The sequence below is a fragment of the Coregonus clupeaformis genome, chromosome 25, assembly GCF_020615455.1.
Source record: "Coregonus clupeaformis isolate EN_2021a chromosome 25, ASM2061545v1, whole genome shotgun sequence".
Taxonomy (NCBI): domain Eukaryota; kingdom Metazoa; phylum Chordata; class Actinopteri; order Salmoniformes; family Salmonidae; genus Coregonus; species Coregonus clupeaformis.
Window position 1 is genome coordinate 23510655 of NC_059216.1, and position 66923 is coordinate 23577577.

General features: G+C 42.7%; 1 protein-coding gene and 1 pseudogene across 1 annotated transcript; one reads left to right on the forward strand and one right to left on the reverse strand.

The window, feature by feature from the left end:
* Window positions 1–2643: 2643 nt before the first annotated feature.
* Window positions 2644–43716, reverse strand: LOC121539435 (nucleolar protein 10). The gene is made up of 21 exons (XM_041847931.2): window positions 43524–43716; window positions 42127–42172; window positions 41937–42035; window positions 40029–40106; window positions 39198–39235; window positions 38976–39112; window positions 38768–38833; window positions 33852–33912; window positions 33678–33763; window positions 33511–33589; window positions 33239–33388; window positions 25369–25435; window positions 24518–24570; window positions 22562–22688; window positions 15653–15732; window positions 15460–15558; window positions 15223–15315; window positions 14834–15010; window positions 14381–14685; window positions 11915–12017; window positions 2644–3280 (listed from the first exon to the last, which is right to left on the reverse strand). Exons 1-21 carry the CDS (start codon window positions 43587–43589, stop codon window positions 3101–3103), a joined length of 2190 nt encoding a protein of 729 aa, XP_041703865.1. The 5' UTR covers window positions 43590–43716; the 3' UTR covers window positions 2644–3100.
* Window positions 43717–45204: 1488 nt separating this feature from the next.
* On the forward strand, window positions 45205–54180 carry LOC121539692 (annotated as a pseudogene).
* Window positions 54181–66923: the final 12743 nt, after the last annotated feature.

Below are 66923 nucleotides of genomic sequence, written 5' to 3' on the forward strand. Positions count from 1 at the left end.
AGCTCCTTCAAGTTGGATGGGTTCCGCTGGTGTACAGCAATCTTTAAGTCATACCACAGATTCTCAATTGGATTGAGGTCTGGGCTTTGACTAGGCCATTCCAATACATTTAAATGTTTCCCCTTAAACCACTCGAGTGTTGCTTTAGCAGTATGCTTAGGGTCATTGTCCTGCTAGAAGGTGAACCTCCGTCCCAGATCTCTGGAAGACTGAAACAAGTTTCCCTCAAGAATTTCCCTGTATTTAGCGCCATCCATCATTCCTTCAATTCTGACCAGTTTCCCAGTCCCTGCCGATGAAAAACATCCCCACAGCATGATGCTGCCACCACCATACTTCACTGTGGGGATGGTGTTCTCTGGGTGATGAGAGGTGTTGGGTTTGCGCCAGACATAGCGTTTTCCTTGATTGCCAAAAAGCTCAATTTTAGTCTCATCTGACCAGAGTACCTTCTTCCATATGTTTGGGGAGTCTCCCACATGCCTTTTGGCTTTGCAGCTCCTTCAGGGTTATCTTTGGTCTCTTTGTTGCCTCTCTGATTAATGCCCTCCTTGCCTGGTCCGTGAGTTTTGGTGGGCGGCCCTCTCTTGGCAGGTTTGTTGTGGTGCCATATTCTTTCCATTTTTAAATAATGGATTTAAATGGTGCTCTGTGGGATGTTCAAAGTTTCAGATATTTTTTTATAACCCAACCCTGATCAGTACTTCTACACAACTTTGTCCCTGACCTGTTTGGAGGGCTCCTTGGTCTTCATGGTGCCGCTTGCTTGGTGGTGCTCCTTGCTTAGTGGTGTTGCAGACTCTGGGGCCTTTCAGAACAGGTGCATATATACTGAGATCATGTGACACTTAGATTGCACACAGATTTACTTTATTTAACTAATTATGTGACTTCTGAAGGTAATTGGTTGCACCAGATCTTATTTAGGGGCTTCATAGCGAAGGGGGTGAATACATATGCACGCACCACTTTTCCGTTATTTATTTTTTAGAATTTCTTGAAACATAAATTTCACTTCACCAATATGGACTATTTTTGTATGTCCAATACATGAAATCCAAATAAAAATCCATTTAAATTACAGGTTGTAATGCAACAACATAGGAAAAATGCCAAGGGGGATGAATACTTTTGCAAGGCACTGTATGACTGGTGGTGACACGCAGTCACCCTCTCACTCTCACTTTCTTTCCCTCTTTTCTTCCCAAACACAATAAGAAACACTCAAGATCCCTCACTATTTCTATCTAACCCTGTTCCTGGAGAGCTATCTTCCTGTAGGTTTTCACTCCAACCCCAGTTGTAACTAACCTGATTCAGCTTATCAACCAGCTAATTATTAGAATCAGGTGTGCTAGATTAGAATTGGCGTGAAAACCTACAGGACAGTAGCTCTCCAGGAACAGGGTTGGAGAGCCCTGCCATATAGTCTCCGACTGCCCTCTATTTCTCACAGTTTACTACACACATGACTAGTGGTATGGTCAAGGCCTTCCTTTTGAATCATACCATTGAATCTTGAGATATGCTTGCATAACTTGGACATTTTAGTAAATGCACTGTTATCCTTTCTTTGTTATGCATCCCACTCTGCAGCAACCAACAATGGAAACTAGAATGAACAGCTTTAACTTTCTTTAGACATCCTATAATCTTTGGATTACATTTGTATGTCATACTCCACTCGCGATAATCTGGGCAAAGTCAAATGAGCATAACAATTGTAAAAGGGACTAGCCAGGTTAGAGGGGTAAGCACCAAACAGGCGGGAAGGAAGAGCAAGGGAGGCAGACAGTGCCTAAAGCAGGGAACAAACTCAATATACTTTCAACTGACTAAAACCAAATGGAAACGGTGGAGAAATGTTAATGGACCTATATTTATACAGCTTCTTTACTGTGGTCAGCCCGCTAATAATCACTGAAATGAAAGCTAGACCGTCAGAGAGCATCGGAAATTACAAAAACGATGGATAGAGGACGACATTTTGCTAAATTTGATGGCGGACTTCGTTGAAGACCGAATGCGGGGCAAAATGAGTTTGACACCCCTGGCCTAAAGCATCATAATTTGGGGTCCCAGGCAGCAGTGTTTTAGGGAGTGGGTCGGGGTGAATTGGACGGCACCTCATGCCATTTCAAAAGGACCAGGGCAGGATTAAAGGAGACAGGAGGACCCAGCCATGTGTGAATGGGAGGCCAAACTGAGAAAGCTGCTTCCAAGAATTGGGGATCCATGTTCCCAGGACTTTTCTTCACCTCTTTGTTTTCTCTTCCCTCCTTTCTTTTTCCATCTTTCTGGACTGGAGTGAAATGGTGGCCGTTTGATATCCACAGAAAGTGTTATGTCATACCAAGGAAGTAAAAGAGGTTTGTGAAGCCTTTCAGAGTTGTTGGTCATGCAAGTGGACAGACATTCATTATTGGGTGCTAATCCTTATAAATGGTATGTCAGTTTATAAAAACAATTACTTTACCCATACAACTGAGGCTTCACCTGTAATTAATTTAGAGATGCATGCATCTCTTCGGAGAATGGAACGAGTCAGTGACTCAGTGTGTCCAATTGTTGGACTTATTTTTGGATAGCTGCTTCCAGCGACCATGAGGCTACTATAAGAACATAACACAGACCAGGGAGATATAAGTTTAGTAGAAAGAGTTTATGGGTCAGGCACAGCGCATAATACAGATGTGTTTTGTCTGCACTAGAGGACAATGAGGATTGTGAAGTGAAAAAGAAGACAGTGAAGGTCAGGAGCTTCTCACGGACACACAAACGGACACAAATACGCGCATGCACAAACTGCATACACCACACAATCACACCATTTTGCACGCAATAGATAATACACATTGTATCCTTTCATAGCAGCTCCACCAACATATCTTCATAACTGAGTTATAGGGCAGGTCACAATCGGTCAGGTCACTTTTGTATCAAACTCTTGATTCCCAGACGGTAACAAAGTTTCATTCTATTATAAATTAGGTTGGGAAATGGCTGTAAGCAGCTGTACAAAAGACATGACTCATTTGACTTTGGGCTACTTCATCTCAGTATTGTCCCTGAGAGTAGTTCAGCTACCCCTGCCTCTACCTCAGTAGTGCCCCCTGCCTCTACTCCCTCCTCTGCCTCTACTCCCGCCCCTCCCTCTAAATCCGCCTCTACCTCTACCCCTGCCTCTCTCACTCGACAGGTGTCCTGCAGACCTCCTCAGCTTCTTCCTCTCCTCGTGGTGATCACGCTCCGCCTGCTGCTGCCGCTGTTGCTGCTCCGACTGAAGAAAACAATTGAGAAAGGAGAGGCAGAGAGAGAAAGGAGAGAGATACTTTTAACTAGAGTATGATTAAAGTTGCAATATGTAACTTTTTGGGCGACCTGACCAAATTCACATAGAAATGTGTGTTATAGATCTGTCATTCGCATTGAAAGCAAGTCTAAGAAGCAGTAGATCTGTTGTGCGCTATTTCTATGGTTGCCGTTCTTACGTTTTGTTTTTGCGTCTTTTACTTTGGGTTTATACACCAGCTTCAAACAGCTGAAAATACAATATTTTTGGTTATGGAAAATATATTTCATACCAGTTTAGATGCAGAGCTGCCAACTCTCATGCATTGGCCGTGAGACACGCATTTGACCCTCATCTCACACTCTCACGGCACACATCATATCTCACGCACTGAAAAGTACTACTTTCATTTTTCAACTGTGTTCCAAATCATTTTGAAATCGGAGCATCTGCGCCTGAAATTTAACATCACGAGTGGAATCTCTATCATCATCCTATTTTACCGAGGCACATTGAAGCATATGATTGGTCTAGTTATGTAAAGGATCAAGGGGATTGGATGCATGTTATAAAGAAATGCCCCTCAAGATTAGAGTGGAGGTGAATGGAGAGAGAGAATGGTCTCCGCTGAGTTTATAAAACTGTAAAAATGAGCAGCACGGCAGTGCTGTTTTATGTACAATGTTGTCAACAAAATCAGTTTGCTGTTACTCCCGTACCTATTTCAGAATGCAGCCTTTTGACAGCATGTACTAAAGTCGATTTAATCCACACTAGCATTAGTCCCCTTGTTTGGTGATTGGCATTTAGGCTGTGACAACGAAAAGTCAGCAGACAGTATGTTTTAGCAGGGAAGTTTGGTAGGGTGACCTGATGTGTAACTATGAAAATAATTTTGTCAAACAGATTGTGAACCCAAAAGTGTAAGTTTAATTCTAGAGTGGGGACAATAAATATAAAAATACATTTGGGTAGAGTGTAGGGGCAGATTTATGTAATCTTTTCTTCAGTAGATTAGCTATTTACTTTATTTAGTCTGTTCAGTGGAACAATTCTCATTCTTAACAATGGGCTAAAATATAGGGTAATTACTGAGCTTGTCAGCAAGAACACTACTGTTATTCCCCACACTTATTTTATTATTCCACTTCTTCCCAATTTTACCAGTGTAATCACATATTTGAAAGCTGATATGCCTACTTGTGTCTTTGAAAATTAATTATATGAGGCTATGTATTTTTGCAGCCATTCATGGACAGTTTTGAATAAGTCATACAAATAAGCATTGGGTATTAAATGCTCCAGGAATCAAATATTTTTGGGGACATTTTAGTATTGTGCACATGCTAGGCAGAGATGGTAGGGGGACTCAACTCATAAACACATCATGTTTGGCTATGTAGAGTAAGAGGATGGCAAGGATCTTCAACTAGTAGGCATAAACCACCTGAATATTACATTTTTCTTGAAGGTTTGGTGACTGCAATCTATGATTTACCCACTGCCATCAACCATTAATATTAATAGTGGTAACAATCCCCGGCACGTGTCGCATACAACTTTCCACCCAAGAACAGGGATCAATCCCTGCTTCCAACCTTCCCACTCTAGTATTTGCCTGTCTCCCAATCTCATTTCATTACTGTCCGAATAAAGTGTCAAACCACCTAAAAAATATGTTAGAACAAATATTAGCATATTTACATTTCATCCCCCAAAAATCTCAAAGTAACAAAGCCGTCGAATTTTGAGTGTTCATTTAATGTTCAAAGCATCCGAGTGGCGCAGTGGTCTAAGGCACTGCATCGCAGTGCTAGCTGTGCCACTAGAGATCCTGGTTCGAATCTAGGCTCTGTCGCAGCCGGCCGCGACCGGGAGACCCAAGGGGCGGCGCACAATTGGCCCAGCGTCGTCCAGGGTAGGGGAGGGAATGGCCGGCAGGGATGTAGCTCAGTTGGTAGAGCATGGTGTTTGCAACACCAGGGTTGTGGGTTCGATTCCCATGGGGGGCCAGTATAAAAAAAAAAGATTTAAAAAAAAGAAAGAAATGTATGCACTCTGGATAAGAGCGTCTGCTAAATGACTAAATTGTAAATGTAATCCTGAATACACCAAATGTTCCACCCTGGTCATAGGCCTAAACCATGTAAAAATAGGTAGAAATGCAGGAAATGAGCTTTAAAAAACAGTCAAATCTTCCTGGGGGAGGACCCCCAATCCCCCGTCTAGGGATTGTGTCAGGGGCCGATGAAATTCACATACAGTTGAAGTCGGAAGTTCACATACACTTAGGTTGGAGTCATTAAAACTAGTTTTTCAACCACTCCACACATTTCTTGTTAACAAACTATAGTTTTGGCAAGCCGGTTATCACAATTCCAGTGGGTCAGAAGTTTACATGCACTACGTTGACTGTGCCTTTAAACAGCTTGGAAAATTCCAGAAAATGATGTCATGCTTTATAAGCTTCTGATAGGCTAATTGACATAATTTGAGTCAATTGGAGGTGTACCTGTGGATGTATTTCAAGGACTACCTTCAAACTCAGTGCCTCTTTGCTTGACATCATGGGAAAAATAAAAATAAATCAGCCAAGCCAGCACATCTCAGAAAAACATTTGTAGACCTCGACAAGTCTGGTTCATCCTTGGGAGCAATTTCCAAACGCCTGAAGGTACCACGCGCATCTGTACAAACAATAGTATGCAAGTATAAACACCATGGGACCACACAGCCGTCATACTGCTCAGGAAGGAGACGCATTCTGTCTCCTAGAGATGAACGTACTTTGGTGCGAAAAGTGCAAATCAATCCCAGAACAATAGCAAAGGACCTTGTGAAGATGCTGGAGGAAACAGGTACAAAAGTATCTATATCCACTGTAAAACAAGTCCTATATCGACATAACCTGAAAGGCCGCTCAGCAAGGAAGAAGCCACTGCTCCAAAACCGCCATAAAAAAGCCAGACTATGGTTTGCAACTGCACATGGGGACAAAGATCGTACTTTTTGGAGAAATGTCCTCTGGTCTGATGAAACAAAAATAGAACTGTTTGGCCATAATGACCATCGTAATGTTTGGAGGAAAAAGGGGTTTTTGCAAGCCGGAGAACACCATCCCAACCGTGAAGCACAGGGGTGGCAGCATTATGCTGTGGGGGTGCTTTGCTGCAGGAGGGACTGGTGCACTTCACAAAATAGATGGCATCATGAGGAAGGAAAATTATGTAGATATATTGAAGCAACATCTCAAGACATCAGTCAGGAAGTTAAAGCTTGGTTGCAAATGGGTCTTACAAATGGACAATGACCCCAAGCAAACTTCCAAAGTTGTGGCAAAATGGCTTAAGGACAACAAAGTCAAGGTATTGGAGTGGCCATCACAAAGCCCTGACCTCAATCCTATAGAAACTGTGTGGGCAGAACTGAAAAGGCGTGTGCGAGCAAGGAGGCCTACATACCTGACTGTTACACCAGCTCTGTCAGGAGGAATGGGCCAAAATTCACCCAACTTATTGTGGGAAGCTTGTGGAAGGCTACCGAAACGTTTGACCCATACTCCTGAGTGGCACAGTGGTCTAAGGCACTGCATCGCAGTGCTAACTGTGCCACTAGAGATCCTGGTTCGAATCCAGGCTCTGTTGCAGCCGGCTGCGACCGGGAGACTCATGGGCGGCGCACAATTGGCCCAGCGTCGTCCAGGGTAGGGGAGGGAATGGCCGGCAGGGATGTAGCTCAGTTGATAGAGCATGGTGTTTGCAACGCCAGGGTTGTGGGTTCGATTCCCACGGGGGACCAGTATAAAAAAACTATGTATTCACTAACTGTAAGTCGCTCTGGATAAGAGCGTCTGCTAAATGACTAAAATGTAAATGTAAAAAATTTTAAACAATTTAAAGGCATTGCTACCAAATACTAATTGAGTGTATGTAAACTTCTGACCCACTTGGAATGTGATGAAAGAAATAAAAGTTGAAATAAATCACTCTCTCTATTATTATTCTGACATTTCACATTCTTAAAATAAGACAGGGAATATTTACTAGGATTAAATGTCAGGAATTGTGAAAAACTGAGTTTAAATGTATTTGGCTAAGGTGTATGTAAACCTCCGACTTCAACTGTAGCAAATCTAACTCTAAGCTTTCTTCAAAAGTTGGCTGCCCTGTAGATGGTACAATGATTCTCTACACTGTATAGTGCCTTGCAAAAGTATTCATCCCCCTTGGCGTTTAAAAAAAGAAAAAATTGCATTACAACCTGTAATTTAAATTGATTTTTGGGGGGATTTCATGTAATGGACATACACAAAATAGTCCAAATTGATGAAGTGAAATGATTTTTTTTTTTTTATACAAAATAAATATTCACCCCCTTTGCTAAGAAGCCCCTAAATAAGATCTGGTGCAACCAATTACCTTCATAAGTCACATAATTAGTTAAATAAAGTCCACCTGTGTGCAATCTAAGTGTCACATGATCTGTCACATGATCTCAGTATATATATACACCTGTTCTGAAAGGCCCCAGAGTCTGCAACACCACTAAGCAAGGGGCACCACCAAGCAAGCGGCACCACGAAGACCAAGGAACTCTCCAAACAGGTCAGGGACAAAGTTGTGGAGAAGTACAGATCAGGGTTGGGTTATAAAAAAATATCAGAAACTTTGAACATCCCACGGAGCGCCATTAAATACATTATTAAAATTTCTAAAAAAATGTGGCACCACAGCAACTGCCAAGAGAGAGCCGCCCACCAAAACTCACGGACCAGGCAAGGAGGGCATTAATCAGAGAGGCAACAAAGAGACCAAAGATAACCCTGAAGGAGATGTAAAGCTCCACAGCGGCGATTGGAGTATCTGTCCATAGGACCACTTTAAGCCGTACACTCCACAGAGCTGGGCTTTACGGAAGAGTGGCCAGAAAAAAGCCATTGCGTAAAGAAATAAATAAGCAAACACGTTTGGTGTTCGCTAAAAGGCATGTTGGAGACTCCCCAAACATATGGAAGAAGGTACTCTGGTCAGATGAGACAAAAATTGAGCTTTTTGGCCATCGAGGATAACGCTATGTCTGCCGCAAACCCAACACCTCTCATCACCCCGAGAACACCATCCCCACAGTGAAGTATGGTGGTGGCAGCATCATGCTGTGGGGATGTTTTTCATCGGCAGGGACTGGGAAACTGGTCAGAATTGAAGGAATGATGGATGGCGCTAAATACACGGAAATTTTTGAGGGAAACCGGTTTCAGTCTTCCAGAGATCTGAGACTGGGACGGAGGTTCACCTTCTAGCAGGACAATGACCCTAAGCATACTGCTAAAGCAACACTTGAGTGGTTTAAGGGGAAACATTTAAATGTCTTGGAATGGCCTAGTCAAAGCCCAGACCTCAATCCAATTGAGAATCTGTGGTATGACTTAAAAGATTGCTGTACACCAGCGGAACCCATCCAACTTGAAGGAGCTGGAGCAGTTTTGCATTGAAGAATGGGAAAAACTCCCAGTGGCTAGATCTGCCAAGCTTATAGAGACATACCCCAAGAGACCTGCAGCTGTAATTGCTGCAAAAGGTGGCTCTACAAAGTATTGACTTTGGGGGGGTGAATAGTTATGCACGCTCAAGTTTGCTGTTTTTTGGTCTTATTTCTTGTTTGTTTCAAAATAAAAAATATTTTGCATCTTCAAAATGGTAGGCATGTGTAAATCAAATGATACAAATCCCCCCAAAAAACCTTTTAATTCCAGGTTGTAAGGCAACAAAAAGGAAAAATGCCAAGGGGGGTGAATATTTTCACAAGCCACTGTACTTGCTTGTTTTGTCACAAACTGAAATTAGGCGAACTATTACAATTTTAACAACCAGGAAATGGCGGAGCGATTTCTGCATAGTACATCTTTAAGCGATCTTCTGCAAAACAATTATAGCTTTCTCTTATCAGACCTGTTATCAACATAGACCTCCAGCTCATGCTGTAGTACAGGGGATTTACCCAGAAGACAGACTCAGTCTCTCTGCATGTGAGGGAGCCTTGGCTAAACCTAGCTTGGCCTTGCACCACCAGCGTCTCATGCAAAACAAATGGTATTGTTTTGAAAACCTGCAATGTCCATGCAACGCAGTGATAATTGAAGCAAGTTTCGAAGGGTGCTGATACAAGAGTCAGTCACGTGAGTGTGTTTATAAAAATTCAAAGTCAAAACAGCAGTCAAAAAAATGGTCATGATCAAAACATGGCATTTTCTGTGACATTGGTTCTCTTCTACAGGCACCATTATAGATTATACACAGTGGCTACATTGCAGTGTCAACCTTAACCTGTACTTTCGTATTGTGTGTAAATATGTATGTTTGGGAAAACACACAGACTGATGGAGATACAGTAGCTTCAGAAAGTATTCACACCCCTTGACTTTTTCCACATTTTGTTGTGTTACAGATTGAATTTAAAATTGATTAAATTTAGATTGTGTCACTGGAAAAGTGGAAAAATTCATAAAAAATGAAAAGCTGAAATTTCCTGAGCTAATAATTATTCAACCCCTTTGTTGTGGCAAGCCTAAATAAGTTCAGGAGTAAAAATTTGCTTAAGTCACATAAGTTGCATGGACTCACTCGGTGTGCAATAATAGTGTTTAACATGATTTTTGAATGACTACCTCATCTTTGTACCAAACACATACAATTATCTGTAAGGTCGTTCAGTCGAGCAGTGAATTTCAAACACAGATTTAACCTCAAAGACCAGGGAGGTTGTCCAATGCCTTGCAAAGTAGGGCACCTAAAAATATATGGAAATGTATGGAAATGTCTGCTCTACCCAAATTTACAACCAACTAATAGCAGCATTACCGCAAAAATGGAAGAGGCAAGTGGAAGGGTGAAAAAGTAAGGAACTTGTCTGTCAGCTCTGCATTAAAGACCAAAATTGGTTAAAGAAAATTGTGATGAATAAAAAAGTATACCAGTTTCATTTAAGGACCAAAACATTTACAGCTGTGCCATTTAGATTGCAAAATAGTTGGGAAGAGATTTTCGATGTACCGATTCCACGGCACATGGTTTATGAACTGATACGCAAAACGACGCCGGATTCAAAACGTATAATTTTTCAATTTAAATTATTATACAAAATTCTTACAACCAATAGAATGTTTTATATATGGGGGATACAACCATCCCAGCTCTGCAGATTTTGCTGCAAAGAGAAATAATCATTAGATCATTTGTTTTGGTACTGTCCATATGTAGCTTGTTTTTGGTTGCAGGTCCAGGAATGGCTGAAGAATTGCAACATTTACCTGGAGCTAACTCTGCAGATAGCACTACTGGGTGATTTGAAAAGTCATAGTCAATCGATCAATAACATAATAATACTTTTAGTAAAAATGTTTATCTTTAATTTACAATCTGTAGAAACTAGGAGAATAGAAAGGTTCTTAAGTTTTGTAAAACAGCACAGTTGAAAAATATATGGCAAATAGAAATCCAATATGGATGGTGTTAAGCGATAGATGGGAGAGGTTGAGTGGAGCTGAAGGGTGGGCCTAATAACAACAAGATAACTAATGTAAAATATACTGTGTCCGTAAAATGTATATAGGTTCAGAACCTTTGTGAAACAGCACAGTTAAAAATAAATGGCAAATAGAAATCAAACTGGATGGTCTTCAGAAATAGATGGGAGGGGTTGAGGGTAGCGGAAGGATAGGAGTAAAAACCAACAAATGATAACTATTGTAAAATAGATTGTTTCCGTAAAATGTATATAGTATGTGTAAGCTGGAAGTGGAAGCCTAAGTGTTGTTGTTTATTAGTTTACTCCAATTAGGGGAGGGGTGGTAGGGTTAGTGGAAAATAAAACATGTTTTTAGACATTTTTGCAAATTTCTTGAAAATGAAATACAGAAATATCTAATTTACATACAGTAGCAGTCAAAAGTTTGGACACACCTATTCATTCCAGGGTTTTTCTTTATTTTTACTATTTTCTACATTGTAGAATAATAGTGAAGACATCAAAACTATGAAATAACACATGGAATCATGAAAAAGTGTTAACACATCTAATTCAAATTATCAAAGCTGGATGATTAGTTTATTATTTTAATCAGCTGTGTAGTGCTAGGGCAAAAACCAAAACATGCACCCCTTGGGGTCCTGAGGTCCGAGTTTGGGAAACCCTGCATTATGGGGTATTGTGTGTAGATAGGTGAGAAAAAAATAATATTTTAATCCATTTTGAATTCAGGCTGTAACACAACAAAATGTGGAATAACTCAAGGGGTATGAATACTTTTTGAAGGCACTGTAAAATGTCAATGACAGGCTCTCTTTGTTACTGTTACTGAACCGAGGATCATCAGAAATCCAGATCAGTAGTTAGTAGTCAAAGGGAAAGTTGACCTTACCAACCCACAGTCACCCACACACAAGGTCACGTTCCTCATGAATTATTCTGACTGAATGGACTAAAAGCGAGAAGAAATGCGAAAAGGACTTCGGATAAAAGAGGGCTCCATTTGAAAAGACATGGAGATAGCATATGTTGCACACAAATCACACATTTGTTGTCCCTTTCAGTGGCTTATTATGTAATGGTGTCATCATGACATACCTTCTTGAGGGTGAAGGTGAGCTGTTTGCTGCCAACAGCTGTGTCAGCCACGTTTACTGTTCCAGAACGTTCCTCCAGCTTCAGACGCTCCTCCAGTGATGCTCTGTTATAGTAGACACATAACATGTCAATAGGGACACATGGGCAGGTCTACCACCAGCATGCACACAATATAATGGTGATGAAATGCAGTCCCTAGAAAGGGATGGAAAGAGTACTGAAATATCCTACTCAAGTAGAAGTACTGTTACTTTAACAACATTTTTTTATGTAAAAAATAGCTCATTTAAAAAGTACTCAAGAGTAAAAGTAATGGAGTTACTTTTAAAATAAAAACTATATTTTTTTATTTTTTTTGTAACTTGTGAAAACAATTATAAGAAAATGCTGCCCTGAATTTGTTGTCAGTTGTAAGTGTTGGGAGTAGGGTGCACTACAACAACTGATCTATTATTTAACATTTAGTCTTCTTTCACTCTAAACTTCAATAATTGCTTTTTAATGAGTTTGAAGCACAAGTAGAGGGTGTGTTACATAACGGGAGTTAAACCTTGGGACACCCTTCCTATATTTGACCCTTGTCCTCATTTTTCCTGCTGTGTGCTGCATGTGTCCACCTGTCAATACAGTGATGGATGTGACAGCCTCTCTCAGGCCAGGCCACACATTTGTCTGCTGTAGAGAGCTCAGCACAGTCAGGCACCTTAGAAACAGTCACACAGGCCCACACGTTTCCCTGCTAATTGTTGTACTGGCAAAAAAAATACTTATATACCAGGGCTGCACAATTAATCAAATTCACATCAAAATCGCAATATTGACATGTGCAATATCCAGATCACAAGAGATCCATATGCATGCAATATTTTGAAACATCTCAGCCGCGTGTAACGTCCGTTTTAATAGTTCCTCCTCGCTGTTAGATCAAATCAAATGTTATGTCACATGTGCCGAATACAACAGGTGTAGACCTTACCGTGAAATGCTTACTTACAAGCCAACAACAATGCAGAGTAAGAAAATATTTTATAAATAAAGTAAAAAAGGTAACAATAAAATAACAATAACGAGGCTATATACACAGGGTACCGGTACCGAGTCAATGTGTGGGGGTACCCGAGTCAATGTGTGGGGGGTACGGGTTAGTCGAAGTAACTGAGGTCATATGTACACTGAACAAAAATATAAACGTAACATGTAAAGTGTTGGTCCCATGTTTCATGAGCTGAAATAAAAAATCTGAGAAATGTTCCATACGCACAAAAAGCTTATTTCTCTCAAATGTTGTGCAGAAATGTGTTTACATCTCTGTTAGTGAGCATTTCTCGTTAGCCAAGATAGGTGTGGCATAACAAGAAGCTGATTAAACAGCATGATCATTACACAGGTGCACCTTGTGCTGGGGACAATAAAAGGCCACTTTAAAATGTGCAGTTGTCACAACACAATGCCACAGATGTCTCAAGTTTTGAGGGAGTGTGCAATTGGCATGCTGACTGCAGGAATGTCCACCAGAGCTGTTGACAGAAAATTGAATGTTCATTTCTCTACCATAAGGTGCCTCCAACGTCGTTTCAGAGAATTTGGCAGTATGTCCAGTATACATGTTGGTAGGGGTAAAGTGACTATGCATAGATAATAAACAGTGAGTAGAACCAGTGTAAAAAAAAAAAGGGGGGGGGCAATGCAAATAGTCCCGGTAGCCATTTGATTAACTGTTCAGCAGTCTTATGGCTTGGGGATAGAAACTGTTAAGGAGCCTTTTGGACCTAGACTTGGCGCTCCAGTACCACTTGCCGTGCGGTAGCAGAGGGAACAGTCTATGACTTGGGTTTCACAATTTTTAGGGCCTTCCTCTAGCACCGCCTGGTATATAGGTCCTGGATGGCAGGAAACTTGGCCCCAGTGATGTACTCGGCCGTACGTTCTACCCTATGTAGCGCCTTGCGGTCAAATGCAACCAGTCAGGATGCTCTCGATGGTGCAGCTGTATAACTTTTTGAGGATTCACTATAAGGATTCACTATAAGTTTGCATGAGGTTTTTTAGGTCAAATGCAGTCAACTGATTGTTCAAAACAAAAACGATGCTGTTTTCAACTTTGCTTTTTAATATGTCATTCTATTTCTATGATTCCAACAGTTCACCTAAGTGTTTTGATCTATATCCCACGTCAATCACAATCACAATATTTGATAAAAATGTATTTTTTGCCCATATCGTGCAGCCCTATTATATACTCTATGTGCCATGTCCATGTGAGGGGTGATTATTTCTGCTGATTGACAGTAAACAATGGGAAAATACATAGCATTTGATGCAATCGCTGTAGTACCCCCCGCTTCCTTTGGATTGTGTGCTGTGACGCTCTGTGGCATCTATTCAAAATGTTATGGTTCAGAGGTTGTTCGTAGAGAATAGAGAACATCACCAGAAGCTCACTGGGGGGGAAAAAACTGTACTCACTTCTGCAATTTCTGCTTGCGCGCCACGTCCCCGAAGCTGCGGAACTCCTCACCAGCCTTGATCTGGAAGAAGCGGGGCTGCTGACCCTGTTTCCTGCCCTGGGCCTGGTTCTGGGTGGAGTCCTTGTCCAGCAGGGTGGTGTTGCGGTCCTGCTCCTTCCTCTCCTGCCGCCTGCGGTCCCTTCCCTCCTCATATATGAGGCGCCGCTGCTCCCTGACCTCGTCCACCCAGCTCTTATCGTCATCAGAACTCTCGTCTGAGCTGCCACGCCCCTCTGGTTCCTCCTTTTCCTGGTCTGCCTCCGCCTGCAGAGGAAAAAGAGGCAGGGGGTGGCATTGTAGAATTAGAATGGGTATAAAGAATGTTCACACTGAAAGCCACATTCCATTTTGGGTATACGATTCAGAAGCGTATCTCTCAAACTCAGTAGGGGTAGAAAGCTAGCCTCGTTACCTTTTCGGCATCTGTGGCCTGCTTGGCTAGCAGCTGCAGCTTCTTCCTCCTCTTCTGGCCCACTTTGGACACAATGGGGTTGAGCAGGCGGAACTCCTCACTCTGCTCCTCCACCTGGTAGTCTGGGTTCTCAAACATCACCTGGAAACGCTCGTCGCTAAGGATGCTGGGTAGAGCCTGGCAGAGGGAGAGAAAGGACTTGATTAACAGCTTAGGCAGCTGACATTCGCTAGATGAGCTTATTTGAGATATACATGCCAGTTTCCTCTAGATTACCTTAGAACCAAAAATATATAAACCCAGCCTACAGCTCGGAAGTATTCATCCATTGTAGACCAGACCAGTAGTATGTGAACTTTGAGTGTGTGTGCAGGTGCATGTGCTCCTACCTTGCCCTTCTTCTTTCTGGCAGACAGTTCCGCCTCGTCGTCTCCCTCCTCCATCAGTTTGAGAGCCAGCTCCTTGTTCACCTTGGGCAGCTTCTGTCTCAGCAACACAGAACATTCATACAACACAACACACAATATATTAGCTATATATACTTCTTAGAAAACATCATCTGTATCACCATGTCCAGTCTCTCTGAATGTCTGTTTTTAACAGTCAGACAGAGTATGATATCCCACCTTGATTTGTACTCTCTGGGCCCTGGACTCGTCTATCTTCTGGCGAATCTTGTCCTTGCGGTACTCCTCATAGGCAAACGGATTGGCCATGGTCTTCACCTGGACAAGTCACACAAAAGGTATTTAAACACATAACTCTGTAACATCGACAATCAACTAAGAATATGCAGTTAGACACACACACACAACCTACCTTGTGGTACAGTCTGATGTCCATGAAGAAGCCATGCATGTAGGCCCGCAGGAGAGCAGATCCCACCAGGTGAGACAGACCTATGGTTGAACACAACATTATAGATGATATGTACATGAAATGTACATATTTGCTTAACATGAGTGAACAGCTAAATTTTACATTTGTATAATGATTGTTGATCTATATATTTTACATACAGTATCTCTATATTCAACTTCCCTGAGGCAGGCCACGTCACCTGAAACTCATTAAAAGATTTGTGATCTTTCAAATTGGTGATGCGCATTGCCAAGCACAGTAAGGCTTATTAATTAAAAGGGATAGTTCACCCAAATTACACATTGGTTTTCTTACCCTGTAAGCAAGGGGTGTTAAAACTAATTCCATGGAGGGCCTAGTGTCTGCAGGTTTTGTTTTTTCCTTTCAATTAAGCCCTAGACAACCAGGTGTGGGGAGTTCCTTTGTTTTTATTTCCCTGGCACCGTTTCCAAATGCTAACATTTTAGCAGTTGTGGCACAAGCCCCATTCAAGTCATGGTACCGATATTAGCATTTTTCACGCATCATGTCCAAATCATCCAAAAGTATCTAAAATTGATTGTGAAGCTCAAAGACATCACTTATAGATGATTTGAACATGATGCGCAAAAAATGGTAATATCGGTACCATGACTTGAATGGGATTTGTGACTGGGAACAGTGCCAGGGAAAATAAACCAAAGCATGGATTGCTGTCACACCTTGTCCATAGACTGCTTCCAAGAGTGGTATTCAACCTTTTTCAGCGGGGACCCCATTTTTTTTGTCAGAAATTGTCAACCCCACCCCACCACAAACCTAATGTTGTTGTAAATGTTGATTTTCACATCAACAAATTACCTTCAATTCATTACATTTTCATCTCTTATCAAAATTAAGAGAAGCAATAAATAAATGTACTCAATAAAATTGTATTTTTGTCAAAAACGTTTGTATGTTGTCCCATAAAATAATCTGTACTATTTCATTTTTGGTTCCCCCACCCCCCAAAAATAAAGTTTTATTTAAATTTGCCGACCCCACTGACCCTGACTTTGAATACCACTGGCTTCCAGGGTAAGGAAACCAATATAATTTTGTAATTTGGGTGAACTATCCCTTTAACTCTGAGAAGCAGCCTATTGGAATGTGCTGAAAGAAAATGACATAAGACTATACATATCTGCAGACATCTGCTTCTTTCAACAGGCTGGTTGTTCCCATTTAAACTGACACGTTCAGGACAGTAGGGAACATAGGGTAGGCCTATACTTACGATCATTAAGCTTTTACTTCATATTACAGATTTTCATAATCAATTGCATGCAACCCAACTCTATGTCTTTGGATAAAATGCTGAAGAAAAACAGTTTTGTCAAAGTGAATGTCTTTCAACAGGACTGTAGTGATAGCCGAATCTAACAAAAATGAAACAAGCTAACATTGACCTTTCAGCTATTTGGCAAGACGCCTTTTGAGAGCATTTAGATAAAGTTTTGTAACATCAGTCTCCAGCCACCATTCTTTAAGCTCTGAATGAAGTGGAGTTAGAGACTGCCATGAGGCTTTTTAGTCTCTGCTTAGTTCCCTGTAAGACCACTTTAGTTCAGGAATGTGTGGGAGTTGTGGCACGCAAGGACCAGGGTTGGGTAGGTTACTTTGTAAGTGTAATCCGTTACAGTTACTAGTTACCTGCCCAAAATTGTAATCAGTAACGTATCTTTTGGATTACCCAAACTCAGTAACGTAATCTGATTAATTTCCGTTACTTTTGGATTGCTTTCCTTTTATGAGGCATTAGAAGACAAAAAGGATCCATCAAACTTGTGGTCAGATTTGCTCAGGTGGAACAAACTTAAGCTTGCTCCTATTTTCAATGCTAAATTGAATGTCATTCAGAAAGCATTTCAAAGTAATCCAAGAAGTAATAATCTTGTTTTTCAAAAGTGTCTAATCTAATTACAATATTTTTGCCGGTAACGTAACGGATTATAGTTAGTTTTTTTGTAATCAGATTACATGTAATCAGTTACTCTCCAACCCTGGCAAGGACTGTGTGTGTGAGAGGTAAAAAGATAGAAACCCCCTTCCCCAAAAAATCTCACTATCCGCCCGGCTGCCTGTCTGTTACATTACACAGCTGCAGTGAACTGAACTCCCCTTCCCCCTTCTTCCCCCTTTCTCCCTCATCTACTCCACCCCTCTCGCTCTCACCCTCCCTCTCTCCTTTTATTCCTCCCCAACCAACCGACTTTCTCCTCGTCATTTGATCTCTTTAGTGCTAACCCAAGCATTCCTCTGTTCTTTCAACCGTTCTGTTCGCCACCCCTTCATCTCTCACTATCCCTTCTTCCATCTCTACATTTCTCTCTCCATTCCGTCAGCGTTTCCCCTACCGTTCATCTTTAGGTGGGACTGGTAAGCCTGGCCGTTATATTGCCTCAACTTGCCTAAATTCAAAAATGGTCTCCACTGAATGGCAAGTGTAGTGTAGACAGCCCTGGAAGTTTCCCTAGGAACTGTAGGCCTAAAATAACTAGAATCCTCAATTCAATAGGCACTTGTATTCCTGTAGGTCTTAGAGGAACAAATAGGTAACAGCTGATAGGTAATATGCCAATAGCTCCACCTCCACCCCCCTCTCACCTAGGGCTGTGGCGGTCATGACATTTTGTCAGTGGGTGATTGTCAAGCAAATAACTGCCGGTCTCACTGTAATTTACCATTAATTAACATAAACACATTTAGTATCTCCTAGCTTCCACGCATAGCCTACACGCCACTGATGCAGACCTTTGGAACATCTACATTTAAAAAAGTCTAATTAATCCATGTAATATAGCCTACACCATCACAAAAAATCGATTATTTATTTTAGACAGGTCTAAAGATACACGATATAAAGAAAATGTAGTTTATTTCAGAAGAACAGAATAGCATACTCTGAGATGACCTTATGTTAGGCCCTGATCTGGCTATGCCATATGGCTGTGGGCTACACTAGTTCATTTAGCAGACAAGATTTGCTTAGAATTCCGTGGCATTATTTTATACTATTTTATCGTATGAAGAACACAATTGAACATAGCTGAATAAAATAGAAAGGATATTTTCTCCAAACGATGAGGGAGTGTGCACATGCAGCCATTCTGTGTTGAGCGGTTAACAAAGAAACAGGTCCTCTTACATGCTTAATTTAAAGTTATTTATGCAACTTCAGTTGTGATACAAATGTTAGGCTATATGTTTAGATTTTTAATACATTCTAAGGATGCATGATGCGACTAATGATGATTTTTGCAAATGTATTAACAATAAAAACAGAAATACCTTATTTACATAAGTATTCAGACCCTTTGCTATGAGACTCGAAATTGAGCTCAGGTGCATCCTGTTTCCATTGATCATCCTTTAGATGTTTCTACAACTTCATTGGAGTCTACCTGTGGTGACCAAGAACCCAATGGTCACTCTGACAGAGCTCCAGAGTTCTCTGTGGAGATGGGAAAACCTTCCAGAAGGACAACAATCTCTGCAGCACTACACCAATCAGGCCTTTATGGTAAAGTGGCCAGACGGAAGCCACTCCTCAGTAAAAGGCACATGACAGCCTGCTTGGAGTTTGCCAAAGGCACTTAAAGGACTCTCAGACCATGAGAAACAAGATTGTCTGGTCTGATGAAACCAAGATTGAACTCTTTGGCCTGAATGCCAAGCGTCACATCTGGAGGAAACCTGGAACCATCCCTACGGTGAAGCATGGTGGTGGCAGCATCGTGCTGTGGGGATGTTTTTCAGCGGCAGGGACTGGGAGACTAGTCAGGATTGAGGGAAAGATGAACGGAGCAAAGTACAGAGAGATCCTTGATGAAAACCTGCTCCAGAGCGCTCAGGACCTCAGACTGGGGCGAAGGCACACAGCCAAGACAACGCAGGAGTGGCTTCGGGACAAGTCTCTGAATGTCCTTGAGTGGCCCAGCCAGAGCCCGGACTTGAACCCGATCAAACATCTCTGGAGAGACCTGAAAATAGCTGTGCAGCGACACTCCCCATCCAACCTAACAGAGCTTGAGAGGATCTGCAGAGAAGAATGGGAGAAACTCCCCAAATACAGGTGTGCCAAGCTTGTAGCGTCATACCCAAGAAGACTCGAGGCTGTAATCACTGCCAAAGGTGCTTCAACAAAGTACTGAGTAAAGGGTATGAATACTTATGTAAATGTGATATTTTTCCGTTTTTGTATTTTTATAAATTTGCAACAATTTCTAAAAACCTGTTTTTGCTTCGTCATTATGGGGTATTGTGTGTAGATTGATGATGGGGGGAAAACAATGTAATCAATTTTAGAATAAGGCTATAACAAAACAAAATGTGGAAAAGGGGAAGGGGCCCGAATGCACTGTATCTCAATTGTTATTAGCCAATGCCCATCACGTGATCGGGTCCTTCTCACAGGCTACAAGTGAAGACAGACACATCGGGGAAGCAACTGCCCCCGTCCTTATCGCATTCCGAGGCGCATATTGAAGATGTTGGAAGAACTGTCCACATTTACTTTTCGTCAGCCAGCAAGATGAGTAGGCCTAACGAACTGCAAAAGCACTAGCTTATGTCAATCTACTATCCCCCATAGTACAAAAGTTGGCCTATTCTATTCTGTGCAAGAAATAAATATACAAACAGTCTGGTACAGTTGTGGGATGCGATAGATCCCAAATTAATACAACCACTAGCATCAAAAAACCTTTTAAAAGCAATGAGGCTGATGCAACAGATCAGAACGTTTAAGCTTAAAATGTTGATAAACTATTAGGCTATTTCTTCACATTATAAGCGCAGCAATCCACACATGGCAGTAGGCTATAAGTGCGAATGTTCCAAAATGCAGTCAATTAGAAGGAAAACACCATTCTCAAAACTGACCGCAAATGCGATTTGCATATAATGCTTTTATTATAAAGATGCATTTTTATGGTGAAAATTATCTTCCCCAAACTTGAAACTCACGATTTTGAGTTTGTATGCCAGTTAGGCTCTACACCCGTTGTAAAGCAGATTCAAGTGCTTCATTTTAAGAAGTTATTTGGCCACTTTAGTTGTGATACAAACCGTATTATCAAAACATTTAGGCCTATGGGCTATATGAGGTGTGCGAGTATGATTTTAGAAAGTCGGGGAAAAAGGCATGCACTGTTTCTTGCCTTACTGCACACAAGCTGGGCATCATTCACAAGTGATAATATATCATTAACCAGTGATAGGCTAATAGTCATCCTTCAGACTATTCTTGATGTAATCTTGTCTATACATATACTAAATAATGTGTGTGAAAAAATGTTTGATTTAGAATGGACCATTGTCATGCACCAGTCTCGAAACAGGGGCAGGGGGAAAAAATTATCTATGCACTTAAATAGCGAATGGAGGACGCGTTTCCCGTGGTTCATTTTCATGCCAGCCAGGTAGGCTATACTCATGCTGTAATGAGAAACAATGTGCTTAATATTAGGAAAGTTCAGAAATAAATATAGTAGGCCTAGCCTATAGAAGGCTGATCCTCCTCTTTTCAGTAGAGGCCATCACTCTGTTTTCTCACGCAATTGCATAGCCTATAGAAACGTTGCTCAACATTAATCTTCTCCTTTCCCCCTTCTGATAACCAGGTGGCGAATCGCATCTCTGCATGACTGGCAAACATATCAGTGTGGATGACGGATCACCACCTCAAGCTGAACCTCGGCAAGACGGAGCTGCTCTTCCTCCCGGGGAAGGACTGCCCGCTCCATGATCTCGCCATCATGGTTGACAACTCCGTTGTGTCCTCCTCCCAGAGTGCAAAGAACCTTGGCGTGACCCTGGACAACACCCTGTCGTTCTCCGCTAACATCAAAGCAGTGACCCGATCCTGTAGGTTCATGCTCTACAACATTCGCAGAGTACGACCCTACCTTACACAGAAAGCGGTACAGGTCCTAATCCAGGCACTTGTCATCTCCCGTCTGGATTACTGCAACTCGCTGTTGGCTGGGCTCCCTGCCTGTGCCATTAAACCCCTACAACTCATCCAGAACGCTGCAGCCCGTCTGGTGTTGAACCTTCCCAAGTTCTCTCACGTCACCCCACTCCTCCGCACACTCCACTGGCTTCCAGTTGAAGCCTGCATCTTCTACAAGACCATGGTGCTTGCCTACGGAGCTGTGAGGGGAACGGCACCTCCGTACCTTCAGGCTCTGATCAGTCCCTACACCCAAACGAGGGCATTGCGTTCATCCACCTCTGGCCTGCTGGCCCCCCTACCTCTGCGGAAGCACAGTTCCCGCTCAGCCCAGTCAAAACTGTTCGCTGCTCTGGCACCCCAATGGTGGAACAAGCTCCCTCACGACGCCAGGACAGCGGAGTCACTCACCACCTTCCGGAGACACTTGAAACCCCACCTCTTTAAGGAATACCTGGGATAGGATAAAAGTAATACTTCTACCCTCCCCCTACCACACAAACATTTTTTTTGTTGATATATTGTAAAGTGGTTGTCCCACTGGCTATCATAAGGTGAATGCACCAATTTGTAAGTCGCTCTGGATAAGAGCGTCTGCTAAATGACGAAAATGTAAAATGTAAATGTAAACATGAGCTCATAGGCTCTCATTAAGTGTTTGATTAGCTGTTCGAAATTCATTTGCATTGATGTCAGAGTGATTAGAGGGACAATAGAGTGCTGAGTACCAGGCAGTTAGCAAGTTTGGTAGGCTACTAATGACCATAAGCAGCATCAGAGCTTGGAGAAGCCTAATTACCGTGACTAAACGGTCACGTGGAATTTGACCCTCCTCATGACTCTTGACCGCCGATGTGGCTGTAATACGGTCACCATAACAGCCCTAATCTCACCCAGGTTCTCCAGGTCCTTGCGGGTGACAAACTTGTAGTCATCGTAGACGGTACTATCAGGGCTCTCCTCCAGCTCCTCTGTCAGGTTGTCCAGGAAAGAGCACCAGCGAGGAGCAGGCCCCAGTGCCTACACAGGGACAACATGAAGGGGAGGAAGGAGATAAAAGAACAAGGGATAGAGTGAAGGAAGGACAAGGAATGAAGAACAAGAAACATTTGAAGAACAAGAAACATTAATTTTTGTACTTTTTACCCCTTTTTTCTCCCCAATTCCGTGATATCCAATTGGTAGTTACAATCTTGTCACATCGCTGCTACTCCCGTACGGACTCGGGAGAGGTGAAGGTCAATGCGCCCGGCCCGCCACAGGAGTCGCTAGAGCGCGATGGGACAAGGACATCCCGGCCGGCCAAACCCTCCCCTAACCTGGACGACGCTGGGCCAATTGTGCGTCGCCTCATGGGTCTCCCGGTCAGGCCGGCTGCAACACAGCCCGGGATCGAACCCCGGATCTGTAGTGACGCCTCAAGCACTGCAGTGCCTTAGACCGCTGTGCCACTCGGGAGGCCCACATTTGAAGAATTCTAATTCAATACATTCTCCCTTTTCACTGCGCTTGAGGGCTGGTAAGGAAAGTAGGTGTTGGCAACATTCCAGCTGGCTAGGTGTAGTTTCTGCCATGTTGCTTGCACCTATCCAATCCTCTCAGGGCTCTGAGGACGAGTCGACAAGGATTGAATGAATCTTATCAGATTGAAATCATCCCATTATCGTAAGACTTCTGTTCTATCAAATCAGAGTTCAAAGTCTACATAATGTCACCTTCCTCAGTGTAATCATTGAGGAGCAAATGGCTAATGTTAACTTCAAAACTTTGCCCTACTGTACTGTAGGGCAGCTTGGGAGGCATGCGTTGGAGATCTTTGCCCACCAGTTAAAAAAACTGGGAGAAAGGAGCTCTCTGGAACTGGAATCACACGCCTGCCTCAAATTCATGAATGATAGATTAGATGAGTAAACCAAACAAGTTGACAACTTTGTGTTATATTTGACGTTACCATTGATGTTCATAGCATACCTGAGTAAAAAATGTAGCTATTTATTCAGGGCAGTTTGAGCACTGCTATGTGAATGTTTGATATCGACCTTCATTTTCTGCAGAAGTATTTCAAAACTCCAATAACCAAAAATAGAATGCGTTTGCTGTTAACAGATGAACGCAATATTTCCTAAGTTCAGTATTAGCTCTCTGTTGGCCCAAACACACACTATTTAAGAGCTTGTTTTCTGTAGCTCACCAACACAGTGATCTAATCAGTGGTTGATGAATACTTATAGAAACTAATGACAGTACTTATAGAAACTAATCGTGTGTCAGGGTTACCACATCACCTTCCTAAATAGAGACTACTTTACCGTAGACACTCACCAACTTCCTAAATAGAGACTACTTTACCGTACACACACACACACTTCTTAAAGAGACTAATTTAAAGTGTACACAAGTTTTTTGTTGTAGTTTTTTTTACAATGTACAAACACTTTTCCTAGAACTGAAAAGCTGGTATAGGGGTAGGTACAAGACCACCTGTTGCTGAAGAACATTCACAACCCAACAACGGCACTTTCTGGGTAAAACCCAGTGGGCGGTTTTCTACGAATAATGCCCTTTAGTCTTTTTTTGCGGGCCATAAAACACCAGCCAAATGGGGATGCTGTAAAAACTAAACTGAACAAAAGTCTAAACACTCAAGACCTCAAAACAGAGATCGTCCTTTCGTGCCTTCTCTATACTGCCTTGGTCGGTTTGGTTTCAATTCACACCCTGGTGTAAAATCTATCTCATGGAAAATGTCCCTTTCAAACCAAACATGCGGCACACTGAGGCATGTAAAACTAGCAGTAAAACCAAACTGTCAAATAGGCCTGAGGGAGTGTAAGGGTGGTAGAACTCACAGGGATATAGAATGTATTCATCTTGGGGTCTTCATTGGCAGTGAAGAGCATACCTGTGAAGTTAGGAGGAGAGAAAACGGAGAAGATGTGAATGAGTGAGATGAGCTAACGAAACAACCAGATTTTTTCCCCATATTAAAATTAGCAAGGTAATAAACTAAGGTTATGTGGAACTGTACAAAAAGGCTCATTGTCTGCTGGTTTTGTTTGACTCTAGTTACAAGCCTAACTGCATGAACATGCAGAAAGTATAGCCCATATAAGCATAGGGTGACTATAGTAGGTATGCAGGCAGTAGACTACACAGAGTCAAATAGGAAACAGCAAAATAACCAAAAAACCTTGCTGGATTTTTAAATGTTAAGATGTGTGTAACCATTATGTAACCATTACTGACAAATGCCTGGCTTGCTCCCATCTTCATCTTCATTTGATGACAAATCATCCATATAAATGGTTCTGGGGATTTGCTAATTACGTGAAATTACAGCGATTACATCCTGAATGAGCGTCTTAAACAGTTTAACTCAAGTGCTCATTAAAGATTGCTGTAATTAGGCATAATTGCTGGTAGAGAAGCTGTCAGTGGATAGAGTGGCAATCTTATTTCAAAAGCAAAGTCGAAGCCATCTCATACAGAAGCATATCCCTGGTGCAGAAGTGGTTAGGTCTTGTTGATGAGGTCACTTGGTACCATCTAGTGGTAGTTGAGCATACTGGTAAATTACTACCAAGCACATAAGAGTGCCTGTAGGCCAACATCTCCAAGTTAAACTTGGTACAGACGCAATGTTTAGTGTATCTGGCTCATTGCTCATAGAATGGAACAGTCTTTCTGAGGTGATTCTCACCAGAACCAGGATAGATGCACACGTCGTTGATGTTCGTCTGGGGCTCAATGGAGGAGAACACTTTCCCCTGGGGTGAAACAGACCAAAGGTACGGTTAGAATATATGTTCTAGCACTGTGATAGTTAGTTAGTGGTCTCACTTTCATCAATAATGACACTATGACATTTTTACCATAAAAAATGCAAAGGCGTTTCCAAAAAATGCGAACACTTAGTTTGGAATAGTGGAGTTGACAATGTTCTAAATCTGCATAAATCATCTTCGCTGTTTTTGGAACATCCTAAATAAACATTTTCAAATGTCACTTCTGTCAAATTGGGGCACAATAGCTAGGTTTCCATCCAATTGCTGACAGATTTTCATGCAAATATTCGTATAATAAAACAAAAAAGATAATTGTTTTTCCACAACACAAAAACATAAAACGGCCACTATACAAACACATTACCCAAGGTGATCAACATATTGTCTCCAAATTTCAAACACTTCAGTTTTTTATTTAATATTATAATATACAAAATCCAACAGTATGTAGCTAGATAGTTCAGTCCTACAGTTTGTTATTGAGGGTGAATATGAGTCTTTCCAATTGACGGCTATATATTTCTCTCCAGCAATTAGATCTAGATTAAAAAAAACTTTATTTGATATTGATCACCAATATTTACATTTCCAACAGACAATCTTGGAGATGAAAAAAAATAAAAATGTATGCACTCACTAACTGTAAGTCGCTCTGGATAAGAGCGTCTGCTAAATGACTAAAATGTAATGATGGATATAAATTCCTAGACACAATGAAATGATAGTACATAAATTGACACCATTTTGGGATAATGTATCACAGGACAACAGCATATTCAATATGTTTTTTTGCATCTCAACAGAGATGTGACATTTCTGGGTGCATTACATGCATTCTGGCAGGAGTGTAGTAAGTCCTATGAATTATGTTAAATTGCATTAGTTAATGTCTTGTTGTAGGAGCATGTATGAACGTTTTCACATATCTGTGACCGATGGTTCTCCTCAACTTCTTCCTTTGGACAGAAGGAACCTTATAGGTTCTGAACCATCAGGTAGAGTTTTAACCATCCTGGGTATTACTTGGCAATTAACTTATTTAGCGTATCAGCTTCTTTCAGTATTTTTGTCTATGCTAAATGCCTTAGGTTCATCCAGATTCTGTTGAAGATTTCTGAGTTGTAAAAATGGAACGAAATCAGCCTTGGATAATCCAAATCTTTCTTGTAATTGACTGAACGACAGTAGAGATCCATCATACACTGAACAAAAATATAAACGCAACATGTAAAGCGTTGGTCCCATGTTTCAAGAGCTGAAATAAAAGATCCCAGAATGTTCAATACTCACAAAAAGCTTATTTCCCTCAAATGTTGTGCACAAATGTGTATTTAATCCCTGTTAGTGAGCATTTCTCCATTGCCAAGATAATCCATCCACCTGACAGGTGTGGCATATCAAGAAGCTGATTAAACAGCATGATAATTACACAGGTGCATCTTGTGCTGTGGACAATAAAAGGACACTCTAAAATGTGCAGTTTTGTCACACAACTAAATGCCACAGATGTCTCAAGTTGAGGGATTGTGCAATTGGCATGCTGTCTGCAGGAATGTCCAACAGAGCTGTTGCCAGAGAATGTAATGTTAATTTCTCTACCATAAGCCGCCTTCAACGTTGTTTTAGAGAATTTGGCAGTACATCCAACCGGCCTCACAACCGCAGACCATGTGTATTGGGTCGTGTGGGCGTGCGGTTTGCTGATGTCAACGTTGTGAACAAAGCGCCCCATGGTGGTGTGGGGTTATGGTATAGGAAGGTATAAGCTACAGACAATGAACACAATTGCATTTTATCAATTGCAATTTGAATGCACAGAGACACCGTGACGAGATCCTGAGGCCCATTGTCGTGCCATTCATCCGCCGCCATCACCTCATGTTTCAGCATGATAATGCACGGCCCCATGACGCAAGGGTCTGTACACAATTCCTAGAAGCTGAAAATGTCCCAGTTCTGGCCTGCATACTCAACAGACATGTCACCCATTGAGCATGTTTGGGATGCTCTGGATCGACGTGTACGACAGCGTGTTCCAGTTCCCACTAATATCCAGCAACTCCGCACACCCATTGAAGAGGTGTGGGACAACATTCCACAGACCACAATCAACAGCCTGATCAACTCTATACGAAGGAGATGTGTTTCGCGCTGCATGAGGCAAATGGTGGTCACACCAGATACTGACTGGTTTTCTGATCCACGCCTACTTGTTTTTAAGGTATCTGTGACCAACAGATGCATATCTATATTCCCAGTCATGTGAAATTCATAGATTAGTGCCTAATGAATTTATTTCAATTGATTAATTTCCTTATATGAACTCTAACTCAGTAAAATCGTAAAAATTGTTTTGCGTTTACAGTTTTGTTCAGTATATATTTTTGTTCAGTATAGTACACGTTCAAAATTCATGGATGCCACTTTGGAACCAGGACTTGAAGGTGTTGTCATTAAACACTGGGTTATTCCAAATAGGGGTGCCTGTCGATATTGGTCATTTCCACCTCATGAATGTATGTACATTTTCCCAAATACGAATGGAATTGAGAATCATTGGATTGCCTATTTTTTTTCTACAATGCCTTGGAACCGAAGTAGTGAAAATATTTTAGATCATAAGGTATTACATTTATGCCTTCAATACTTCTCTATGCACAAGGATAGTCTGCTGTACATTGTTAAAGTGAACACAGTTGTGCAGCCCAGTAATACATCTTCATATGAGGTAGTCCAATACCTCCAGCTTTATAGGGTAAGTGTAAAACAGTTAATTTGACTCTTCAGGTCTTTCCATTCCAAATAAAGTTGGAAAGCAGGCCATTTATTTTACTTTAAAAGTTGGATGGAACTGAAACTGGCAGGGCCTGGAATAAATCAACATTTGTAATATATTCATTTTGATTATGTTGACCATACCCAACATAGAAATAGGGAGGGATCTCCATCTCTGAACATGGGATTCAATCTTATCTATTAAAGGAAAATAATATATTTTATATGCCTCCTCCAGATTGCATGGTATCAGTACACCCAGGTATTCCATATTTGTCTTTGTCCGTTTCCACTTAAAATGTACTTTCTAAGCTTGAGAAGTCACAATTAGAAATGGGTATTATTTCAGTTTTCTCCCAATTCACGTTGAATCCTGATACAGCACCATGTCTGTCTCCAACAGTAGTAAAATAAATTACAGAAAATGTTCTGGTTCAAATACACTGCCTTCAGAAAGTATTCATAGCCCTTGACTTAATCCACGTTGTTGTGTTAGCACCCAAATTCAAAATGGATTAAATACCCATCTCACCCATCTACACACAATACATATGTATTCACACCCCTGAGTCAATACATGTTAGAATCACCTTTGGCAGTGATTACAGCTGTGAGTCTTTCTGGATTGAACAATATTTGCACATTATTCTTTAAAAAAATTCTTCAAGCTCTGTCAAGTTGGTTGTTGATCATTGCTAGACAGCCATTTTCAGGTCTTGCCATAGATTTTCAAGCCGATTTAAGTCAAAACTGTAAATAGGCCACTCAGGAACATTCAATGTCGACTTGGTAAGCAACTCCAGTGTATATTTGGTCTTGTGTTTTAGGTTATTGTCCTGCTGAAATGGGAATTTGTCTCCCAGTGTCTGTTGGAAAGCAGACTGAACCAGGTTTTCCTCTAGGATTTGGCCAGAGCTTAGCTCTATTCCTGTTTATTTTTATCCTAAAAAACTGCCTAGTCCTTGCCGACGACAAGCATACCCATAACATGATGCAGCCAACACCATGCTTGAAAATATGAAGTGGTACTCAGTGATGTATTGTGTTGGATTTGCGCCAAACAACGCTTTCAGGGCATTTAGTGCCTTATTGCAAACAGGATGCATGTTTTGGAATATTTTTATTCTGTACATGCTTCCTTCTTTTCACTCTGTCATTTAGGTTAGTATTGTGGAGTAATTACAATGTTGTTGATCCATCCTCAGTTCTCTTATCACAGCCATTAAACTACATTAAAGTCACAATTGGCCTCATGGTGAAATCCCTGAGCGGTTTCCTTCCTCTCCAGCAACTGAGTTAGGAAGGACGCCTGTATCCTTGTAGTGACTGGGTGTATTGATATACCATCAAAAGTGTAATTAACAACTTCACCATGCTCAAAGGGATATTCAATATTTTTTTTGTTTTGTTTTTTAACCCATCTACCAAAAGGTGCCCTTCTTTAAGAGGCATTGGAAAACCTCCCTGGTCTTTGTGGTTGAATCTGTGTTAGAAATTCACTGCTTGACTGAGGGTCCTTACAGATAATTGTATGTGTCGGGTACAGAGGTAGTCATTCAAAAATCATGTTAAACACTATTATTGCACACAGAGTGAGTCCATGCAACTTATTATGAGACTTGTTGAGCAGGAATGTCTAAAAACATAATTCCACTTTGACATTATGGGGTATTGTGTGTAGGCCAGTGGCACAAAATCTAAATTTAATCAATTTTTAATTCAGGCTGTAACAACAAAATGTGGGAAAAAAATCAAGGGTTGTAAATACTTTCTGAAGGCACTGTAAATCCACTTCAATCAGCGTAGATGAAGGGGTGGAGACAGGTTAAAGAAGGATTTTTAAGCCTTACGACAATAGAGACATGGATTGTGTATGTGTGCCATTCAGAGGGTGAATGGGCAAGACAAAAATATGTAAGTGCCTTTGAATTGGGTATGGTAGTAGGTACCAGGCACACCACTTTGTGTCAAGAACTGCAACGCTGCTGGGATTTTCACGCTCAACAGTTTCCCGTGTGTTTCAAGAATGGTCCACCACCCAAAGGACATCCAGCCAACTTGACACAACTGTGGGAAGCACTTGAGTCAACATGGGCAAGCATCCCTGTGAAACGCTTTCAATACCTTGTAGAATCCATCCCCCGACGAATTGAGGCTGTTCTGACAGCAAAAGCAGGGGGTGCAACTAGGGCTGAGGGGGTCACGAACTTTCGTCAGCCGGTGATTGTCAAGCAAATAACTGTCGGTCTCACGGTAATTGACCGTTAATTACCATAAACACATTTAGCATCTCCTGGCTTCCACGCATAGCCTACAAGCCACTGACGCTGACCTTTGGAACATCTACATTTTAAAAAGTCTAATAAATCCATGTAATATAGCCTACACCTTCAAAATAAATTCATTATTTATTTTAGAGAGGTCTAAAGAAGCATGATATGAAGAAAATGTTGTCTATTTCAGAAGAACAGAATAGTATACTCTGAGTTGTCCTTATGTTAGGTCCTGATCTGGCTATGCCATATGGCTGTGGGCTACACTAGTTCATTTAGCAGACAAGATTTGCTTAGAATTCCGTGGCATTATTTTATATTATTTTATTGTATGAAGAATACAATTGCACAAAGCTGAATAAAATAGAAAGGATATTTTCGCCAAATGATTTGAGGGAGTGCGCACATGCGGCTATTCTGTGATGAGCAGTTAACAAAGAAATAGGTACTCCTATATGCTTAATTAATGTAACTTTAGTTGTTCTCCAAAAGTTGGGATATATGTTTTGATTTTTAATACATTGTAAGGCTGCATGATGCAACTCATGATGATTTGAAAAAAGTTTCTACAGACTGTGAATTGAAAATAAACATTTTTGCTAAAAGTATTATTATATTATTGATCGATTGACAATGACTTTTCAGATCACCCAGTAATGCTATCTGCAAGGTTAGCTCCAGGTAAATATTGCAATCATTTAGCCATTCCTGGACCTGTGTCCAAAAACAAGCTACAAATGGACAGTACCAAAACAAATGATCTAATGATTCTGTCTCTTCGCAGCAAAATCATTTTAACTACTTTGTGGATATGAAAAACAAACAGATCATAAGATCAGTAAAAAAGATCAAATTCCCAGTTTATGCTTCAAAACAAATTCATAATAGGTTTTAAAATAGGTTCTATTTGACTCAACATTCCATGACATACAGTAAGGCATTGTTGGCAGAATAGATGGACGCATTTCAATGCATGATTAACGTAATTCACCAACCCATTTCTTGGTAGTCCAAAAAATATTGCTATTGGGTTGTAAATCACAGCTGGCCTGGTACATTGTTTGCTGCCTCCACCCATTCGGGATGCACTGTTTCAGTTTCAATGACTCAATACATTGAACAAAAACGGACGACTGTAACTAAGGCTGGGAATGTCTTTACAATTAAACTAGCAAGGGCAATGATCACAAGTCAGTCATAACGGGCCGAATAGGACACACAAGCAAGTATAAATGAGTCCACAGCAAAAAAATGAAAAACATGTTTTAAGTTTAAATGTTACAACAAACCTATAGCTACATTTTTGTTATTTGGAGTTACTAAATTCCTATTGATTAGGGTTGCAGCATATTATGCACATCTGCAAGCATAGCAGCAAAGGCTGGACAAATATTATTTATCTCTTCTTTTGTTCTAATATGTTAAAGTGCTATATACAGCATCCTACGTACATAAGTGGGCATTATAAAGGGCCATATTAAACAATGGCCAGTCTGGGTCGCAGTTGCACATATTTTTTGTAAAAACAAATAGGCTATGTCTGGCCCGCGAATTCTTTGTGATTTTTCAATATTGCCCATGCGCCAATTGAGTTTGACACCCCTGGGCTAGCGTATCTATTTATGTAGCTAGCTATTTATTTAGCAAGCTAAAAACACGGAGCCTAACGTTAGCTAGCTGCTGGGAGGATGTCATGTCATTGGAGGAGTGGGTGAGTGACCAACTTTTTTTCCCCTTATATCGTTTTTTTGGTGGCTACAGCTAGAGATACAGGTGTCATTTGGTTAGCTAGCAAGAAATGTGAATCGCTTTGCTATGCTTAACTTGAACGACTGTTATCCACAGTTAGTATATCTCTTAGATGTCAATCAAATGTATTTGGCTTCGATCAAATGGGCGGGCAGGCAGGCAAGTTCCCATTCAGTGGGAACTTGCATTGGCAGGCAAGCTGCAGAAGGATGAGCAGGCTACTATTCCCCATCGTTTCAGTGCAATTTTGACAGCCAACTAGCTTAAAGAGTTTGAGAGGGTTTATCTAATGTTCCCTCATTAGATTTTTGGTTCTCTCGCTCTGGCTAGCAGTAGTTGTTGATCTTGTTGTTGTTGATGTGCATAGGCAACTGAGGGAGAGATAGCCTACCTTTTCATGGTTGTTAGATCAATAGGACTGAAGTTCCCAAATGTAAGAGGACTCCAGTGGTATTTACATAAGAAATCCATTCAGGTGTATTTTGTGGCTTTTGGCGAATGCATTCAAATGATCTAAAGTTGCGCTGTTGCTACTGCCTGTAAACACACAGTCCAGTTCAAAGTGAATGATGGCAGGCCCGTGTGGCAAATGGCTTATTTGTATATAGGCCTTCTGTAGCTTGGATTGGCTATGGCTATAGAATTTTCACAAATGCCTTACTATACAGCATTCCCAAACATTGTCAGAAAATGTCAAAAAAAGGTGTCATGTTCTTCCTGGGTGTGTATATGAACAGATTTTTATAAGATTTCATGTTGCTAAAACAATGTCAGTTCCATTTTAATTTTATAGACACAAAAAGATCACACCTTGTCTAGCATGTTTAGTTTTGACGACATTTGGAAAGTTTACCATCAGGCCTGTCATGACATTTTTTATCCGACATGTACTTTACACGTATAACAAAAGTTGGACGGAAACCTGGTTAATGTCTGGTTTTCAAAAAACATTAATCAAATATATTTTCAACATTCATTAAATGTTTACCGTGTCTTTGTTCCAGATCTTGATGATCTTGGAGTCTGCAGTCAGAACAAGGTCTAGGTGGTCCTGGAAGTTGACAGACTTGATAGGCAGGCCGTAGTAATGGTCTTTTACCAGCAGGGGGTGGCTGGAGCGCAGGTCATAGAGTAGCACCTACAGTACCAGGCAGACAGATCTCAATGGGGAAACTTGTGGGGAGGGGGACATTTAGGCAGTTTTCTGCAGTATCCCAGCTATTAGGACACAAAAGACACCTTCGTTGTAAAAGTTCATACCTGCCCAGTGCTCGTTCCCACAGCCATGGTGAGAGAGCCGTTAAACTTGAGGGCGGTGACTGATGGCAAGCCCTCCACTCTAAAGACAAACACATCCAGATCATGGATTTGAACAATGGCGTTTTTCTACATACATGTAACTGTTCATGTTCTAGTGTTGTACTTACTCTGTTCCCTCTGTGACGCTGCTCAGTGCACAGTCTAGCATCCCCACCCGACTTCGTACACGAGGGTCCCAGCACTCCACTTTCCCCTAGCCACCAACAACACAGGAAACATGGTTACACACACACACAGGACTCAATCCATTCACTCTTTACATGCACATAGGCTCCACCCACCTCTGCTGTTCCTGAGGCGAACAGTTGATGGACAGGGTTGATGTCACACACATTGTGCTCCCTGTCAGTCAGAGAAATGACAAGTATTTTAATGACTGTGTTTACTGTATTGTAATGTAATGTACAGGGCGATTCTGTGTCAGCATGGGCCAAAAATATTTTTGGTATCTCGGATTGTTCTGGCAACTCTCACATATAAACTTATTTGGAAGAAATGATTTTTTTAAGATCATGATGAAAGTTGCCAATTTAGGCCCGTTTTAGACCTATAGATGCCCCCTGTAAGACCCAATGATCTGTGAAACGTACATGATACAGACAACACCTTATTGTCATTATACTCATAATAGTGTCCTCTAAAATATGGAGTATCCCTACATTCTGAAATACAATTTTACACATGAATTATTAACTATTAAAAGGTACTAAACATAGAATTTCTCCCCTATGTGGATTTTTTTAAAGTTTTTTTTTTAAACCTTTATTTAACCAGGTAAGCCAGTTGAGAACAAGTTCTCATTTACAACTGCGACCTGGCCAAGATAAAGCAAAGCAGTGCGATAAAAACAACAACACAGAGTTACATATGGAATAAACAAAAACGTACAGTCAATAACACAATAGAAAATAGAAAATCTATATACAGTGTGTGCAAATGTAGTAAGTTCTGGAGGTAAGGCAATAAATAGGCCATAGTGCAAAATAATTACAACTTAGTATTAACACTGGAGTGATATATGTGCAGAAGATGATGTGCAAATAGAGATACCGGGATGCAAATGAGCAAAATAAATAACAATGTAAATAACAATATGGGGATGAGGTAGTTGGGTGGGCTAATTACAGATGGGCTGTGTACAGGTACAGTGATCGGTAAGCTGCTCTGACAACTGATGCTTAAAGTTAATGAGGGAGATAAGCGTCTCCAGCTTCAGAGATTTTTGTAGTTCGTTCCAGTCATTTGCAGCAGAGAACTGGAAGGAATGGCGGCCAAAGGAGGTGTTGGCTTTGGGGATGACCAGTGAGATATACCTGCTGGAGCGCATACTACGGGTGGGTGTTGCTATGGTGACCAATGAGCTAAGATAAGGCGGGGATTTGCTTAGCAGTGATTTATAGATGACCTGGAGCCAGTGGGTTTGGCGACGAATATGTAGTAAGGGGCCAGCCAACGAGAGCGTACAGGTCACAATGGTGGGTAGTATATGGGGCTTTGATGACAAAACGGATGGCACTGTGATAGACTACATCCAATTTGCTGAGTTGAGTGTTGGAAGCTATTTTGTAAATGACATCGCCGAAATCAAGGATCGGTAGGATAGTCAGTTTTACGAGGGCATGTTTAGCAGCATGAGTGAAGGAGGCTTTGTTGCGAAACAGGAAGCCGATTCTAGATTTAACTTTGGATTGGAGATGCTTAATGTGAGTCTGGAAGGAGAGTTTACGGTCTAACCAGACACCTAGGTATTTGTAGTTGTCCACGTATTCTAAGTCAGACCTGCCGAGAGTAGTGATTCTAGTCGGGCGGGCGGGTGCAAGCAGTGTTCGATTGAAGAGCATGCATTTAGTTTTACTAGTGTTTAAGAGCAGTTGGAGGCCACAGAAGGAGTGTTGTATGGCATTGAAGCTCATTTGGAGGTTTGATAACACAGTGTCCAATGAAGGGCCAGATGTATACAAAATGGTGTCGTCTGCGTAGAGGTGGATCTGAGAGTCACCGGCAGCAAGAGCGACTTCATTGATATACACAGAGAATAGAGTTGGCCCGAGAATTGAACCCTGTGGCACCCCCCATAGAGACTGCCAGAGGTCCAGACAACAGGCCCTCCGATTTGACACATTGAACTCTATCTGAAAAGTAGTTGGTGAACTAGGCGAGGCAGTCAGTTGAGAAACCAAGGCTATTTAGTCTGCCAATAAGAATGCGGTGATTGACAGAGTCAAAAGCCTTGGCCAGGTCGATGAAGACGGCTGCACAGTACTGTCTATTATCAATCGCGGTTATAATATTGTTTAGGACCTTGAGCGTGGCTGAGGTGCACCCATGACCAGCTTGGAAACCAGATTGCATAGCGGAGAAGGTACAGTGGGATTCAAAGTGGTCGGTGATCTGTTTGTTAACTTGGCCTTCAAATACTTTCGAAAGGCAGGGTAGGATGGATATAGGTCTGTAACAGTTTGGATCTAGAGTGTCACCCCCTTTGAAGAGGGGGATGACCGCGGCAGCTTTCCAATCTCTGGGGATCTTAGACGATACGAAAGAGGAGGTTGAACAGGCAAGTAATAGGAGTTGCGACAATGTCGCCGGCTAATTTTAGAAAGAAAGGGTCCAGATTGTCTAGCCCAGCTGATTTGTAGGGGTCCAGATTTTGCAGCTCTTTCAGGACATCAGCTATCTGAATTTGGGTGAAGGAGAAGCGGGGGGGGCATGGGCAAGTTGCAGTGGAGGGTGCAGAGCTGGTGGCCGGGGTAGGGTAGCCAGGTGGAAAGCATGGCCAGCCATAGCAAAATGCTTATTGAAATTCTCGATTATCGTAGATTTATCGGTGGTGACAGTGTTTCCTAGCCTCAGTGCAGTGGGTAGCTGGGAGGAGGTGCTTTTATTCTCCATGGACTTTACAGTGTCCCAAAACTTTTTGGAATTAGTGCTACAGGATGCACATTTCTGTTTGAAAAAGCTAGCCTTTGGTTTCCTAACTGATTGTGTATATTGTTTCCTGACTTCCCTGAAAAGTTGCATATCGCGGGGGCTGTTCGATGCTAATGCAGTACGCCACAGGATGTTTTTGTGCTGGTCAAGGGCAGTCAAGTCTGGGGTGAACCAGGGGCTATATCTGTTCTTAGTTCTGAATTTTTTGAATGGGGCATGCTTATTTAAGATGGAGAGGAAAGCACTTTTGAAGAACATCCAGGCATCCTCTACTGACGGAATGAGGTCAATATCCATCCAGGATACCCGGGGCAGGTCAATTAGAAAGGCATGCTCGCTGAAGTTTTAGGGAGCGTTTGTCAGTGATGAGGGGTGAGCGTTTGACAGTGATGAGGGGTGGTTGTTTGACCGCGGACCCGTTACGGACGCAGGCAATGAGGCAGTGATCGCTGAGATCCTGGTTGAAGACAGCAAAGGTGTATTTAGAGGGTAAATTAGTCAGGATGATATCTATGAGGGTGCCCATGTTTACGGATTTAGGTTTGTACCTGGTAGGTTCCTTGATAATTTGTGTGAGATTGAGGGCATCTAGTTTAGATTGTAGGACGGCCGGGGTGTTAAGCATATCCCAGTTTAGGTCACCAAGCAGTACGAACTCTGAGGATAGATGGGGGGCAAGCAATTCACATATGGTGTCCAGGGCACAACTGGGGGCTGAGGGGGGTCTGTACCAAGCGGCAACAGTGAGAGACTTATTTCTGGAGAGGTGGATTTAAAGTAGAAGCTCAAACTGTTTGGGCCCAGACCTGGATAGTATGATAGCCTGCAGAGCTCTATCTCTACAGTAGATTGCAACTCCGCCCCCTTTGGCAGTTCTATCTAGACGGAAAATGTTGTAGTTCGGGATGGACATTTCAGAATTTTTGGTGGCCTTCCTAAGCCAGGATTCAGACACTGCTAGAATATCAGGGTTGGCAGTGTGCTAACGCAGTGAATAACTCAAACTTGGGGAGGAGGCTTCTGATGTTAACATGCAAGAAACCAAGGCTTTTACGGTTACAGAAGTCTAGGTGAATTGCAAGAACACTGGCTGCATTCAAAACAAATATCCCCCTTCCCTGCACCCATTTCACTGTAACACAGTGGAGACTCGCGCTTCAGTTTTTACTTTCGGTTTCATCCACCAGTTTTAAACAGCTGTAAAAAAATATATAATTTGTTATTGAAAATATATTTCACAGTGATTTAGATGGTACAATGATTCCCTACACTATTCAGTTCTTTATTTCTCACAAACTGAAATTGAGCGAACTGTGTAGATCTTTAGCAACCAGGAAATGACAACGATTTCTACATTTATCTAGTGAAACACACACCCACAAAGTCAAAACAGCTTTCCCATTTTGACAACAGAAGCCGGCCTGGCAGGAGAAATCAATAGGCGAATATCACAGCCAATCATAACACTGTGTAAGTAATACAGTGAAACACTATCATTCCACTATTACTGCAGATATATTATGGACATTTTCTGAAATTACAATGCAAAAATTCTAAATAAATACTATGTGTAGCACCTTTAATATCTCAAAAGTACCCCTTTTGATTTTGTTTATTTTTAAAGACATATTGTTTTAAACAATATACACTCATTCAAGTACTGTACATCACATTTCCAGAGTGGGCTCTCTGCTGCTTTTGAAGAAATTATAAATGTTATTGATAGAAATTGACATTACAGGTGTCTGTTAAATGACTTAAATGTAAAATGTAATTAACCAATCTATAAAATTGATAATTTCTTCAAAAGTAGCAGAGAGCCCACTCAGGAAATGTGATGTGTTTGAAGAGTATATTGTTCCAAACAATATGTCTAAAAATAAGCCAAATCAAAAACGTACTTTTTCATATTGTTTTATGTTGAATAGATTATTGTGAAAACGTGTATTTCAGAATATAAACATACTCCATAAACATACTCCACACTATAAGGAGTATAATGACACCAAGATGTTGTATGTATCATGTACGGTTCATGGATCATAGGGTATTATAGGAGGCATCTATAGGTTTAAAAAGGGCCTAAAATTGCCACTTTCATAATGATTTTCAAAAACTAAATAACATGTTAAACATCCTTCCTCCCAATGAAGTTATGTGGGAATTGCCAGAACAATCAGTGATACCAAAAATATTTCTGGGCCATGCTGGCGTGGAATTGGCCACAGCTGCCTTCATAAATAAAGTATTTTTGATGTATACATACACAGCATCTGTCTGAAGGGAGTTGAGGAACCTGCCTTGTTCCAGATTGAGTCTGAATATCTCTGAGCTGAAAGAGGAAAAAGGTTTCAGTCTTACTGTGTGAAGTCAACAGTAACACAACTTCAACTTGTCAAGTTAAAGCCAAGTCTAATGATACATATGAAATCAAGACAGTGAATGATCCACCTCCTTTGGCTTTTAACCCTTACCTTGCCCCAACAAAGTAGAGGTCGCAGGAGGGGTAGTGGTAGGCAAAGTCCCTACCAAACTTGGGAATGCGTGTCTTGTAGTAGTGTCCATGCTGCGAGTGGAACTCCACGTACCGGTTACAGTGCAGAAACACCAGCTACACAAACACAACCATATCAGGTCAATCAAGTTTAGATAACACCCACTGCAGGAAACAACCAAGGTAGGTAAGTCTGTCTTACCTTTGAGTAGTCATCGGACAGAATGTCAAAGGCCACAACTGTGAGGGGAAAAACATACTTTCAGAACTAGCTACAAGAAAAAATTATATCTACTGGTAAAGAATGTTGTACAATGCAAAGGGTTTATTTATTGGTGACCATCACATTATGGCAATTGTGTATGTTGGGTGTGTGTTAGTCACAAAACATGGGGAAATGTTTGACAAATTACATCGACTTCAAAATGCAGGTCTATGTGTGTGGCAGTCAAGATGTGTTTAGCTCATGACCAAAGGCACATGCACAAGACGGAAGTACACACACGTGAACCATGCATACCAAGCGAAGTCTTGCAGGTTTTGCTAGACGATAGAAATTTCATCTTCAGTACCAGTGCTCTAAAAAGTTGGGTAAACAATACTTTCCTGTGGATATTTTGTCAAAAAAATATAATTGTATTCAACATTACGGCTTGTAGAGGACCTGAGAGGTACCTTTCCAGAATCAAACACTGTCATATTCCAGACAGTGTATTTAGAAATTCAGTGACTGGTCCCCAGGCAAGGTGTGTGTTTGCTTGAAAATGTGTGTCTGGATGCACCGTAATTAAATATTAAGGACAGAGTAACTGGTTCAGGCCTGTGAGCTTTCATTAGTGGAGTCAGGACTGGCTGACACCCTCACTGAAACAGCTGGATCCTCCTCCTATGGACCAGCCATTCACTTCACAACAAAAGGAGGGAGGGATACTTGCAGGGATTCCCATAGCACATCAGAGTTCCAGCGGACCATAGAAGCAGAATGATCACCCTATGAATATGTAACAATATAACTACTGGGTCTATCACTTACCGTCCGAATCCAGACACCGCTCAAATTTCAAGGACAACTGATACGTGTCATAGCATCGGATCCTGGGTTTGTATGTGCCTGAAAGGATGTTAAAAGAAAGTGACAAACCATACATAACAGCAATTACAGTGTTTTCCACAAGCACATGGAATAGCCAGCTAAAAAGAACAATTATCCAGCCAAGATCCCCCGGGCTGGAGTTAAGAATTATTTGCAGCTCCATTTTGGTGGCCTCTGGTACATTCAGATTCCATCCGAAAATTATTGAATACTTTACTGATATTACCTCCCAGATATGAAAAATGTGTCGTGGTATTGTGTTTACAATTTAAATTACTGAAAATGTATGGATTCAGTGTATTGTTCGTTTTTTGGGATATCGTCTAGGCCTATATGATCAGGACTATTTAAGTAAGAGAACATTAAACCACTTATTTTTTAATACTTTTTTTTAACATTTAACCTGTCTTCTCGAGATTAAAGTATTTTACTGCAAGATATGAATTGCCACAATTGTTTGTTCTTCAAATTATGTATTTTATTAAAACAGAAAAACAAAGTAAATAGCCCAAATGACCTATAATTTTTTTTATTAAAGGCTCAATATAAAAAATGTCTCTAAAATAAACAGAACAGATGCTCAATTATGTTCTGGGTCCATACGTGTTAAGAGAAGAGGGAGAACGACATCAGCAAAATTATTGAAAAAATGTCAGCAAGTGTTTGCAACTCTTTGTGAATTGCATTATGTAATTTAGTTTTAAAAAATACTTGTTTAACAACTGACCCACAGATATCTGCAATACAGGTATGATTGAAGAAGGAAGCAGGTGTTAATCATGGGCTTTGCTACACTTTGATTAAATCAGTAGACTTATATAAATATCTTTGAAAATACCATATAAGTATCATTAGCTTTTAAAACAATGAAATCTGTTTTCTTTTATGATATTTTGGAACAGAGTGAGACTATCGCTCCACTAGCCTACATATTGTTCCTGCAGTGAGGAGGATTCACCATCTTCATGGAATGTTTTCATAATTTATCTCCAGGTAATCGGGAGCCAAGTGAACGTCTCTCTTACCGACGTGATTCGGTAGGCTACTGATGAGTCACTCACATAACGTCACTGTCTGGCAAGTTCTGATGGACTTCATATCGAAAATACAAACGATATCTTTAGTTTACTTGTCCCGATGTGATACCATGTACATATAACTATGTTGTATGATTTATGAATGGCAAGGATATATGAGATTGACTATATTCAGTCAGTTCAACACCATTTATAAACTAGTCAAGCTTGCTGTTCGTCAATCAAATCACAGTAAGCCGATGCACAAGCACTTCGTGGCTGTATATGAAACACGCAAAAGAAAATAAATAAATGTGCCAGAAAACAATAAGCTAAGTGGATTTCGACTCCTCATTACCACATTATATGGGACGTGCAAATTGGCTCATATAGACGATGAAGGAGCATCATGCCAAAGATTTCTCATTGTCCTATCTGTGATCATGCTCTCTCCTGCCGTGTAAAGAAATGTGACTGCAACCACAGCGTACACAACACACACAGGTACCGGAAGGCGGGACAGACAGCAGACTGTCAAACCAGCAGTGTTTCCCTTCATCGCTCACTTTGTGACTGACAGGCACCTATCCTATCAATAGATCGCTAGAAGATGCATATCGTTCATTCTAGCCGGAAAGGGCTCGGCTGACTTTTTTTCTGACCTAGTTAATTTAAGCGGCAAAAGTACCCAGCTGAAAATGAGTGTGTAACCGGCAGCATAGCCGAAAGCCAGCGCTAGTGGAATACACTGCAATTACTTACAATAATTGACTGTTCTACTCTACTGATATGGCAAATTTCATCTGACAGTGGCAGCAAGCCAAATCCTCACCTGCTGCTAGAATAAACTGCCCATCCCTTGACACTTTGATTGAGGTGCACACTGTGGGCATCTCAAAGTCCTGGATGAGCTCGATCCTGCGTTGGATGTCTGAGAAAAACACAGGAAAATGTACAGTCTGACAACTTGGCCAGCACACAAACACCTGTAAGACATTGACATTAGTAAAATGAATACTCACCAACATCTTTATTTTGCAATGCCCTTTTCTTCCGATCTGAGAGCCACTGGGAAAAAAATTGAGACGTGTGTTATCACATACTCTGGTTATTATGACAAGCTACAAAACAAAGGACATGATCGTGGACTTCAGGAAACAGCAGATGGTGCACCCCCCTATCCACATCGACGGGACCTGCAGTGGAGAAGGTGGAAAACTTCAAGTTCCTTGGCGTACCCATCACTGACAAACTGAAATGGACAACCCACACAGACAGTGTGGCGAAGAAGGCGCAACAGAGCCTCTTCAACCTCAGGAGGCTAAAGAAATTTGGCTAGGCATCTACAACCCTCATAAACTTTTACAGATGCACAATTGAGAGCATCCTGTTGGGCTGTATCACCGCCTGGTACGGCAACTGCACCGCCCGTAACCGCAAGGCTCTCCAGAGGGTGGTGCGGTCTGCCCAACACATTACCAGGGGCAAACTACCCACCCTCTAGGACACCTACAGCACCCGATGTCACAGGAAGGCCAAAAAGATAATCAAGGACATCAACCACCCGAGCCACTGCCTGTTCACCCCGCTATCATCCAGAAGGCGAGGTCAGTACAGGTGCATCAAAGCTAGGACCGAGAGACTGAAAAACAGCTTATATCTCAAGGCCATCAGACTGTTAAACAGCCATCACTAGCACATTAGAGGCTGCTGCCTATAAACATAGACTAGAAATCACTGGCCACTTTAAGAAATGGAACACTAGCCACTTTAATAATGTTTACATATCTTGCATTACTCATCTCATATGTATATGCTGTATTCTATACTATTCTACGGTATGTTAGTCACTTTAATAATGTTTACATATCTTGCATTACTCATCTCATATGTATATACTGTATTCTATACTATTCTACTGTATCTTAGTCCATGCCGCTCTGACATCGCTCGTCCATATATGTATATTCTTAATTCATTCCTTACTTTTTGTGATTTGTGTATTGGGTATATGTTGTGAAATTGTTTGATATTACTGCACTGTCGGAGCTAGAAGCACAAGCATTTCACTACACCCGCAATAACATCTGCTAAACACGTGTATGTGACCAATAACATTTGATTTCATTTGACATAGTTCATAGTTTACTTTGTGAGCTCATACCCAATTTCACAGCAATATAAACCTCCATGCTTAATGGCCATGGATGTAGCTAGCTGGCTGGCTAACGTTCGTTGCTTGGCATGCCTTTGCTTCAAGACTGAGAGCAATAGCTAATAAAAAAATGACTTGACTAGGGCAATTTAATAGGTTATCAATCGGTGATCAAAGTAACATATATTAGCAGTAGCTAGCTAACTACATTATTTGTATTGTAAGTTAGCTTGTTAGCTAGCTATTAAGGCAAACTTGTCTTACCTCTGGAAGAGACTTTCCATAGCTTAAATTATAAATCTTCACATCATTCACACTGGATATCTGCATTGTCGAGGCTGTCAAAAATACTTTCCACTCATAACACTAATGTACAATAATTGTAAGTTCTAAGTATTACAAATTCATGCCCCACGTTGCCACAAACAACAGGAAGTGTTGGTCTTTACTATTTAGGTCCGTGTGGAAGCCACAAAATAATAGATGGCGTTCCCGTTTATTTCTGAGTAGAAGGTCTGTAGATTTCGTTTTTTATGTTATATCAACAACAAAAAATATTGATGTACTAATTCTAATATTATAAAATAGCACAAAAGGGGCTTATAGAGCACGCTAAAGCATGGTGATAATCAAATCCTCCTGATAATCAAATGTGTTAACTGTCAATGTTTTAAATGTTGAGTATAATTTGTCATTCACCTTATAATTAATTATATGTGTGAAGCTACTAGGCCTACCACCTACAAAAGGCCTGGGCTTTTGTGATGATAGGCCTACATCTGGAACTGACCTTTCCCCTTTAGTGCTTGCTCCTCTAGCTGTTCCACCTCTATCACTACACTGGTGGCAGAAATTGAATAAATCCTTTGTTGTTGATAATCCTTTGTGTAGTGGCAGATTTACCATTAGGCAACTAAGGCAATTGCCTGGGGCCTCAAATCATCAGGGGGCCAGGTGAAATTGGCATGATTCCGTTGAATAATACATTATTATGGGCGTCAGGTAGCTTAGATGTTTTCCCAAACTTTCCAATAGATTTCTAATGCATTTCACACACTTTATGATGCAAACATTTTTATTACACCTTTCTCATATTATGAACATGGAAACTTGGTTGCAGTTTGTATCTGTGCTAAAATGGTTAAAAAGTCTAAAAAAGTAAAAATATTTATTTGGGTATTGGTCGATGTTGCAAAGAAAATATCAGTTATATGTATTGGCCCAGAATTTACACATCATGTGCATAGGTAAAAGTGTAAATAAGATTTATGTTAATTGCCTTCCTATATATGAGTTGGCTATATGGCCTCTCCCAAGTGAAAAATTTAATAAATAATGTTTAAAATAAGAGGTATAGACCTAATCTCCTTGGACCCTTATCTCCATGAAAATTTTTATATACACTAGTGTTGTACACTCGCTAAAAGGCACATCACTCATTCACTCATTAATTTACAAAGAAGAAGTCAGTGCATGGATATGGCAAACTTGAGAGGATGCCTATGAATAAGCAATGTGACTGGCTGTATGTAAATGTTTGCGCATTTACTTGTTCCTTCTCAGTGATGTAACAATGTTCCTTCTCAGTGATGTAACAATGCTCATCTTAGCGGATGGCTGTCCTGTCCTCCTCGACACTTCGCCCAGAAGTTCAGTTCGGGACGCGGTGAAATTCCTTCTTCCCACCCCACTAACGTCTGAATACCTGTGAGTGTGGCTCGGAATAGGGTATGTAACTAACGGTAGACTAAAACAGATTTGTCTTTTTAATATAATATATAATAGGAAATCTGGTCCACATTATAAATTACTGTTTTATTTTCTAGGTTATTGGAAGAAAATCTGGTCCACATTATAAATTACTGTTTTCTTTTCTAGGTTATTGGAAGAAAGGGGACCCCACATGTAAGGCAGAGAGAGGCGGCAGCAGCAGGGTGCAAAAGTTATGACAGACTTCTGGTTGATATCTGTTCCTCGGGACAGGTCCAGCTCACAGTCTCTGGAGAAACTCAAGCACTCTGTAGCCAAAACCAATCTGGCCTCCAGCTTCAAGTTCTCCATCCCAGAATTGAAGGTTAGGATTTGTGTCTCATAGCTTCCAAGAGGCTCAAATAGAAGAACAAGGTCACTCGGCTTGGAGCATCTTGCCTTCATCGACTTCCCAAGCATGACATAACTTCAACATTTCTATGTACAGTAGCAGCACACATCTGACAACACAGCAGCTCGATAGTAATGAATGATAAGACTGAGATCCACTAGAAATTAAAGTTTAATGAGACCACAGTTGGACAAGTATTTCCACCTCACTGTCAATATGTCACACAATACAGTGTACAGTGGGGAGAACAAGTATTTGATACACTGCCGATTTTGCAGGTTTTCCTACTTACAAAGCATGTAGAGGTCTGTAATTTCTATCATAGGTACACTTCAACTGTGAGAGACGGAATCTAAAACAAAAATCCAGAAAATCACATTGTATGATTTTTAAGTAATTAATTTGCATTTTATTGCATGACATAAGTATTTGATACATCAGAAAAGCAGAACTTAATATTTGGTACAGAAACCTTTGTTTGCATTTACAGAGATCATACGTTTCCTTGACCAGGTTTGCACACACTGCAGCAGGGATTTTGGCCCACTCCTCCATACACTGGGCAATACGGACTTTCAGCTCCCTCCAAAGATTTTCTATTGGGTTCAGGTCTGGAGACTGGCTAGGCCACTCCAGGACCTTGAGATGCTTCTTACGGAGCCACTCCTTAGTTGCCCTGGCTGTGTGTTTTGGGTCGTTGTCATGCTGGAAGACCCAGCCACGACCCATCTTCAATGCTCTTACTGAGGGAAGGAGGTTGTTGGCCAAGATCTCGCGATACATGGGCCCATCCATCCTCCCCTCAATACGGTGCAGTCGTCCTGTCCCCTTTGCAGAAAAGCATCCCCAAAGAATGATGTTTCCACCTCCATGCTTCACGGTTGGGATGGTGTTCTTGGGGTTGTACTCATCCTTCTTCTTCCTCCAAACACGGCGAGTGGAGTTTAGACCAAAAAGCTCTATTTTTGTCTCATCAGACCACATGCCCTTCTCCCATTCCTCCTCTGGATCATCCAGATGGTCATTGGCAAAATTCAGACGGGCCTGGACATGCGCTGGCTTGAGCAGGGGGACCTTGCGTGCGCTGCAGGATTTTAATCCATGACGGAGGATTACTAATGGTTTTCTTTGAGACTGTGGTCCCAGCTCTCTTCAAGTCATTGACCAGGTCCTGCCGTGTAGTTCTGGGCTGATCCCTCACCTTCCTCATGATCATTGATGCCCCACGAGGTGAGATCTTGCATGGAGCCCCAGACCGAGGGTGATTAACCGTCATCTTGAACTTCTTCCATTTTCTAATAATTGCGCCAACAGTTGTTGCCTTCTCACCAAGCTGCTTGCCTATTGTCCTGTAGCCCATCCCAGCCTTGTGCAGGTCTAGAATTGTATCCCTGATGTCCTTACACAGCTCTCTGGTCTTGGCCATTGTGGAGAGGTTGGAGTCTGTTTGATTGAGTGTGTGGACAGGTGTCTTTTATACAGGTAACAAGTTCAAACAGGTGCAGTTAATACAGGTAATGAGTGGAGAACAGGAGGGCTTCTTAACGAAAAACTAACAGGTCTGTGATGGCCGGAATTCTTACTGGTTGGTAGGTGATCAAATACTTATGTCATGCAATAAAATGCAAATTAATTACTTAAAAATCATACAATGTGATTTTCTGGATTTTTGTTTTAGATTCCGTCTCTCACAGTTGAAGTGTACCTATGATAGAAATGACAGACCTCTACATGCTTTGTAAGTAGGAAAACCTGCAAGATCGGCAGTGTATCAAATACTTGTTCTCCCCACTGTATCTGTGATGACTGATGGTGTTTAGTACAGCAGTGGTCAGACTCAGAGTATTGTATATTTACAGAGGACGAAGGTGTTCTGTTGCCTTCTATGGATGGGCTCACATTTCACTCTTCAAGTGGTGATTTAGAGCCAGCCTTTCGTAAGGTTTTTCATTTGACCAATTTCAGTCAACTTGATCGATAAGGTCTCTCCAACGTTTCAATTGGGGAAAAAAGCTAAATGAAACCTATAAATGTTTTATTTTCCCTGCTTTGAGGCTAAGTGAGACAACAATGTAATTGAAGCCTGCCGGTCACCTGTTATAAGCTTACATTTCATGTGCTATGACTGTAACATTTCCACTTTTAATCTCCCAGGTTGGAACAATGGACGTCCTCCTGGGTGTGTCAGATGGCCTCTCCAAACTGGAACCTCAAGCTGAGAGGTAAAAGCCATTTTCAGTGTCATGTTGGTGTGTTTTGTGCCTGTGTGTTTCCTCACTATGTTATGGGCTAGTAGTAGTCATTTACTCTACTAGCTGTAAGGCTTCTCTCATGATTAATTTATGCTTGGAGGATGCTGACATTTATTTTTTGCTTTTCCATTGGCTTGAAAATGAGCTGGGCAGGCTGAAGTTGTTAGTTAGAAGTGCCTTAATGGCTTAGTGCACTGATTAGTAGGATATTGGGAAGGGTTTTGCTCTCATGAGCCCCGGAAGTCTGAGTTTACTTTTAGGAAACTGTTGACCGTTGCTATCAGCAGAGGAGGAGACACTGAATCCTGTATCCTCTATTTACAACTGCTAAGCACATCCCCTACCTGTAAAGTTCTCTTGGGACATTGGTACTTGTATAATTTTTTGTTTGTAGAGGTCTTTATCTTCCTTGTGATATACAAAGACAACAATTTGTCAAGTCATATGGCTCTGGTGATGTTAATTCCCTGTCATGATAAGTGGCTTGTCACCTCCTTGTTTTCCAGAGTAATGCAGAGGACAGCTCAGTGCATGGCGGAGGTGATGGAGCAGTCCAGTGAGAAAGTGGCGGAGAACGCCCTGGCTAGCAGCGGTGAGTCCCAGTGACAGTTTCAATACCCTTGGCCTGGGGGTCTGGTGGGACATGAGTCAAACAGTACAGTATAGTAAGCACCTGGAGCAAGATGCTGATCAAACAGAAATTAGTTAAGAGTATATATAGGCATCGGACAGCCTCCATATACACACAGAAGGGCAATGCACCAGTGCAGGCTGCTGAGGGGAAGACAGCTCATAATAATGGCCGTAACGGAGCGAATGGAATGGCATCTAACACCTGGAAATCATGTGTTTGATGTATTTGATACCATTCCACTGATTCGCTCCAGCCGTTTCAACGAGCCCGTCCTCCCCAATTAAGGTGCCACCAACCACCTGTGGTGTGCCCGTACATGTGCATACACACCACACATACACAGACGCTCGGGCACACATGTACCCACACACCACCCTGCTCCAACCTGCTAGTTCACTTAACATCCAGTTACATTTATTTTGTGTTTGCAATAAGGTGCACACACCAATGTTTATTACAAGTGCCTGTTTTATCTTTAGTTTTATGTGTGATGCAAGTGCCTTAATGTGTTTGGACCCCAGGAAGAGTAGCTGCTGCCTTGGCAGCAGCTAATGGGGATTCCTAATAAATACAAATACAAATTACAGTAGCAAACTGTGCTTCTACCTCACTAGGCTATTGTCAATAACATTGTCTCTGGGGACATATATTGAACAGAATACCTCTATAGATTACAATTAGTGGTTATGTTTAGTGCCTTTTTGGTTTTATGTTGGTACTACTATTACCATGACCATTACCTAAAGGTTTTTGTCTGACCTAAGACAGTTAAGAGCTTTTCACTTCTCCACCTCAGAGACTATTAGGGTAGCTCACTGTTCTCCCCTCATCTCCCCACATCTCCCCTCATCAGACCACAAGACTCATCACAAAGTCTCCCAGTCACCTTCAAAAGTCTATTTCAAAGCCTTGCTGGGCATTTTGGCTTGCTGTTATCGTCTGTGTTTAAAGGATTGCACGATTGTAATAGTGATGCAGAATTGTGGTAGTGGTTGGTTTGATTGGTGTGCTTTGGATATTTTCTGCATGTCCCTGGTTGCTGAGTTGGATTTGTGTGGAACCCTTTTGTTTTGTGTCACTGGGAAATGGGTCCTCCTGTGACATGTTGTCTGTGCATCTCAACAGTGGACCTGGTCAGTTATGTGACAAAGTTCCAGTGGGATAGAGCCAAATACTCCACAACATTGCCTCGTAAGAGCCTGGCGGGCATCATAGCCAAGGTATCCCTCTACTCAGCCTATTCTTGTCTTATATATACACGATTGAAGATACATGATGTATTATGTAATTCTTACAATCAAATTTGTGTGTGTGTGTGTGTGCGTATATTTGGATGTGTGTGTGTGTGTGTGTGCGCGTGTGTGTGTGGACTCGTATGTGCATCAGCAAGTCTCCCAGGTAGAGACAGAACTGAAATCTTGAGGTGCGGCATACAACAACGTAAAATCCAATTTGAAGGGCTTTGAAAGAAAAGTGAGTAAAGTGAGTAAAGTGTTCTCTGAAATTACTATAGGAACAAAGGTGTACAGCCTCGAGTCTTCTTGGGTATGACGCTACAAGCTTGACACACCTGTATTTGGGGAGTTTCTCCCATTCTTCTCTGCAGATCCTCTCAAGCTCTGTCAGGTTGGATGGGGAGCGTCGCTGCACAGCTATTTTCAGGTCTCTCCAGAGATGTTAGATCAGGTTCAAGTTCGGGTTCTGGCTGGGCCACTCAAGGACCTTCAGAGACTTGCCCCAAAGCCACTCCTGTGTTGTCTTGGCTGTGTGCTTAGGGTCGTTGTCCTGTTGGAAGGTGAACCTTCACCCCAGTCTGAGGTCCTGAGCGCTCTGGAGCAGGTTTTCATCAAGGATCTCTCTGTACTTTGCTCTGTTAATCTTTCCCTCCATCCTGACTAGTCTCCCAGTCCCTGCCGCTGAAAAACATCCCCACAGCATGATGCTGCCACCACCATGCTTCACCGTAGGGATGGTGCCAGGTTTCCACCAGACATGACAATTGGCATTCAGGCCAAAGAGTTCAATCTTAGTTTCATCATACCAGAGAATCTTGTTTCTCACAGTCTGAGAGTCCTTTAGGTGCCTTTTGGCAAACTCCAAGCGGGCTGTCATGTACCTTTTACTGAGGAGTGGCTTCCGTCTGGCCACTCTATCATAAAGGCCTGATTGGTGGAGTGCTGCAGAGATGATTGTCCTTCTGGAAGGTTCTCGCATCTCCACAGAGGAACTCTGGAGCTCTGTCAGAGTGACCATCGGGTTCTTGGTCACCTCCCTGACCAAGGCCCTTCTCCCCCGATTGCTCAGTTTGGCCGGGCGGCCAGCTCTAGGTAGAGTCTTGGTGGTTCCAAACTTCTTCCATTTAAGAATGATGGAGGCCACTGTGTTCTTGGGGACCTTCAATGCTGCAGAAATGTTTTAGTACCCTTCCCAAGATCTGCGCCTCGACACAATCCTGTCTCGGAGCTCTACGGACAATTCCTTCGACCTCATGGCTTGGTTTGACCTTATATTTCCTTCGACCTCATGGTGGGACCTTATATAGACAGGTGTGTGCCTTTCCAAATTATGTCCAATCAATTGAAGTTACCACAGGTGGACTCCAATCAAGTTGTAGAAACATCTCAAGGATGATCAATGGAAACAGGATGCACCTGAGCTCAATTTCGAGTCTCATAGCAAAGAGCCTGAAAACGTATGTAAATAAGGTATTTCAGTTTTTAAAAAATTAAATTTGCAAAAATGTATAAAAACCTGTTTTCGCTTTGTCATTATGGGGTATTGTGTGTAGATTGATGAGGACATTTTTTTATTTAATCAATTTTAGAATAAGGCTGTAACGTAACAAAATGTGGGAAAAGGGAAGGCGTTTGAATACTTTCCGAATGCACTGTATGTGGGGTATGCGTTTGTGTGTATACGTTGTGACGTCACGAGAGGCTACACAGCTTTCAGCGGGATTGCTCAAGTAGTGCAAGGAGACAAGGTTCAAACAAAACAAGGATTTTATTAAAGGTCTTGGGAAACTAACGAAAGTATAACACAATTCTGTTCTCTTGTGGCTCTTTAAGGGTTAACAGTTCAGGGATGTCTCTTCCACATCCAAAATCATAACTCTCACTCGCTCAAATAACTTTTCCCCAGTCTTACTGTATTCCACGTTGCAGCTAGTGGCCAACCCAGCAAAAAGTCCTTCCAAATGTCTCTCACGTATTTCCACAGGTGCATATATCCAAAGGTGAGTATTTCCCAAAGGTAAGTATCTCCAAATCCTTATATTCCTCATGGAAGTGGACGTGCAGCACTCTTGTCCTCCAGAGAGCCCAAGTTGGAGACTGTGTCTCTTCCCTTCCCAAACCTTCAGCTCATCAGCTCCTCATTTGTTTCAGCTGCGTGGGAAGATTGGCCATAGAGGGGTGGAGTTCCCGACCATACCAGCAGATGGAGCCATAGCTGTCTGGGTTTGCAGCCACCTCAGGGGGATGTAACGTCCCTCCAGGACACAGCCTCTCGTGACATCACAACGTATGTCTTATCCGAAGGGAACGTTTGTGTGTTGACTCAAGGTGAACTTCAGTGAAGTGTTTGTGGCCTGGATCCACCTGAAAGTCCTGGGATTGTTTGTGGAATCTGTTCTTGTCACGATCGTCGGAGGAAGTGGACCAATGCGCAGCGTGGAATGTGAACATACTTTATTTTGTTGAGAACACCACACGAACAAAACAACAAACGATACGAAACGTGAAGTCCTTGGTTACAATACAAACCATACGGAACAAGATCCCACAACACACTGTGGAAAACAGGCTGCCTAAGTATGGTTCCCAATCAGAGACAACAAGCAACAGCTGATACACGTTGCCTCTGATTGAGAACCACACCGGCCAACATAGAAACAAATGAACTAGATAATCCCCCTAGCACACAAAACACATAGAAACAACACACCCTGGCTCAACATAACAGAGTCCCAGAGCCAGGGCGTGACAGTACCCCCCCCCCAAAGGCGCGGACTGCGACCGCGCCAAACATAAACCGAACAGGGGAGGGCATTCCTCCTCGGAGGCGGTTCCGGCTCCGGGCTTGACCCCCACCCTCCAACAAACCCCCCAAAGCGCCCCTGGTCCGGTCTGGCCCTGCTGGCCGGAGCTGGACTGAACACTGGTGGAGCGGATTGCTCTAGCTCCGGAATGGAGCAGCTGACCGGTGCCGGACCAGGCACCGGTGGAACAGGCACGGGCTGTGCCGGACTGACGACGCGCACCAAAGGCTTGGTGCGGGGAGCAGGGATGGGCCGGACCGGGCTGACGACGCGCACCATTGGCTTGGTGCGGGGAGCAGGGACGGGCCGAACCGGGCTGACGGGCGCACCACTGGCTTGGTGCGGGAGCAGGAACAGGCCGGACCGGGCTGACGACGCGCACCACAGGCTTGGTGCGGGGAGCAGGGACGGGCCGAACCGGGCTGACGAGCGCACCACTGGCTTGGTGCGGGAGCAGGAACAAGCCGGACCGGGCTGACGACGCGCACCACAGGCTTGGTGCAAGGGGCAGGAACATGCCGGACCGGGCTGGCGACGCGCACCACTGGCTTGGTGCGGGGAGCAGGGACGGGCCGAACCGGGCTGACGAAGCGCACCACTGGCTTGGTGCGGGGAGCAGGAACAGGCCGGACCAGGCTTACGACGCGCACCACAGGCTTGGTGCGAGGGGCAGGAACATGCCGGAACGGGCTGGCGACGCGCACCACAGGCTCGGTGCGAGGGACAGGAACAAGCCGGACCGTACTGGGGACACACACCACTGGCCCTACGCGGGGATCAGGAACGGGCCGGACTGGACTGGCAACACACCCCAGTACCTCTCGCCGTGCCTCTACATTCTCCTTCCCCCTGGTGACCAGTGACTCCCGTAACCTGGCGGCCTCCTTTGCCAACCCGCTGAACCACTCTATCCCGGCCTCCTGCTGTCCCGTCGTCCACGGCGTGAGCCCCCCCTAAAAAGTTTCTGGGTGTCTCTCCTCCCCGTGGGCCAGGCCTCCATGGCTCTCGCCAGACTCTCGCTCCTCTGCTCCCAAGTCCAGCCTCTCTCCTCCTCCCGCGGCTTGACCCAGTCGAGGTTGATATCCTTTAGAGCCCTCTCTGGCGTTGGCTCCTGGACACGCTGCTTGGTCCAGTTATGGTGGGATCTTCTGTCACGATCGTCGGAGGAAGTGGACCAATGCGCAGCGTGGAATGTGAACATACTTTATTTTGTTGAGAACACCACACGAACAAAACAACAAACGATACGAAACGTGAAGTCCTTGGTTACAATACAAACCATACGGAACAAGATCCCACAACACACTGTGGAAAACAGGCTGCCTAAGTATGGTTCCCAATCAGAGACAACAAGCAACAGCTGATACACGTTGCCTCTGATTGAGAACCACACCGGCCAACATAGAAACAAATGAACTAGATAATCCCCCTAGCACACAAAACACATAGAAACAACACACCCTGGCTCAACATAACAGAGTCCCAGAGCCAGGGCGTGACAGTTCTCAGGTCAGTCAAATACGTTTCTTGTCAAATTCTATATTTTTAAGTTCGATGTCATATGATAACCAATTACATCTTAAATAACAATACAGTAACTAGTTGGTCTGTACCTGGTCAGGTATGGGCTGCTGGTGAGCTTTCAGGCATTGCTGCTGCAGCCGGACAAGAAGCGTACAAAGAATCTGAGGGAGCAGCTGAGTTCTCTATTTGGACACCTGGACCCTACAGCTCCAGCTACGCCCTCCAGCAAACTTGACATGAGAGTCAGTTATTTTGTTTACCTTTAGGTGTTTTATGGGATTGTCCCACCCATAGACATACACTGAGTATACAAAACATTAAGAACACCTTCTCTTTCCATGACATAGACTGACCTAGGGGAATCCAGCTGAGACTGACCAGGTGAATCAAGGTGAAAGCTATGATCCCTTATTGATGTCACTTGTTAAATCAATCAATCAATCAATCACATTTTATTTATAAAGCCCTTTTTACATCAGCAGATGTCACAAAGTGCTATACAGAAACCCAGCCTAAAACCCCAAACAGCAAGCAATGCAGATGTAGCAGCATGGTGGCTAGGAAAAACTCCCTAGATAGGCAGAAACCTAGGAAGAAACCTAGAGAGGAACCAGGCTCTGAGGGGTGGCCAGTCCCCTTCTGGCTGTGCCGGGTGGAGATTATAACAGTACATGGCCATTAAGGCCAGATTTTCCAAGATGTTCAAACATTCATAGATGACCAGCAGGGTCAAATAATAATGCCAAGAGTGTGCAAAGCTGTCATCAAGGCAAAGGGTGGCTATTTGAAGAATCTCAAATCTCAAATATATTTTGATTTGTTTAACACTTTTTTGGTTACTACATGATTCCATGTGTTATTTAATAGTTTTGATGTCTTCACTGTTATTCTACAATGTAAAAAAATAGTAAAAATAAAGAAAAACCCTTGAATGAGTAGGTGTGTCCAAACTTTTGACTGGTAGTGTATGTGGGGGAATTCCAACATGTATTTACATACAGTATACAGTGGGGGAAAAAAGTATTTAGTCAGCCACCAATTGTGCAAGTTCTCCCACTTAAAAAGATGAGAGAGGCCTGTAATTTTCATCATAGGTAAAAAATCCAGAAAATCACATTGTAGGATTTTTTATGAATTTATTTGCAAATTATGGTGGAAAATAAGTATTTGGTCACCTACAAACAAGCAAGATTTCTGGCTCTCACAGACCTGTAACTTCTTCTTTAAGAGGCTCCCCTGTCCTCCACTCGTTACCTGTATTAATGGCACCTGTTTGAACTTGTTATCAGTATAAAAGACACCTGTCCACAATGTCATATGGTCAGATGAAACCAAAATAGAACTTTTTGGTAAAAACTCAACCCGTCGTGTTTGGAGGACAAAGAATGCTGAGTTGCATCCAAAGAACACCATACCTACTGTGAAGCATGGGGGTGGAAACATCATGCTTTGGGGCTGTTTTTCTGCAAAGGGACCAGGACAACTGATCCGTGTAAAGGAAAGAATGAATGGGGCCATGTATCGTGAGATTTTGAGTGAAAACCTCCTTCCATCAGCAAGGGCATTGAAGATGAAACGTGGCTGGGTCTTTCAGCATGACAATGATCCCAAACACACCGCCCGGGCAACGAAGGAGTGGCTTCGTAAGAAGCATTTCAAGGTCCTGGAGTGGCCTAGCCAGTCTCCAGATCTCAACCCCATAGAAAATCTTTGGAGGGAGTTGAAAGTCTGTGTTGCCCAGCGACAGCTCCAAAACATCACTGCTCTAGAGGAGATCTGCATGGAGGAATGGGCCAAAATACCAGCAACAGTGTGTGAAAAACTGTATGTCCAGAATATATTTATGAAATATATAATTTGAGCACATCATAGTATGTAAGTATATTTTAAAATATATGTTAATTAAATATATTTTTGTGCCACATGTATCATGCTGAATTGTAATGTTGAGTCTATTGACTTCTGGTACCTTGGCATTTTTTTATTTATTTTTTATTTAACCTTTATTTAACCAGGTAAGCCAGTTGAGAACAAGTTCTCATTTACAACTGCGACCTGGCCAAGATAAAGCAAAGCAGTGCGATAAAAACAACAACACAGAGTTACATATGGGGTAAAAAAACATAAAGTCAAAAAAATACAACAGAAAATATATATACAGTGTGTGCAAATGTAGCAAGTTATGGAGGTAAGGCAATAAATAGGCTATAGTGCAAAATAATTACAATTAGAATTAACACTGGAATGCTAGATGTGCAAGAGATTATGTGCAAATAGAGATACTAGGGTGCAAAAGAGCAAAAAGAAATAACAATATAGGGATGAGGTAGTTGGGTGGGCTAATTTCAGATGGGCTGTGTACAGGTGCAGTGATCGGTAAGGTGCTCTGACAACTGATGCTTAAAGTTAGTGAGGGAGATAAGAGTCTCCAGCTTCAGAGATTTGTACAATTCGTTCCAGTCATTGGCAGCAGAGAACTGGAAGGAATGGCAGCCAAAGGAGGTGTTGGCTTTGGGGATGACCAGTGAGATATACCTGCTGGAGCGCAGACTACGGGTGGGTGCTGCTATGGTGACCAATTAGCTAAGATAAGGCGGGGATTTGCCTAGCAGTGATTTATAGATGACCTGGAGCCAGTGGGTTTGACGACGAACATGTAGTGAGGACCATCCAACAAGAGCGTACAGGTCACAGTGGTGGGTAGTGTATGGGGCTTTGGAGACAAAACGGATGGCACTGTGATAGACTACATCCAATTTGCTGAGTAGAGTGTTGGAGGCTATTTTGTAAATGACATCGCCGAAGTCAAGGATCGGTAGGATAGTCAGTTTTACGAGGGCATGTTTGGCAGCATGAGTGAAGGAGGCTTTGTTGCGAAATAGGAAGCCAATTCTAGATTTAACTTTAGATTGGAGATTCTTAATGTGAGTCTGGAAGGAGAGTTTACAGTCTAACCAGACACCTAGGTATTTGTAGTTGTCCACATACTCTAAGTCAGACCCGTCGAGAGTAGTGATTCTAGTCGGGTGGGCGGGTGCCAGCAGCGTTCGATTGAAGAGCATGCATTTAGTTTTACTAGTTTTTAAGAGCAGTTGGAGCCTACTGAAGGAGTGTTGTATGGCATTGAAGCTCGTTTGGAGGTTTGTTAACACAGTGTCCAATGAAGGGCCAGATGTATACAAAATGGTGTCGTCTGCGTAGAGGTGGATCTGAGAGTCACCAGCAGCAAGAGCGACATCATTGATATTCACGGAGAAAAGAGTCGGCCCAAGAATTGAACCCTGTGGCACCCCCATAGAGACTGCCATAGGTCCAGACAACAGTCCCTCCGATTTGACACATTGAACTCTATCTGAGAAGTAGTTGGTGAACCAGGCGAGGCAGTCATTTGAGAAACCAAGGCTATTTAGTCTGCCAATAAGAATGCGGTGGTTGACAGAGTCGAAAGCCTTGGCCAGGTCGATGAAGACGGCTGCACAGTACTGTCTATTATCGATCGCTGTTATAATATCGTTTAGGACCTTGAGCGTGGCTGAAGTGCACCCATGACCAGCTCGGAAACCGGATTGCATAGCGGAGAAGGTACGGTGGGATTCGAAATGGTCGGTGATCTGTTTGTTAACTTGGCTTTCAAATACTTTCGAAAGGCAGGGCAGGATGGATATAGGTCTGTAACAGTTTGGATCTAGAGTGTCACCCCCTTTGAAGAGGGGGATGACCGCGGCAGCTTTCCAATCTCTGGGGATCTCAGACATTACGAAAGAGAGGTTGAACAGGCTAGTAATAGGGGTTGCGACAATTTCGGCGGCTAGTTTTAGAAAGAAAGGGTCCAGATTGTCTAACCCAGCTGATTTGTAGGGGTCCAGATTTTGCAGCTCTTTCAGAACATCAGCTGTCTGAATTTGTGTGAAGGAGAAGCGGGGGGGGCATGGGAAAGTTGCAGCGGAGGGTGCAGAGTTGGTGGCCGGGGTAGTGGTAGCCAGGTGGAAAGCATGGCCAGCCGTAGCAAAATGCTTGTTGAAATTCTCGATTATTGTAGATTTAATCGGTGGTGATAGTGTTTCCTAGCCTCAGTGCAGTGGGCAGCTGGGAGGAAGTGCTCTTACTCTCCATGGACTTTACAGTGTCCCAAAACTTTTCGGAGTTAGTGCTACAGGATGCAAATTTCTGTTTGAAAAATGTAGCCTTTGCTTTCCTGACTGCTTGTATATATTGGTTCCTAACTTCCCTGAAAAGTTGCATATCGCGGGGGCTATTTGATGCTAATGCAGTACGCCACAGGATGTTTTTGTGCTGGTCAAGGGCAGTCAAGTCTGAGGAGAACCAGGGGCTATATCTGTTCTTAGTTCTGTCTTTTTTGAACGGGGCATGTTTATTTAAGATTGAGAGGAAATTACTTTTAAAGAACAACCAGGCATCCTCTACCTGGTAGGTTCGTTGATAATTTGTGTGAGATTGAGGGCATCTAGTTGGGATTGTAGGATGGCCGGGGTGTTAAGCATATCCCAATTTAGGTCACCAAGCAGTACGAACTCTGAGGATAAATGGGGGCAATCAATTCACATATGGTGTCCAGGGCACAGCTGGGGGCTGAGGGGGGTCTGTAGCAAGCGGCAACAGTGAGAGACTTATTTCTGGAAAGGTGGATTTTTAGAAGTAGAAGCTCAAACTGTTTGGGCACAGACCTGGATAGTATGATAGAGCTCTGCAGGCTCTCTCTACAGTAGATTACAACTCCACCCCCTTTGGCAGTTCTATCTAGACGGAAAATGTTGTAGTTGGTGATGGAAATTTCAGAATTTTTGGTGGCCTTCCTAAGCCAGGATTCAGACACTGCTAGAACATCAGGGTTGGCGGAGTGTGCTAACGCAGTGAATAACTCAAACTTAGGAAGTAGACTTCTGATATTAACATGCAAGAAACCAAGGCTTTTGCGATTACAGAAGTCAACAAATGATAGTGCCTGGGGAGTAGGAGTGATACTGAGGGCTGCAGGGCCTGGGTTAGCCTCTACATCACCAGAGGAACAGAGGATGACTAGAATAAGGACACGGCTAAAGGCTTTCAGAACTGGTCTTCTAGTGCGTTGGGTACATAGAATAAAGGGGGCAGATTTCCGGGCGTTGTAGAAAAGATTCAGGGCACTATGTACAGACAAGGATATGGAAGGATATGAGTAAAGTGGAGGTAAACCTAAGCGTTGGGTAACAATGAAAGAGATAGCATCACTGGAGGCACCGATTGAGTCGGTCTCCGCGTGTATGGGGGGTGGGACAAAGGAGCTATCTAAGGCAGGTTTAGCTGGGCTGGGGGATCTACAGTGAAATAGTACAATTATAAATAACCGAAACAGCAATATGCAAACCATATTGACATGGGAGAGAGGCATAAAGCAATCATAGGTGTAATTTGAGAGAGCTAAGACAACAGCTGGTAATGACGACACAGTTTGGGCTGAGGCTAAACATAAACAGGATGCGGTACCGTAAAAAGGAACAGTCCAGCAGGCATCAGCTGTATAGCTGAGTTATCATAAGGTCCGGTGAACAGCAATAGGATAGTTTGGAGGTAGTTTGGGGGCTGCTAAAGCACTAGCGAGCAAGAGGCCACGGCTAGCGTGTGCTAGCGGGCCGGGGCTAGCAGATGGAATCTTCGTGGTCGACGTCGTAACGGGAAGCCTGTTGTAACCACATCAGACGATTTTGTCGGCAGACCAGTCGTGTAGGATCGGCGGGGCTCCGTATCAACACTAGGTGGTCCCGTCCGGTTGACAGAGAGGTAGATAGATGGGCCTGGCTCTATTCTAGCTCGAGGCTAACTGGTGCTTGCATCGGGGGCAGTGGTGATTAGCCAAACAGCAACATCCATTCGGTTGCGGCTAGCTAGTTGCGATCCGGTAATTAATGTCCAGTGATGAAATTATTCCGGCAGAAAAATCAAATGTTCTGGGTGAAATACCGCTAACTGTGGCTAATAGCAAGTAGCTAGTTAGCTGGCTAGCTAGTTTCAACTGGAAATTCTAGATAAAAGGTAAGTCAATAATAGAATCCGTTCCAAATTGAGTTAGGCGGGTTGCAGGAAAGTATATTTTGTAAAAGGATGAAAAGTCTGATAGGGAAATATGTACGAAAAATACAAACAAAAAAACAGGGTATTTACAGGCTATTTACAGACACACGACAAAAACAGGACTGCACTACTAAGCCATCTTGGATTCCCATTAGGTTCCCAAAGTGGGGTGATGTATATTCTTTAATAAATTAGAAAATAGAATTGGGTTAATCACGAACATTGAGTTAGAATTGTTTGTTCCTGGGCTAGGAATTTTATTGGGGCATTTCACTGTGTGTGGGGGGAGTAGAGAGAAACTGCCCTAGGGTCAAGGTGCTTGCTCTTACTTGAATCCATGGCTGCCTTTTGTCTCTCTCTTCAAACACAGCGAAGGGAGTGGCACCAGGGTTGAATAGAGTTTGGGCTAGACCTTTGTCTCCTTGGTATCTCCTTGATTGATTACAGCTTGAGGGGGTGAGGTACAGGGGAGCGGGTGATTGGTTGGAGTAATAGTTCAGCCGTCCTCAGGGACAAAGGAAGTGGGCGGAGCAATAAAATAGCGGGAAAACTGAAGAGGACTATATAAGATGGAGGGGGACCTTAAGAATGTGTGCTCCTCTGCAGACGGGTATCGGCTTTGTTGGAAACTTTAATAAAGTCATTTCTTGGTGCAACAAAAACTCTGTAAGACCTTATTTGTAATAAAGTATGGTGGTTATTTTCCACAACAGGGGTTGCATGTAAAAGTAGAAAATTAATCGTGCAGCTATTGAGGCTGCCTTCCACTTATGAAACATAGTAAGATTAGCTATGTTTATTTCGAAAAGAGACACATGAACCTATAACATATTTCTCCTGAGCTGTCAATCACAATTTGAAATGTTCCATTGCAATTTTGAATTTGCTTCAGATGAAGAACAACAGCTGTCAGCGCCAAAAATATTTCTTGTGGATAATGGCGATGTATTTGATTATATAATCATGACATTGATTTGTTTTTCACTTGGCGGTGACAAAGGAAGAATATATTTTCTTCAACTGCCTGCAAGCAATAGTTTTCACTGAGCTAGCTAACACAGCTAGTTAGTTAGCTAGCCCCTTTAGCTTGTCACCACAACATACAGTGTGACTGACCAAGGTAAGAATGGTTTTGGATATTAAAGCTCTTGTAGCTATGTGTTAGATATATTTGAATTGCCAAAGCTAGCTAGTTAATATTAAATGTTGCTTGCCAGCAATGTGTTGCTTGCTAGCTAGCTAGCTAGCTAGTTAGCTTTGTAGTGAGGATGGGTTTCTCTGATAGCAATATAACTAGAACTGGCTAGCTAGCTAGATTATTTATTGCTAACAATAGTCATATTTTTCCCTGCAGTGGATCCTTCTGGTCTGGAGCCTCAACTGCCTATGGACATAACCTAACCAATGTAGTCTTTTGTATAATTTAGCAAGCTAGTTCCTGAACATTAACCCCTTATTCTTCATCTCGTGTGGAATTGTTTTACTGACTCTCTGTCTATGCATTATCTACAGGGTAACTGTCAGCTTGTGAGTCTGAAAATGGACACTAGGGGTTAAAGGGGAATTTCACCCTGGCTCTGCCACGGCATATTACTATTTTAACAACATTTAATGTTTTTATCATAAACATCACAATTATCCAAACCACAAGCTAGAACTAGCACATTTTCATTTCACTGGTAGAATCGGGAAGTTTCTACTTCCTTTGTATTCGTCTGCTCATAGTGAACCACAAAGTCCGGCATTCATAGCGAAGATGGCATTGCTAAGGTTTGTAGAACATTTTCTGTGCTACACCAAACAGTACCTGTCCTGTAACTCCCAGTAATTTAAACCAAAAATATTTGGTTAAATCACATTATCTGATGTAACAATCTGTCGCTAAGAGAACTGGTGGTCATAATGAAATAAACATACAGTAAGAAAATAAAGTATGATGAGTGTAGTAAAGTTCAGGGAATACTTGTAAAGCTGTGGGCAGAGTGTTGTCCTCTGTAGCTCAGTTGGTAGAGCATGGCGCTTGCAAGACCAATATAGTGGGTTCGATTCCCGGGACCACCCATACATTAAAAAAATAGATTTGCATGACTGTAAGTCACTTTAGATAAGTGTCTGCTAAATGGCATACTGTATATTATGATCAAACTGCCATTCAACTCCTCAAGAGTCATCTGCTTGAAATCCAACATAATGTCTAATCTCTCAAGAGGGATTCAGTTCAGCTACAATGACACACGCAGGCAACGAAATGCTGTTTCTGTATCTAGAATCCACTCCAGGAAGAAGGCCAGGTACCACAGTATTGTCTGTAAGACAAAAAAATGTAATACATTGTGTTGTAGTTTCAATGACAGTGTCACGGTCGTTATAAACAGCGGACCAAGGCGCAGCGTGGTAAGCGTACATACTTTTATTGAAGTGTACACGAACAAAACAACAAACCAAACGATACGTGAAGTCCTAGGTTAATACACCAAAACAAACCTTACGGAACAAGATCCCACCATGAACAGTGCCAAACAGGCTGCCTAAGTATGGTCCCCAATCAGAGACAACAAGCAACAGCTGCCTCTGATTGGGAACCACCCTGGACAACATAGAAATACATGAACTAGAACAAAACCTAGAAAATGACACATAGAAAATCCACACCCTGGCTCAACATATAAGAGTCCCCAGAGCCAGGGCGTGACAATACCCCCCCCCCCCAAAGGCGCGGACTGCGACCGCGCAAACCAAACACAAGAGGGTAGGGACCGGGTGGGCATTCCGCCTCGGAGGCGGATCCGGCTCCGGGCGTGACCACCACTCTCTCCCTACCCCCCCGCAGCGCCCCCGGTCTGGTCTGGCTCCGCTGGCCGGAGCTGGACTGGACATCGGTGGAGCGGATTGCTTTGGCTCCGGTGTGGAGCAGCTGACCGGTGCCGGACCAGGCACCAGTAGAACAGGCATGGACCGGACCGGGCTGACGACGCGCACCACTGGCTTGGTGCGGGGAGCAGGAACAGGCCGGACCGGGCTGGCGACGCGCACCACTGGCTTGGTGCGGGGAGCAGGAACGGGCCGGACCGGGCTGACGACGTGCACCACTGGCTTGGTGCGGGGAGCAGGGACAGGCCGAACCGGGCTGGCGACGCGCACCACTGGCTTGGTGCGGGGAGCAGGAACGGGCCGGACCGGGCTGACGACGCGCACCACTGGCTTGGTGCGGGGAGCAGGAACAGGCCGGACCGGGCTGTGGAGACGGACTGGAGGTCTGGAGCGAAGAGCTGACACAACCCATCCTGGCTGAATGCCTATTTCTACACACTCTGTGTGAGGCATCAGCACAGGACGTACAGGGCTGTGCACTCGTACTGGCACTACAGCACGTGGCACTGGCGCAGGATATCCGGGACCGAGGAGGGGTACTGGAGGCCACGAGCGTTGAGCCGGCACAGTCCGTCCTGGCTGCATGCCCACCTTAGCACGACACGTGCGTGGTGCTAGCACAGGACGTACAGGACTGTGCCGGACCACTCACGGCACAGTACGCAGCTCCGCATAACTCGGAACCTGCCCAGTCTCACGCTGCCTAGCCTGAGTACGGGGAGTTGGCTCTACTCTACCTCTAGGCTCCGCCAACCTCCCTTCCAGCCCCCCAAACCTGGTGGCCTCCTCTCCTAATCCGCCGATACATCCTGTAGCTGCCTCCAGCATCCCCGTCGTCCATGCCGTGTGCCCCCCCAAAAAAATGTATTGGGGTTGCCTCTCGCCTGTCCGACGACGACCCGGTTGGCGCCGCTTCTCCTCTCCTGCCTGGGCATCCTCCCTCATCGCCCTCCGGTAGCGGACGGCCTCCTCCTCTGTGATTCTCCCCCAACCGAGGAGGACATCTACCAGAGTAACCTCCTGTTCCATACCCGGCGTTTGCTCCTGCACACACTGCTTGGTCCTATTTTAGTGGGATCTTCTGTCACGGTCGTTATAAACAGCGGACCAAGGCGCAGCGTGGTAAGCGTACATACTTTTATTGAAGTGTACACACGAACAAAACAACAAACCAAACGATACGTGAAGTCCTAGGTTAATACACCAAAACAACCTTACGGAACAAGATCCCACCATGAACAGTGCCAAACAGGCTGCCTAAGTATGGTCCCCAATCAGAGACAACAAGCAACAGCTGCCTCTGATTGGGAACCACCCTGGCCATCATAGAAATACATGAACTAGAACAAAACCTAGAAAATGACACATAGAAAATCCACACCCTGGCTCAACATATAAGAGTCCCCAGAGCCAGGGCGTGACAGACAGTTCAACTGTGCCAGCATAACATCAACATTAGGGTAGACTAGTTGAACATATGCACAATCACAGAGATTACATTTACAACAATATCTAGCCTAATATAAAAATATATATGGCATAACCCTCAACCTTTGCACAGCGACCAGACCGTACCAAGGTATGTAGACAGACAGTATCTACCTACAGGCATGCTTAGGCAAATATTTTTATAGTAAAACCATCTTCAGTTTTCGAGATTTAAAACAGTAAATTGTTGTATTATTGTTTATCTTCACTGTTTGCTAGTAAACTTAGCTACAGTTGAAGTCGGAAGTTTACATACACCTTAGCCAAATACATTTAAACTCAGTTTTTCACAATTCCTGACATTTAATCCTAGTAAAAAATCCCTGTCTTAGGTCAGTTAGGATCACCACTTTATTTTCAGAATGTGACATTTCAGAATAATAGTAGAGAGAATGATTTATTTCAGCTTTTATTTCTTTCATCACATTCCCAGAGAGTCAGAAGTTGACATACACTCAATTAGTATTTGATAGCATTGCCTTTAAATGGTTTAACTTGGGTCAAACGTTTCGGGTAGCCTTCCACAAGCTTCCCACAATAGGTTGGGTGAATTCTGGCCCATTCCTCCTGACAGATCTGGTGTAACTGAGTCAGGTTTGTAGGCCTCCTGGCTCGCACACGCTTTTTCAGTTCTGCCCACAAATGTTCTATAGGATTGAGGTCAGGGCTTTGTGATGGCCACTCCAATACCTTGACTTTGTTGTCCTTAAGCCATTTTGCCACAACTTTGGAAGTTTGCTTGGGGTCATTGTCCATTTGGGAGACCCATTTGCGACCAAGCTTTAACTTCCTGACTGATGTCTTGAGATGTTGCTTCAATATATCCACATCATTTTCCTTCCTCATGATGCCATCTATTTTGTGAAGTGCACCAGTCCCTCCTGCAGCAAAGCACCCCCACAGCATGATGCTGCCACCCCCATGCTTCACGGTTGGGATGGTGTTCTTCGGCTTGCAAGCACCCCCTTTTTCCTCCAAACATAACGATGGTCATTATGGCCAAACAGTTCTATTTTTGTTTCATCAGACCAGAGGACATTTCTCCAAAATGTACGATCTTTGTCCCCATGTGCAGTTGCAAACCGTAGTCTGGCTTTTTTATGGCGGCTTTGGAGCAGTGGCTTCTTCCTTGCTGAGCGTCCTTTCAAGTTATGTCGATATAGGACTCGTTTTACTGTGGATATAGATACTTTTGTACCTGTTTCCTCCAGCATCTTCACAAGGTCCTTTGCTGTTGATTTGCACTTTTCGCACTAAAGTACGTTCATCTCTAGGAGACAGAACGCGTCTCCTTCCTGAGCGGTATGATGGCTGCGTGGTCCCATGTTGTTTATACTTGCGTACTATTGTTTGTACAGATGAACGTGGTACCTTCAGGCGTTTGGATATTGCTCCCAAGGATGAACCAGACTTGTGGAGGTCTACAATTTATTTCCTGAGGTCTTGGATGATTTATTTTGATTTTCCCATGATGTCAAGCAAAGATGCACTGAATTTGAAGGTAGGCCTTGAAATACATCCACAGGTACACCTCTAATTGACTCAAATGATGTCAATTAGCCTATCAGAAGCTTCTAAAGCCATTACATCATTTTCTGAAATTTTCCAAGCTGTTTAAAGGCACTGTCAACTTAGTGTATGTAAACGTCTGACCCACTGGAATTGTGATACAGTGAATTATAAGTGAAATAATCTGTCTGTAAACAATTGTTGGAAAAATTACTTGTGTCATGCACAAAGTAGATGTCCTAACCGACTTGCCAAAACTATAGTTTGTTAACAAGAAATTTGTGGAGTGGTTGAAAAACGAGTTTTAATGACTCCAGCCTAAGTGTATGTAAACTTTCGACTTCAACGGTACAATACTTGTGTCATGCCTATAATTTTGTGAGATTGAAATGCATCCACGGTCATAATCATAACCATTGTCAACCCTCGTCAATTATGTTAGATAGCTAGCTTGTAAAATTATTCACATTTGCTGATGTTACACGTTTGCTAACAAGTTACAAACACAAGGCATGGCGCATAACAAGGTAGCAGGTGCCAGGCTAACTAGCTAACCAACTCCAGTAATGTGCTAACGTTTGCCGGTAAACCTAGCTTTAGTTGGCTGGTTGAATGTTGTAGCTCGATGTTTAGTTGCCATATACAGTATACGACTAAAAAGAGAAGAGGTTTTACAATCAAGATACAAAAGATCTCAGATTATAAAACCTCTTCTATTTTTTGTCATAGATATGGATACTGGTAGTTTGTTTTGCTAATTTACCTAGCTAGACTAGATACCTAAATTAGCAAACAGAAAAATAATTTGATTTCCCCCACTCTAACACAGTAGAATGTTAGCCAGCAATACACCATATGGGTTTCAGTAGATAAACTAAAGTTAGCTAGCTAGGTGGCTTGCAGGAAAAATAATTTACTTAGCTAGGCACTGTATTTGTCATCTGCCCTCTTGGCCCTGGCATCAGCAGTAGCTGAGCTTCTAACGTTAGCTAAATCCAACTCTTTGTTTCGAAACCTCTTCACTATATTCCGGTTGAAACATGTATGGTTGAATGTCACCATGTAGCTAATAGAAAAAATGCTCTATGGTCGAATTCATGTTGATGAGAGGAATCACTTGAAGCCATTGCGTCTGGTTAGTTCTTTCAGTTTTGCCCAAAGGATTGTGTTGTTAGTG

Coding starts and splice junctions, on each gene's coding strand:
- LOC121539435 (XM_041847931.2), bottom strand. CDS start 43,589: ATGCAGATATCCAGTGTGAATGATGTGAAGATTTATAATTTAAGCTAT. Junction 40,107..41,936: donor GCAGTTTATTCTAGCAGCAG/GTGAGGATTTGG, acceptor ACATCCTTTCAG/GCACATACAAACCCAGGATC. Junction 33,389..33,510: donor TGGGAACGAGCACTGGGCAG/GTATGAACTTTT, acceptor CTGGTACTGTAG/GTGCTACTCTATGACCTGCG.